The 72,089-nt window shown below is 41.4% G+C and overlaps 2 protein-coding genes across 2 annotated transcripts; both read right to left on the reverse strand.

Annotated features, from left to right (window-relative positions):
* On the reverse strand, positions 14,220-15,326 carry LOC109224540 (auxin-responsive protein SAUR36-like). The gene has a single exon (XM_019389106.1). It carries the CDS (start codon positions 14,903-14,905, stop codon positions 14,393-14,395), a length of 513 nt encoding a protein of 170 aa, XP_019244651.1. The 5' UTR covers positions 14,906-15,326; the 3' UTR covers positions 14,220-14,392.
* LOC109223390 (vesicle-associated protein 1-2-like) lies at positions 31,117-54,600 on the reverse strand. Its single transcript, XM_019387683.1, has 8 exons — positions 54,289-54,600; positions 54,082-54,152; positions 53,721-53,802; positions 52,743-52,858; positions 52,486-52,650; positions 52,338-52,379; positions 32,549-32,626; positions 31,117-31,746 (listed from the first exon to the last, which is right to left on the reverse strand). The coding sequence occupies exons 1-8, from the start codon at positions 54,344-54,346 to the stop codon at positions 31,636-31,638; spliced, it is 723 nt and encodes a 240-aa protein (XP_019243228.1). The 5' UTR covers positions 54,347-54,600; the 3' UTR covers positions 31,117-31,635.

Below are 72,089 nucleotides of genomic sequence, written 5' to 3' on the forward strand. Positions count from 1 at the left end.
CAAGTCTCCACAAAGCATCCAAAGACATAGCCGCTCCATCGCCGGCCTGGACTGCAATACCTGGCTGGGCTGTCACAGCTGGCTGAACCACTGGGACATGAGCCTAGGGAGCTACCAGCTCCGGAGTACGTGTAGCAGGAGTCTGAACTCCTCCTCCCGCCTGAGAAGTGGCTGGTACTACTGGAAGCAAACCCGCTCTAGTGACGCTCTCCATAAAGCCTGCCAATCTGACTAAAGCGTCCTGAAGATCTGGGGTGACCATGACCCCTCCTGGGACCTGAGCTGGGCCCACCGGAGCTGCTGGGGCTGGAACCTCCTCATCATAGTCAATATGAGGCTCCACCTCTGGGACTGCTGCCCGGGGCTGAGCTCTACCCCTACCTCGGCCTCCGGCACGGCCTCGGCCTCTGCCCCTCGCAGGAGCTCCTGCTGGGGGCTTGGGCTGCTGCGCGGTAGAAGAGGAAGCACGTGTTCTCGCCATCTCAAAAGAACAGAGTAGAAAGACAATCAGTATTTGAGAAACAGAATCGCACGACAAGAAAGAACAAAAGTGAAGTTTTATCCTAACTCCGTAGCCTCTGGGGGATAAATACAAACGTCTCCGTACCGATCCCTCAGACTCTACCAAGTTTGTCCGTGAGTAGCGAGACCTATGTAACGTAGAGCTCTGATACCAACTTGTCACGACCCGAATTTTCCACCATCGGGGGTCGTGATGGCGCCTACTATCGGAGCTAGGCAAGCCAAGTATTTAAACATTTTCTGATAACATCCCAACAAGAACAATATAAATATAACGAGTCATTTAAATTAAAGCGGAAGTCCTTAAAACACAGATAACTGAAAAACCCAAAATGCGAAAGTTTAACATTTCTCTAACCAAGACCGGCGTCGCTATCTCACGAACTACTAAAGAGTGCTAAAAACAAGTCTGAATAGAAATACATCAATGTTTGTCTCGGTACAAGGAAAACAAACTATAACAAAGAAGGGACTCCGGCCTGCGAACGTCAGCTAGGATACCATAAAAGTCCCTGGACTGAAGTCAGCTTCCGATCAATATCCTACTGCTGTGGTCCAAAAGCTGCTCCGGTACCGTGACTGTGCAAAAGAGCACAGAAGTGTAGCATCAGCACAACCAACCCCATGTGCTGGTAAGTGCCTGGCCTAACCCCGGCGAAGTAGTGACGAGGCTAGACAGGCAGGACTACCAAACCAACCTGTGCAGTTCAATATAGTATATGGCGGAAAAGTAAACAGGCAATAAGCAGTAAAAGGGAGGGGGTACATGCTTCGGGGGAACAATTTAACTTAACAAAAACCAAGTAAATAAGAAGGAACTGTATTGTATCCAAACCACGTAAAATTACTACTGTTGCGGCGCGGAACCCGATCCATGTTCATATTTCAATTGTTGCGGCGTGCAACCCGATCCAATATAACACATGTTGCGGCGCGCAACCCGACCCGATACAATATCCATTGCGGCGTACAACCCGATCCAATATAATATCTATTGCGGCGTGCAACCCGTTCCAAAAGTACATCTTACAGTGATCACAACAACAATCCCGGCAAGGGACTAACCATAAATTACACTATCCCGGCAAGGGAACCAAACGGCACAAGTAAAAACGTCCCGGCAAGGGAGAATCAGCTATAACCAATCTCATTTCAACTTATAATTATCACTACTATCATTATTATCATCCCTCGAGCAGTTCCACGAAAATAACTAAGCCTTTGCTCAATACCACGGATTTTCTCACTATTTCAATCATAACATTGTTCAAGAACACACAATTATCAAATTAAGACTCACGGTCATGCTCGACACCAACGTATAGATACTCGTCACCATGCCTATACGTCGTACCCAACAAGAAACACATAGCAAATATGACTCGACTCCTAATCCCTCAAGCTAAGGTTAGACCGAACACTTACCTCAACTTCCACAGCTAAATCAATCCACAACGACCGCCTTCCCTCTCGAATTCGGCTCCAACTCAATTAAATCTATGAAATAACGACTTTACAACATTAATATAAGCTAAACAAATCAAACCCAATGCCTAAATATAGTTTTCAAGCTTTCTTCCCAAAATTCCTAAAAATCGACCCCGGCCCGCTTGGTCAAAACACGAGGTTCGGACCAAATTCATATCACCCATTCCCCCACGAGCCCGGATATATAATTTGTTTTCAAATTCGACCCCAAAACGAGGTCTAAATCAAAGAAAATTGAAAAGCCCTAACTCTACCCATTTTCCCCAATTTCAACCCTAGATTACATGATTTGAGCTTACGAATTTGATAAATGATGATGGAAAATGAAGGAGACAAGTTAAACAATACTTACCCAAGAAGCTTTGATGAAGAAATGCCCTAACAATCGCCTAGAAGCTTTGGAGAAGAAAGGGTTCGTGTATTTTTCGAATAAAACCCGACACTATTCTGTTTTTATGACTTAAAAATCGCTGGGTGAAATTACCCTACGCGTTCGCGAAAGTAGGTTCGCGTTCGTGATGGGTATAAATTGACAACCATCGCGTCCGCGAGTGAAGAAGTGCGAACGCGAAGAGGAAAAATTCTGGGGTCCAAAGTTTGGCCTACGCGAATGCGTGAGGCCTTACGCGAACGCGCTGAAGGGGGACCGTAGACTTACGCGAACGCGAGTACAGTTACGCGAACGCGAAGGAGGAGAATCAAAGGCATTGCGAACGCGGGAGAGAGGGCGCGAACGCGAAGAAGGAAATGCATGGGCACCTATTGCAGAATTTCTGCAACTTTTTCTAAGTTCTAAAACTTCCCGGAATACCTCCTAAATACTCCCGAGCCCTCGGGTCTCCTAACCAAACACATGCACTAACTCGACAACATCCTACGAACTTCACCGTGCGATCAAATCGCCAAAATAGCATCAAAATCAATGAATCAAACCTCAAAATCACTAGTTTTTCTTCAAACTTCATAAACTTTCAAATTTATGGTTTTAAGTCCGAAACACGTCAAACGACGTCCGTTTTCAACCAAACTTTACAGAAAGCGCTTAAACCATATATACGACTTGTACCGGGCGTCGGAACCAAAATACGAGCTTGATACCACAGTCTTTTAATCAAATTTCATTTTCAATTTCCTTAATAATTTCAGAAAAACAATTTCACAGAAAAATTCATTACTCGGGCTCTAGACCTCGGAATTCGACTCCGGGCATATGCCCAAGTCCCATATTTTTCTACGGACCCTCCGGGAAGTCAACTTTAATCATATTAATACCAAAATTCATTATTTTTCACATAGAATTCATATTTAAGCTTTCAGGCTACGCGCCCGGACTGCGCATGCAAATCGAGGCAACTAAAATGAGGTTTTCGAGGCCTCGGAAGCACAGTATGAATGAGAAAATAGGTGATGACCCTTTGGGTCGTCACATTCCTGGCCCGGTTTAACAGGGTGAGAATGAGCTTGTTGAATGGGTCGAGAGCAACCAGAAAGTTATTAAGCAGGCTCATGAAATATCCTCCCACCACTTGGGAAGAAATCCACAGCACCTATTACGCCAAGGTAAGGGCCGACGAGGACGACCTCAATGGCCCAATCCAACGGCTGACGTCAGTTCAAGCTGAAGCAAGGAAAGATCGTCGCAATGACGGTCGAAGAGATCAGTTGGGACCCCGCCTCGACCGAGAGACATCAACCCTACATGAGGACGTCCATTCCACCTCCTCCGCGGCATACAGATGCCTCCCCCCTCGACATACAGCGCCACACCGAAATGAAAGAGGTATGCCTCCACTCTTATCTGCTCACAATTTTTGTGTTTCTCCTTCAGAAATAGTGTACGCACTAGAGAAGCTCGGCCCAAAGGTACAATGGCCACAAAAGATGAAGTCCGACCCGAGCACCTGGAAGTCGAACGTTCTTTGCGAATTCCACCGGGAAAGGGGTCATAAAACCGAGGATTGCATAGGTCTGTGGCAGGAAGTAGTGAGAATGCTGAATCAGGGACACCTGAAAGAACTGCTGAGCGATCGAGGACGAGCTAACTTTGCCCGCGGGCGCGAACAACCCCAGGGACCTCCAAAACCGCCCTCTCCCACTCGCACCATACAGATGATCATCGGCGCAGGCGACGACACAGCAGTCAACTATGTAAAGTTCACCACTACACACAAACTCAAACGGTCGATCACTCATGAACGGTATGATGACCTCAAAGGTAGTATCATCTTCGATAAGTCAGATACCGACAGTTTGTCTTTCCCTCACTGCGATGCTCTTGTTATCACCTTACGTATTACAGATACTGATGTAATAAGAATAATGGTGGATGACGGAAGTGGCGCGTGTATTATGCATCCTCGAGTCATCGTGCAGATAAGACTCGAAAATAAGATAATACCGCGTTGCATAACACTAACGGGTTTTAACAATGCAGTCGAGCGAACAACTAGAGAGATAGTGCTACCTATTCTAGCCGGAGGAGTCACCCTGGAAACAACATTCCATGTCATGGACCAAGATACAGCCTACAACGCTATCATAGGGCGCTCATAGATACACGCCATACGAGCAGTCCCATCAAGTCTCTATCAAGTAATCAAGTTTCCTACTCCATGGGGGGTATTCAGCATTCGGGGCGAACAACGCACCGCACAAGAATGCTATCGCATCGCCTAGGATTGCGCACACACCCAACAACTAAAAGGAGCGAGCGCGGAAGCATAGCAATCAGCGATGTCGGGAACCAAACTCGACGTACGGACAGACGTAATCAAGGATCCCGGCATCATGGAAGCCTCTGAGTCAACCATAGAAGATCTTGATCCCGTCCAGCTAGACGACAAGGACAACACAAAAAAGGCTTACATAGGGCACAATCTCTCAGAACCAGGTAAGTTCCATAAATTCTTAACTGACAGTGCCGATTTGTTTGCCTTCTCCCATTCAGATATGCCAGGCATCCCGAAAGACATCGCCACACACAAACTGAATGTTGACCCCCTCTATCCACCTGTGCGGCAAATAAGGAGGAAGTTCAATGTCGCAATCAACGAGGCCGTCAATGAAGAAGTTGATAAGCTGCTCGCGAATGGTTCCGTCCGGGAGTCAAAATATCCCCAGTGGGTCGCCAATGTGGTCATGGTGAAAAAGAAAAACGGGAAGTGGCGGATGTGTGTTGATTTCACGGACCTAAACAAGGCGTGCCCAAAAGACTCATTCCCATTGCCACACATCGACCAACTCGTCGACGCAACAGCAGGACACGAGTTGCTAAGCTTCTTGGATGCCTACTCGGGTTACAACCAAATCCTCATGGAGGAAGAGGACCAAGAGAAAACTACTTTCATCACTCACCAAGGAACGTACTGTTACAGAGTTATGCCGTTCGGACTGAAAAATGCGGGGGCAACATACCAAAGGTTAGTCACCAAGATGTTCAAAGATCAACTTGGTAAAACAATGGAAGTCTACATCGATGGCATGCTGGTTAAATCGAAAAGGAAAGAGGACCACATCGATCACTTGAAAGAAGCCTTCGACATTTTGAGGCGGTACGGCATGAAATTAAGCCCCCAAAAATGGGCCTTCGGCGTAACCTCGGGAAAATTTCTCGGTTTCCTGGTATCACAAAAAGTCATCAAGGTCAATCCAGACCAGATCAAGGCCATCGAAGGAATACCCGAAATGTTAACCAGCAAAAAGCAGGTACAAAAATTGAGTGGTCGGATATCTGCCCTTTCATGGTTCATCTCACGGTCATCGGATAGATGCCATAAATTTTTTAATGTGCTAAAGAAAGACAACGGGCTCCAGTGGAATTCAGAATGTGTCGACGCCCTAAGAAAACTGAAAACATACTTGTCCTCGCCGCCATTACTCGCCAAGGTAGATCCAGGCGAATGCCTCCTTGTCTACCTAGCCGTCTCCGAAGTCGCGGTAAGCGCAGTTTTGGTCCGCGAAAACAAAGGTACGCAATCTTCGATTTACTATGTCAGCAAAACCCTAATTGATGCCGAAACGAGGTACCCCCACCTCGAAAAATTGGCTCTAGCGTTGGTCATAGCTTCACGGAAGCTTAGACCATATTCCAATGTCACCCCATAAAGGTGGTAACGACTTTTCCCCTCAGGAGAATCCTGCACAAACCCGAATTTTCGGGTAGATTGGCCAAATAGGCCATAGAATTGAGCGAGCATGATATAACATATGAACCGAGAACTGCGATAAAGTCGCAAGTACTCGCCGATTTCGTCGCCGACTTCACCGCAGAAACACTGCCCGAGATCGAGCAAGAAGCGCTTCGCACCTCCCCTGGGCAACCCGACCTCTAGGTCCTCTACACCGACGGCGCATCTAATACGTCAGGATCTGGATTGGGACTAGTACTAAAAGTCCCAACAGGCGAAGTAATTTGCCAATCCATACAGTGTCCTGAAATGACAAACAATGAGGCCGAGTATGAGGCCGTAATTGCAGGACTGAAATTAGCCCTCAAATATGGTGCACGAGGGGTCATCCTCCACTGCGACTCTCAACTCGTTCTAAACCAAGTTACTGGGACTTTTCAAATAAAGGAGCAGACTCTACAAAAAATACCAGATGGAAATCCATAAGCTACTACCAGAATTCGATGAATGCCGACTCGACCAGATACCCCGGGCGCAAAACATCGAAGCAGACGGTCTCGCCAAACTAGTGGCAGCAACCAAAAGTATCACCAAGGAAAACGTGGTCACCCTCCTCCACTTATCAATAGACCAAGTCGAGGTACATTCTATTAATTTAACTTAGGACTAGCACAACCGCATCATAACATATTTGCAGGAGGGAACACTTTCGCAAGACAAAAAAGAAGCCAAAAAGGTTCGAATACAGGCGGCCAAGTACAACCTCTTAAATCACTACCTTTACAAAAGGACGTTCGGCTACCCTTTGGCCAAATGCCTTGGACCAAATCAAACAAGGCGAGTGCTCGAAGAAGTACACGAGGGCCACTGCGGTGCCCATACAGGCAACCAAGCCCTCGTCAGATGCCTCATTCGGGCAGGATACTACTAGCCCACTATGAAAAAGAAGTAGCAAATTACGTCAAGAAATGTGAGCAATGCCAAAAGTACGCACCAATGATACACCAAGCGGGCGAACTCCTGCACTCCGTCACTTCACCATGGCCGTTCATCAAATGGGGAATGGACATCATCGGACCCGTACCAACAGGTCGAGGTAAGACACGCTACCTTTTAGTTTTAAATGACTACTTTTCCAAATGGGTAGAAGCAGGTGCATTCGCCCAAATACGCGAACAAGAAGTCATCACATTCATATGGAAAAACATCATATGCCGCTTCGGCATCCCCAAGAAATCAGTTGCGACAATGGGCCTCAGTTCATCGGAAAAAAGATGACCGAGTTCTTTGAAAAATGGCGCATCAAGCGGATACTCTCCACGCCATACCATCCTGCTAGCAACGGTTAGGCAGAATCCTCCAACAAAACAATATTAAATATACTAAAGAAAAAACTTGAAGACGCCAAAGGGCTATGGCCGGAGATGCTACCAGAAGTATTATGGGCCTACTGCACCATGCCAAAAACAAGCACAGGAGAAACGCCATATTCGTTAGTCTACGGAACTGACGCCGTCATACCTGTTGAGGTAGGAGAACCCAGCCTGAGATACTCTAATGATAGTGGACCAAAAAATGACGAAAACGGAATACAAGACCTAGACGAAGTGGAAGAACGGAGAGATATGGATCATGTAAGAATGGTAGCCCAAAGTACTACAACAAAAAGGCCAATGTAAGACCACTCAAAGTCGGGGACTACGTCCTCAAGGCCAAAACACAAGCATCCAAAGATCCAAAAGAAGGAAAACTGGGAACCAACTAGGACGGACCATATAAAATCACAGCGGCAGCAAGCAAAGGGGCATTCTAACTAGAAACAATGGAGGGAAAACTACTACAAAACAACTGGAATGTCGCTCATCTCAAATACTTTCACTTCTGAAAAACGAACGACGCCACCCAAGTCGTACTCTTTTTCCCTCACCCGGCTTTTGTCCCAATTGGGTTTTCTCGGGGAGGCTTTTAATGAGGCGACGAGGGGGACATCTCGAAGTTCGAAGTATGATTCATCGCCCCGCCTTCCAATGATATCTCCAGGCCGAGCGACGAAGGGACTAGATATAAGGAAACTTCTCCAATATGTATGAAATCGACATGTACAACACTTCAATAAATGAAATAAAGCAACATTTTCTACTCAACATTTCTCTCCATCGATCTCCGCTCGCAAGAAAGAGTTCGACATCACTCGAACTACAACGGGTTAACATTTCGATAAGCTCGAAATAATACCCCTACGGCTAAGGCCGTCGCCAAAGGAAAAAGTTTGACATCACTCGAACTACGACGGGTTAACATTTTGATAAGCTCGAAATAATACCCCTACGGTGAAGGCCGTCGCCAAAGGAAAAAGTTCGACATCGCTCGAACCACAAGGGGTTAACATCTTGATAAGCTCGAAATAATACCCCTACGGCTAAGGCTGTCGCCAAAGGAAAAAGTTTGACATCGCTCGAACCACGACGGGTTAACATTTCGATAAGCTCAAAATAATACCCCTACGGATAAGGCCGTCGCCAAAGGAAAAAGATCGACATCGCTCGAACCACGACGGGTTAACATTTCGATAAGCTCGAAATAATACCCCTACGGCTAAAGCCATCGCCAAAGGAAAAAGTTTGACATCGCTCGAACAACGACGGGTTAAGGGAAAAGTTCGACATCACTCGAACTACAACGGGTTAACATTTTGATAAGCTCGAAATAATACCCCTACGGCTAAGGCCATCGCCAAAGGAAAAAGTTCGACATCGCTTGAACCATGACAGGTTAACATTTTGATAAGCTCGAAATAATACCCCTACGGCTAAGGCCGTCAACAAAGGAAAAAGATCGATATCGATCGAACCACTACGGGTTAACATTTCGATAAGCTCAAAATAATACCCCTACGGCTAAAGCCGTCGCCAAAGAAAAATGTTCGGTATCGCTCGAACCACGACGGGTTAACATTTCGATAAGCTCAAAATAATACCCCTACGGTAAAGCCGTCTCCAAAGGAAAAAGTTTGACATCGCTCGAACCACGATGGGTTAACATTTCGATAAACTCGAAATAATACCCTTACGGTTAGGGCCGTCGCCAAAGAAGAGAGTTCGACATCGCTCGAACTACGATGGGGTAGCATTTCGGCAAACTCGAAATAACACCCCTACGGCCAAAGGCCATCGCCTAAAAAAGAAGAGTTTGACCTTGTTCGAAACACGATGGGTTAACATTTCGACATTAACTCGAAACAAACACCCTTACGGCAAAGGCCATCGCCAAATAAACAACAACAAAAAAAATAGCTCAGAGGTACACAGCAAAAAATAACTGTTCCATTACAGCTGATATATTACAAGTTTTTTTTACAAAGGGCTCAAGGAAGCCCTCACAAAAATAGCAAAGAAAAAAATAAATACAACCAAAACCTACGCCACATCATCCCCAATGGCATACACCTCATTGTACCAAGAATCGGAGGCGAGCTTGTCCGCATCGTCGGAATCAACATCATCTCCACCAGGCGTGCCGGGGTCATAACCGCATGCCTCACGAGCCGCACGTGCTATGACATGCACATCTCGAAGTTTTGCCTCAAACATCCTCCCCTAGGCATGAAGAGACTTATACACGTCAAGCTGAGCTTCGGCATGAACCCACATCTCATACAAATCTCGTGGCACGACAGGGTCGGCCGAAGCATGAGATGTAGAGGGTTGCGACTGCCATCGCCCATCATCCGCCTTCAAAGCTCTAACTTGTTCATTTAACACGGACAACTCCGCCTCCAAATCATGGATACGTCCCTCAAATCTCGCTACCTTAAGCGCTGACGCCTCCACCTCCTTATCCCGTTCTGATCTACAAATACAAAGGGCATCTTCCAAAGCCACTACCTCACAGAAGGCAATCGCCCTATCCCTCTCAGCACGAGCCAATCCAACAGCCTTAGAGCTCAGCTCGCCCCTAAGATTGACAGCTTCCCGCCCTGTCAAGCTCGGCAGTTAAGTTGGCCACCTGCACTTGAAGGTCGGCGTTTTCAGCCATCACCCCCTTACTCATCTCGAATTCATCTTCCTTGGCCTTAAGAGCCGCCTCAAGTTCGCAGCATCGGGCAATGGCCTTCATCAGGTCTTCATCCCGCTCTTTTAGCTCCTCGACCCTCTGCACCAACTGTTTCTCCTTCTGCTTGAGCCCGTCACGGAACAGCTGAAAATCACTGTCCTGGGTAAAAAGATCGGCCAATGCGCGATGTTTGGTACGGTACTCCTTATATTTGTTGGCCATTTTCCCAAAAACAGTCGTTCTCCGCCTATCCCTCCGATCGCGCTCAACCTCCATGATGAGGATCTAATATGCAAAGCAAATCCAAAACAAGGAATAGGTTAAGTACACAAAACGAATCTAAAAACAAAAAGGAAAAAAGAGAAAAGCACTTACCCGCAGAGCCATACCGAAAATACTCCGCGAAAGCTCTACATCGCTCATCGACTTAAGCACCGCGCTCTCGGAAGCTGCACATAAAGGGGCGAATACCGACGCCGCCTGCTCAAAGTTCGACAGCAAGTCGTAATCCATAGGAACGACTATGTGTCGGTTAGGAACTTCTGTCCTCACTTCTACACGAGTATGACGTGCCAAGTAAGCTCGGACATCGTATGGATCGACATCCGAACCTGAACCGTCATTCTCAGCATGCTCAACTCCACCTCCTCCGACGGCGGATGATGCACCACCCTCTGCGGATCGTGCAGATCCCCCGTCTTGATGTATCCCTTCAGCCCTGGGGGACCTCCCCGCCAAAATGGCGTCTGCCATAAAAACGGCACATGTGCCCGACTTAGGCAAAGATGTCGCCTCCGACGCACCGGCTCTGCTCTTTCCAGTATCAGTGGAAACGGCCTTCCCAAGATCTGCCCTCCTCCTTTTCCTCGATGGAGATTCATCCCCATCGGAAGGCTCGTCCATGAGGTGATAAATGGGTCGAGAGGAGATCTCATCCCATACAATAATGTCACGAAGAGAGTCTCTAGCTGGTACAGACTGAGCACGGCATCCTCGAACGGACTCAGCCAAGGCAAATTGCATCCCTGCTGATGCGACGGCCTGGCAAAATGCCGAGATTGGGGCCTTCTTCCTGGAAGCCTTATGACCTATCATCACAAAGATGACGTATCAATAAGACGGCAAACATCCAAAGGTCAAAACAAAGGGAACACTTACCGGACAAAATTCTCGGCCCGAAATGTTTGAGAAAGGCGGGCCAGTCTCGAGTCCCCGCCGCATAAGGCAGTACGCGAGCTACCCAGTTCTCTATATCGACGATAGGAAGAGGGGTACGTCTCGCAGCTATACAGAAAAGTCAAAAATAAGTACAAATTAGAGGGAACGAAAATAAACAAACGATTACCAACACCTACGGTTGTGATTCCACTGCTCTGGAAATCCAATAGGGTCCGACACCAAGTGCTCGGTTCTAATGTAGAAGTACTTGTGCCAGAATTTGCGGTTTGCCCGGTCGTCCGTTCCGACCATCAACCCCCTGGTTCCACGATGTCGCAGGTGTACCATGGTGCCACTGTGGAAACTCGGGGAAAATAAATGTAAAAGATGATGAAGGCTAACTTCACACCCCGCCATCTCCGCATACTTTGTCAGTACTAGAAAATTTTTATACGTGTATGGAGATAGCTGCGCCGGGCAAACTTCGTAGAACCAACAGAATTCCTCCGCTAACGGAAGAAGAGGGAGGGTGTGACAGATCACAAAGGGATATTCGTAGAAAGCACAATATCCCGGTCTATGGACCTCCACAAGATCCCTCCCTGCCGGAACCATCTCAACATGGGAAGAAATATTTTACTTAGACCGGAGGTCATTTATATAAGCCTGCTCGATTTCAGAAACCACCGGAACAGGGGAGGAGGCAGGTTCTTTATGAAAGTTATTCCAGGACAAAATGTCCCGTGGGAGTATCTCCTCTACGATGGGAAAGTTGTCCCCTTCCTCAACCGCCGCATCCTCGCCACCGGAAGGAGGTGCTATGGATAACGGGGCGGCATTAGAAATTTCCTCGTGGGTCCGATGTGTTCTGGGCATCTTGATGATGAAGGGTATGCAGGTTAAACGTAAAACGAAGAATGGTGATTGAACAGAAAAGATGAGAAGAAAAATCACGAAAACAGAGCTGCAAACCCAACGAGAGATGATCAAAGAGGACAATGCATACACAAGAAAGGAAATGGCTAAAAGTCCTTGAAAAAACAAAACCTTCACCTATTTATAGGGTTGGGTGGCGCTAGAATCAAAGCGGGAGGCTGCCAATGGCACCAAAACCAAAGCGACAAGCAATCAGTCTCTGTCTCGGGAAGACGCGTAAAGATGACGCACGTGGGAGTGACGTCATTTCCCGATAAAGCTACACCAACCAGGATACCGTGAAACACACCACTCTTCCTTTCCTCATCAAACCGGCGTAATTCAACAGCCAAATTTCTCCACGGGTATAGGCAATGTCCGCTTATCAAGGACGTACAGGGCCACGACCTCAACAAGCGGAGGGACTAACTGTATGGGCCCAAATTTGGCAACCACGACAGTTACCGAGTGGGATGGGGAACGAGGTTATCATGACGCAACATCTGATGGTCGTAGAAATGAAGGACGATGACCAAGCGCGGTCAGCTGAGACGAGATGTCAACAGTAGTTTAAACTTAATAGGAGACAGTAAGAATATGCTTTTCGAATATTCTTTATGTTGTACTTTTTAGGATTTCTTGGGAGATTGACCCTTATAAATAGGAAGGGTTAGTGAAGAAGAAGGGGATCCGGACAAAAAAGACAAAAGCACACTTTATAATAAGATTCATCTAAGAGTTAATACAAAAGTTGCCTTGTTCATTGATTGCACAAAAAGAGATATACATCATTATACGATATCTGGAAGATCCAAAGATTCATCAATCATCTCATACTGATTTTTCTACGCCGATCGTATTTACTAAGATTGATTGTGCATTTAAGTTGTCGCATTTATGAGCATTTACTTGATTCCTACGTATTAGATAGCATTATTCATCTTGCTTACTTCTTCCATCACTTGATCTAGATTTGGTTATGCTTGACTAAGATTTACCCCATCATTATCATTAATTGATTTAATCAAAAAGGTTTTAATATCTTTTGGTCAAACAAGGACACGATACATTGAACACATAGGGAGCATTTTCTTCGACTATGGGGAGACTATAGGTAGCAATACCTAGCTTTCTTAGTATGCACAGGCTTACATTGTATATCTCATACAGTTGTTGTTGGGATGATTAATAATATATTTTTCTGTCACCCAAAATAAAAACATTGAATCATGCTTCGGAATGCATTTAGGGGTCGTTTGGTTGCCGGTTAGAGTTATGCAGGTATTAGTTATACATGTATTAGTTATGCAGGGATTAGTTATGCAGGGATAAGTAATGCGGGGATTAGTTATGCAGGTATTAGTTATGCAGGGATTATTTTTTTGAATGTTTGGTTTGTTGATTAGAAATTGATATACATTATATAAATTTTAAAGTAAAATGCTTGTTTACAACTATACCCCTGGCCTTCTTTTGCATTGTTTTTTCTCTCTTTCCATTTATGTAGGAAACAATTTAGTTAGGAACTTTGGGTGTTACTTTCACTTCTTCGTCATACTACTGAACTATGTGAAGTTTAGACATATTTGATTTTCACTTCTTAGTTTTGGTATTTCCATTTTCTAGTGGCTTCTCCAGTTTGCTTTTGCTAGTTTGTTCTTTAAAAATGAGAGAAGACAAGGTATATAGTTGGCAAGTGAAAGCAAGTGAAACCTGTTGACGGGTTGGCAGAGAAATAAGGAAGCCTTATGTGTAAAGTGATAGGGGTAAATTTGTCATTTCAGTATTTTATCCATGTATTACTAATACATGTATTAGTTATTCCATCTTCTACCCTGCATAAAATAATACACAGATTGACTCATAACTTATACATGTATTATTTATGCATAATTGAAAAATGTCAACCAAACATGGTATTAGTTATACAGAATTTTATACAAAATAACGATTGCCTACCAAACATGGTATAAGTTATGTTACCCTTTATACATGAATAACCTTTCTTCTAACCAGCTATCAAACGACCTCTTAGTATTTAACTCAAAACATGATTACTTTTACATTACCAAAGCTTATACATAGTCAAGTGGTGATAATCTTTTACAAAACAAGTGTGAGTTCAATTTTCATGTCAACACTTTGGGGGCAACCCGACCCTGCTTGATCCGGGTCTGGACACGCTCAAACTCCGAGATCCGACAAGGAATAGTAATCCCACCCGGGTGATTAAACCCATACTCATCTTCAACCTCCCTCAACAGCCCACTAAACAAAGGATGATTAAAATATATTACAGGAACCAAAACTCTTCTAAAATCTCCATCTTTTTGTCCCACATAAACTGCCATTTGACCTTTTGGCACAGCCATAGATTTCTCTCCAACTGGTTCTTGCCCGATTTGTATGTAACCTCGACTCGAACCCGACCCGGACCCGGAGCAGTGAATTTTTGAGCAAATAACCTTGGCTTTGATCTTGAGACTTTTTGTCCAGTTTAAGAATTTTGAAAGGGGTTTTGCACTAGGACTCGGAAGTGGGTTATCTTGTTGGTACTTCGCCGGCGATTTCCTTCGCCGGAATGAACACCGGAGAAGTGCGGTGACCCGATGTTTGAGAACAAAACCTTGGATCTTGCCCATGTGTTAAGTTATATATCACTACAAGAAAAATAGCTTCTAGGGACGGAACAAAAAAGTAGTTCTGGTCCCTAAACGTTTACTAGCAAAATCCAACAGTCACATGTCGTTACTACAATTTTTGCTATTTTAGGTACCATAAACTATACTAGGAAACAAGGGAAGAGCTCAAAAAGCAAGAAAATATACAAATGAAATAATGTGTTATTGTGTGTTCAAGATAAAGGATATGGACGCAAGTAGCAGGAAAATGGTAATGCAATATTCAGAGAGAAATGCGGTTGCTATTAGAAGATGCTTGTTTCATTCAAAAGCATACAATGGAAATTATTTTAAAAAGGAGGATAAAGTAGGAGCTTGCTTAAAAGAGTCAAATGAGAGAAAAACGTGGGAGTGGACTAATAGTAAAAGAGAAATAAACAAGTATAGGATATAAATCAAAGAAGGAGAAAACAAAGAAAACAGTATATATTCCTTGAGAAGTAGGAGTACTTATTTGACTATATCTACGAATTTAGAGATCCAAAATTTTGGAGAACTTCCTGATATCTTTTTTTAGTCATTGTGGGGGTGTTTAATATAACGGAAAAGGGCCTAGAATGTCCCTCTACTATATGAAATAGGACATTAAAACCCTCCGTTAAAAGTTGGGGTAGAGAAGGGCATTTTTGAGCCCATTTTTAGACGGCAAGGGCAGATAAGGGGCCAACTTTTAATGGAGGACTTTGATGTCCTATATCATATAGTACAGGGACATTTTAGGCCCTTTTCCGTTAATATAATTCAAAAGTCGAGTATTTTTTTTTTCCGCAAGAAAAAAGATATACTAAGATTTTTTCTCCTTTATGTGGTTTGATACTAGTCAAAGATTGAGGGCTAATTAATAAACATATCAGAAAAATACATGTGAATGAATAAATAAATTGCACATAACAGAAAGAGAACAATTGTTTAATGGAAAAAACAAGGAGAGGGTACATATTGTAATTTGGTAGGTGTGGGATTGAGACGGCTTTGGCAATTGGAAGTTTCAACTTTCCTCTTACATGAGCCAAACATGCTGTATACGGCCAAAATCGGGGAGTTCGATTTTGAGGCTACTGTGGCACTTCACGTCCGACCTCGAGAAGCTCGAAGTAGAATTTGAAGTGTGACAAATCGATGATCGTTATGGAAAGGCGGGAAAGCTCCCAAGGATACGTGGTTAGAGCTAACCAAGTCTGCAAGAATAATACAAATCCATTCTGAGTCATTATACAGCTGTACCAATAGCATTTCCTCGTCATTATTAGACATGTACTATGTTGAGATCTCCCCCCCCCCCCCCTCCCCCCTCCTATATAAAGGGACCCTTGTCATTTGTAACACACATGAATATTCAATACAATAGAACATTCTTTGCTTTTCTTGCCTAAACGTGTTCAACAATTACTCTACAGATTTATTGCCTGTTCATTTATTGTTCTTCATTTATTGCTCATTACTTCGAGGCCTTCGATATCATTGTTTCTTCATCAATTTTCATTGCTAACTGTCCTAACTGGACCTCGAAGCCCCCTGTTCCAGCCAGCTCAAGGCCCAGTCTTGCGACAGCATTGGTTTGCATATCTTATTATCTTTACTTACACTTAGCATCTATTGCCTAACAACTAGTATTGAAATAAATCACATATTTTTAGAACCATAAAATCAAATATAATTGTTAATATCATTTTCAAGGTAAACAATGCTAAAGGCAAAAAGCCGCATCCATAAGAAAAATAAAGGTACAGTTTTTATCTTTTTATTTCATACTTTTGCTTTCCCCCTACAATCTATTATTTACTTTTTTTGTTATATTTTATGTGCCACTCTCTTTTGTTGTTCATTTTTTAAAAATTACACATTCAAATATTTAGAAACGATTTCACTTTAAATTTTTATATTAACTTTATGTTATAATTCTATAACCACGAAAATGACATCAATTATTTAAAACCAAAAATTTTAAAGTATTTCGTTTTTTCTCTAACTTTATGCTCAATCAATAAATTTGAATAAAATAAAATAGAGAAATTACTTATTTTCATAGTATCATTATGAATCCCAGAATTGCTTAAATTAAGATTTTTTGTGATATTGAATGACACTGTCATGCTCAGTATAATATGATTAATGCAGCAGGTCGTACAATAAAAGAATCACGTTTTATTTGCTGATCATGCATCCAAAATTTAATTTACTCGGTCGAGAGGGGTTGCTCAGATGGTCAACAACCCCACCTATAACTTTAGGATTGTGGATTCGAGTCACCAAAGAAGTATAGCTCCAACAAAGGGATCAAAAAAAAAAAGAAAAAACTCCTAGTGGTTTATTTACTGGTGCTGTCGCAAATTTGTCAATATTCGAAAGATAATTACTATGCCTAATAAGTAACATCGTATAAATATTATTTACGTTATTGTGTGAGCTCGATAAATTTGAGCTAAATCTACAACTCTATCAAAGACTACTCGAATGAGGCGTCGCCATGGCTGTGAGCGAAATGAGGAAGAAAACAGTTATAGAGGAAGGAAAATGAGAAAATGATTTTCTGTGTATTGAACGAAGTGAGATTACAAAATATATATGTGTCTAACTTGTCTAACTTAACTATAGTTACAACAACTAACTATAGTTCTACCAACCTAACTAGGGTCAGCTGGGACCCATACTAACTACCTAACAGTATTAAAACTAACTACTCTCACACTTCCCCTCAAGCTGGAGGGTGTAAGATATTGAGCACTCCAAGCTTGCCTAAAAGGAAGCTATGCTGAGAGTGACCAAGCCCTTTGGTCAGCAAATCAGCCTGTTGATCCTTAGTTCCGACATAAAGAGGCACAAGCAGTCCTTGTTTGATTCTTTCGCGTACAAAATGGCAGTCAATCTCTATATGCTTGGTACGTTCGTGAAAGATATGATTAGCGGCTATTTGCAAAGCAGATTTACTATCACAATATACATTGACAGGCTGCTTAGTAGGCACACCTAGCTCACCAAACAGTCCCAACAACCATACAACCTCTGCTGTTACTGTTGCTAGACTTCTATACTCTGCCTCTGCAGAGCTTCTTGAAACTGTGTGTTGTTTCTTAGACTTCCAAGAGATGAGTGAATCTCTAAATTTGATCAAATAACCTGTAACAGACCTGCGCGTGTTTGGGCAACTAGCCCAATCAGCATCACAGAAGCAGGTCAGGCTATCTTCATTCGAGCTCCCCAAGAAGATCCCCATCCCTGTTTCATGTTTGAGATACCTCACCACTCTCATGGCTGCATCCCAATGAGACCTTTTTGGCTCTTGCATGAATTGGCTAAGAGTTTGTACTGCAAACACAATGTCTGGCCTAGTGATGGTTAGGTAAATCAGTCTACCAACCAATCTTTGATATTCACTAGCATCAGATAACACCTCATCATTGCTAACACCAGTATGTCTATCAAATTCTGCAGAAGTAAACTTTTGATTAAGGTCAATTGGAGTGAGGGCAGGCTTAGCACCTCCTAAGCCTAAGTCAGAGATCAACTGGAGACAATATTTTCTTTGATTCAAATGAATTCCACTCTTGTACCTCAATCCCTAGGAAATATTTCAAGTCTCCCAGGTCCTTGACCTTGAATTGCTGATGAAGCACCTCTTTGGTCTCATTGATGAATTGTGGACTGTTTCCAGTTATCAATAGATCATCTATATAAATCAGTACTGCCACAAAGTCTTCACCTCTCTTCTTGGTGAATAATGAGTAATCATGAAGGCTTTGAATGTATCATGCAGCTATGAGAGCTTCATTGAGCTTGATATTCCATTGCCTTGAGGCCTGCTTTAACCCATATAGTGATTTCAGCAATTTGCAGACTTTTGTCTCCCCCTGCCTTCTGAAACCTTGAGGGAGCTCCATGTAGACTTCCTCATATAAATCACCCTGTAGAAAGGCATTATAGACATCCATTTGTGAGATGTTCCAACCCCTGGAAGCAGCAAGTGCAATGACAGACCTCACAGTTACCATTTTTGTAACTGGTGAGAAGGTCTCATTATAATTTAAACCTTCTCTCTGACTATACCCCTTGGCAACCAATCTGGCCTTAAATCTCTCCACTTCTCCATTGGCTTTGTACTTGATTTTGTATACCCATTTTGATCCAATTGCCTTTTTTACTTCTGGCAAATCAGTAATATCCCAGGTCTTGTTGTCTTCTAGTGCCTTGATCTCCATTTCCATTGCTTCAATCCACCTTCTATCCTTTGAAGCTTCAGCAAAATTCTTTGGTTCAGTCAATATGGAGATGTTGGCTAGAAACTTCTTGCACTTGTCCTTCAGTTTGTCATAAGATAAGTAGTTGGTTAAAGGATATGAAGACCCCTGGTTCCCTTTTGTGGTTACATAATCTTGCAACCACAAGGGCTCCTTTGCTGTCCTTTTTGATCTCCTCAGCTCATTGTTGCCCATTTCTATCCCTGATGAAACAGTGTGATTATCTTGTAGTGTTGGTTGTTGTTGTTCTGATGCCAACATTCTCACATCATCTGAACTAGATGTGGTTGCTTCTGCTTCAGGCATGTCTGTGCTGGTGCCTCCTGCAACTGCTGTAGAGTGCTGCTCATTCTCATATCTTCAGGCATCGGTTGTTGTGAGATCATCATGATATCCTAGCTGAACTGCCTCTTCTCCTGAATCATTAATGTCAGTTCTCTCAGGTTGCAAGTTTGTACCACTGAGGGGTTCAGTTGCAGACATATATGGTATTGTGTTGTCTCCTGCAATTAGGGCTTGAGAGAATGATTTTGCAAAAGGAAATATATGTTCCTTGAACACTACATCTCTGCAAACAAAGAAACAGTTAGTGGATAAATCTATCAGTTTGTATCCCTTCTGTGTTTCTGCATACCCCAGAAATACTGCTGCCCTTGCTCTAGGTGAGAACTTGTCCTCTTTGATCATTGTAGTAGCATAACACGGGCATCCAAACACCCTCAAGTGACTCAGACTTGGTGTTCTGTTATGTAGAGCTTCATATGGAGATTTTCCCTTCAATAATGCAGTAGGCAGTCTATTTATCACATAGACTGCTGTATTAACACACTCACCCCAGTATTTTGTTGGAACACTGCTTGAAACTTCATTGCCCTTGCTATATCTAAAATATGTCTATGTTTTCTCTCCACCACTCCATTTTGTTGTGGAGTATATACACAACTGCTCTGATGTATTATTCCATAAGAGCTAATCAATTCTGACATGTGTTTATTGAAGAATTCTGTTCCATTGTCTGTCCTAATCATTTTCACTTTGGACTGAAACTGTGTTTGCAACATAGATAGAAACCTTTTAAGTACCACAACAACATCACTCTTCAATTGAAGCAAGTGTATCCAAGTATATCTTGTATTATCATCAACAATAGTCAGAAAAAAGTGTTTCCTATCATGAGTTGGGTATTTATATGGTCCCCAAACATCCAAATGCAATAGAGAAAGAGGCTCCTCACTTGTACTTAAACTCCTAGAAAACACTAATCTACTTTGTTTAGCAAGAGGGCATACAGGACAATCATTGTTTATTGCTAAATCTACTACCTTATTGTGAAAGAAATTTATATTCTTCATAGTACTGATTGAAGCATGGCCTAATCTTCTGTGCCAAAGTGCTCCATCTTCCTCATTCCTTTTTGTGCTTGTGGATGCAAACTGCTTTATTCCCTTGATAAATTTGTCCAAATCTCCCTTGAAGCCTTTCTTCAATATGTACAAACCACCTTTTTCTCTATCAATCCCCCTCACCCTGCCAGTGTAAAGGTCCTGGAACAGGCAGAAGTCAGGGAAAAAATTCATTGAGCATAATAGCTGTCTAGTTAGCTTAGAAACTGATAAAAGGTTGAATTTGAACTCAGGAACAAACAATACATCATCCAATTCCTCTTTATCAAGAATGATTGCTTTACCAATGTGTGAAACATTGGATTTTCCTCCTGTAGGTAGATGAATCTGCTCATTTTTAAGTGGTTTTACTGTGTCATTTTCTACTAAGGCCTCTAATTCACCAACAATGTGATGTGTAACTCCAGAGTCGATTATCCATTCAGTGCAAGGCAATTTTGACACTAGGGATGTAGCCATACCTGCCATGTTAACTTGACTTTCAGAAGTCTCTTTATTCAGCATGCTTAGGATTTGCCTGTATTGTTCTTCAGTAAAGTATGGCCCTGCTTTCAGTGCATCATCTCTGCCTTTTCCTTCATAATCCTGTGTTGGTTTGTCATTTCCAAGAGCTACAGTTGTCAAGTTTGCTGCATATGTTTTTCTATTTTTGAAGTCATCTGGATATCCAACAAGTTTATAGCAGTTTTCCTTTGAGTGCCCTGGCTTGTTGCAGTAGTCACATTTTATAAATGGTTTCTTCCCTTTGTATTTGTTGGTTTGAATTGTTGGTTGTCCCCTGCCTGCCTGCATAGCAATGGGATCTCCTTTATATCCTACAGTTGAGTTAGAGTTTTAACTCTCATCTTCAATTATCAAGGCATAGGCTTGATTTAAGGTTGGCTCTACAGTTTTCATTAAGATCTGTCTTCTTGCTTGATCATAGGTCTCATTGAGTCCACTCAGAAATTGCATTAACCTTTGCTGCTGGAGTTGTTCAACATATTCCTTTGAATTAGGAATAGGTACCATTGCATCATATTCATCCCATAGCTCTTTGAGCTTTGTGAAATATGCAGATACAGTATCTGTCCCTTGCGAGATGGTAGCTATCTCCCTGTGTAACTGAAAAATCCTCACACGATTTACTTTGTCAAACCTTTCTCTCAAATCTTCCCAAACCAGATGTGCATCAGATGCGTACACAATTCCGCTAAGCAATTCTGGAGACACAATGTTCATGATCCAGGACAACACAATTGCATTGCATGTCTCCCAATCTTCATGTAATGCGGTCTCAAACGAGCTCTTTTTGCATGTCCCTAGCACAAACCCTAGCTTCCTCTTAGCTTGCAGTGCAATTCGCATAGATCGACGCCATAATCCATAATTTTCTGATCCTGTGAGCTTTACAGGAATCAAAATCGAACTAGGAGTATCTGAAGGATGGACAAATAGAGGATGTGTGTGATCGATCTTTTCACCCGCCATTAACGACTGTTGGTCGAGCTTTGTGTGAAGAAGAACATCGTAGATCTAATATTAATTGCGGAAATCTAGATCTTACGCTGCTCTGATACCATGCGAGCTCGATAAATTTGAGCTAAATCTACAACTCTATCAAAGACTACTCGAATGAGGCATCGCCATGGCTGTGAGCGAAATGAGGAAGAAGACAGTTATAGAGGAAGGAAAATGAGAAAATGATTTTTTGTGTATTGAACGAAGTGAGATTACAAAATATATATGTGTCTAACTTGTCTAACTTAACTATAGTTACAACAACTAACTATAATTCTACCAACCTAACTAGGGTCAGCTGGGACCCATACTAACTACTTAACCGTATTAAAACTAACTACTCTTCACATATTGCATAAAACTTAAACACATATAATTCAAGATATAAGAGCATTATAATTTCACGGCTCGGAGTTTTTCCTATAATGCTCCTTTTTTTTATTCAGATAAACTTAATGCATGCTAAAGTCATAAATTCTCCTTCCTCTAGAAGCAAAAAAAAAATAAAAAAGAAGTAAAATGCAGCAAAATAAGTTATAACAGTTACGCTCATTTGTGAGGAGGCTTTGTTTTTGGTGGTAAGTAATCCAAATGGAACTCGTTCAGTTGATCCTCCATATTCTGATCATGAATTTTGCAAGATACACAAACATGAACAAAATCATTATTGTCATTCAGTTGATGATCTTTCTCTTGTTGTTTTATACTATTTCTTTTGTCAAGAGCACTGTCAGCTTCATCTTTCTGATTCCCCTTAAGCTTATTTGGCTCTGACGAAGATTTTACATCCGATGGAATGGAAACCCTCATGACAACACCCGTGTTCTCCTCATTCTGCAATAAAACAATTGTCAAGTATGCATGATTGCATGCCAATCTAGAACAGGTTCGGCGAGTTCAACTAAATATACCACTTAGTGTTAGGAAAATTGTTTATCCTAAAAATTGGATAACAATTAAACTACTTATAATGTGGTTTTAAGGATATGTGATTTCGCCTAATATCAATTGATAAATGTAAAGATTAGTGATGGAAGTCGATAATAAAATAAAGCAAACCAGTCTTGGAACGTGATTCGTCCCTCGAACTTAGTATCCTCAAAGTGATCAGTGTCCAAAATAGCTAAGAAACAAAATAACTGATGAACAAAAGTAAGTAATTTAAGGAGTAACTGTAGACAGTATTGTATTGCTCTAATTTGCGTTAATATAAGGTGATTACAAAGTGACCAGAATCCTCTTTATATAGTAGAGAAATCCTATCTGTGGTACAATTCTAAGTATGGAAGTAAATCCCACGATTGGCCTAAATAACCGCCCTTGATTTGATATGTTCCGGGATTTCCGCCCTGATCTTCGACCGGTTAAGGATATCTCGCATTTCCGTATTGCGCTTCGTTCGAAGTCTGTCATATTTGATCTCGATCGCTGTTGGCCTAAATATCGGCGAGCACCTCGATTTTCGAGCTTGAGACCTTATCTTCGTGCCCTGGCCTGATCCATTACAAGACTGACCCTCGACGTGATTCTCTGGTCTCGATTAAATAGCAAAATCGGGCGAGCCCTATTTTAACCGTACACAAAAATATTAGAGGTGGAAATACTAATTAGAAGAACTCTTGATAAATAAGATGCAACAATTGACCTGCAACAAAGTAGGAATAAGCATGCATACTCACTATCTTCCCCATACTTCACTTGTGAAATTATATTGGGTCAGTTGTTATATGCAATAATAGGGGTGGCAAAATGGCTCAAAGGAAACAGTTAATCACCCATATTATCCACTAAAAAATGGGTTGGATAATAAACTTTTTAAAAACGGGTCAAATATGGATAAGAACCATATTATCCATTTAGAAAATGGATAACCAATGAGTAACCAATGGGTCTAACTTTTACATTTGTAAAGCCTCAAATTGGGGGTTTCTCAAGTTAGGGAGACTAAAAATTCTCCCAAAAGTGATCATATACAAGAAGTCATGGATAATATGGGTAACCCATATTATCCGTCGGTTAACCCGTTTTTTATCCGTATTAAATATGGATTGGGTCGGATAATTAATCCGTTTTTTCATTACCCGTTTTCGACCCGAACCATATCCGACCCGACCCGTCCGTTTGCCACTCCTATGCAATAATTAATATATTAAAAGATAAGATAGTTTTGGATGTGAAATTGCGGTTCGAGGCGCGCTACGGAAGGCATTATTTTTAGAGTAAATTTTTATTGCTACTTAGGTGCAAATAGCAAAATCTCGTCTTACTCTCAATAAGATAAAATGATCATGCACTTTTTAAAAAGTGCACTCAATAGAGATTCTGAAGAACTGTTAAATCTGTTAACTGCTTTTATAAAAAGGTAGAAAATAGACTTTGGAGGAAATTAAGCAAAATGATAAAGACTCAAAGGATAAAGTCTTGGAAACTCAGTCATATGAAAATTCAATTTATTATTTCTTCGCCTGGTGCATAGGTATTTATAGAGAGTGAATTATAACTATGTATTTTTCATGAATATAGATGTATCCTACAAAAATAAGATACATTTCTTCAATTAATGAATACATGTTTTGACAAAGATTGGACACATCTTTTCAGAAAAATAATAATGTGTTCTTTTTAACAGTAAGCATATTTAATTTTGAGTCACTCAAAATAAAACCCAACACTTTCAACTCTTACTTATACGTATGCAAAAGAATGGTAAAATGTAAATCTATTATGAACCCGTTAACTCTAAATTATGAATACCGCTGCTATATTACATTTTTATTCACAAAGAAATTATAGTAACTTAGAGTAAATAAAGAATCAGATTACGAGAAATCGAAACAAACCTTGTTGAGAACACCGAATGACCGAGCATTGCATGCATGCAACAAAAGGAAAATCATAAAAAGAGAGGATATGGTGATTGGCATTTCAAAGAAACTTGATAATGGCATTGGACTATATAAGCACTTGATAAAGATCACTCTTGTACCTTAAGATTTTGACTTTCACTGTTACACTATTTTTGATTGGTACCAACTATTACACTATTAATTTATTCAAATGACCTGATAATAGGAAAATTAAACTCAAAATAGGAACTCAAAATCGGTAAAGCACTCGTTACCCACATCCCACGTAACACCATCTTTTTTACTGGACTTGCCATAAGAAAATTATGTTAACATTCTAATTTAACATGTTGCATTGACTGTCTTATTTCCTAAGTTATTGACTCTATCTTTTATAGTCTGTTACTTGTATATATATCTTTTAATTGGTCTGATAGTATAATTTTCTTTGTATACTTTTAACATATATGTAAGACTAAACCGAGGGGAGAGAACAACGAATTGTGTACCTTATTGATGCAGCAGAAACCGTTGAACTTACCACCAAAAGAATTGCCCCAAATCGTATTCTGAATCTCCAGGAAACAGAGTTTTTGTTCACAAACTAAATGCCTAAAGTGCACTGTGTTCTTCCTTTTTAATTTTTTGCACCTCAAGAATCTCTGTACTGAAGAGAAATATATAGAGAAAAGGAGATGGGGAGAACTACCGATGAAAACCACCACTCCACGTTCTCACGTCTCTCAAAAGAAAGCGTGCGGTAGTTTTCTAGGAGTAATAAAACCTACGTGTAACCTCCTTAGGTTTTATCTCTTTTAAAACGGATCGGGTCAGTCCACATGGGCGACCCACGACCCAAACCTTATATCCAACATCTCCCACTTCGCACAGGTGGACTAGATCCAAACTAGTAACTACCGTGAAAGCAACACACATAATTCATACCGGCAAATAGTTCGTGCGACCTGCGAGCATTAAGAGCCATAATATTCTTAATCCCTTTAAGGTTGTTTAATAGCTCTATGTAGAAATCCGATCACATGCAGAAGGGATTTACTACTAACATGAGGATCTTGTTACTCGTAATACCCCAGACATCACCTGCTACTCCAGTAGCTAGTTATTTAATCCCTCATCCTCGAAAGAGGTGAACTCGAGTTCATGTTTAACTTTATATTCATAATTACATTTGATACCTCATGGTAAGTGTAATGGTCGACCTATGAATACAAGTTAAATTAAAAAAAATTATTTATTTGTCTTCCCTTTCTACTCGAATCTTTCCATTCCAAATCAACTGCTTCCTAGACATGCACTGCATTGCCGAATCACTCATGGCTATTAGTAACATGCTGAAGTAGCAACATTGATTGGCGCTTCAAGAAACAGTAAAAGGTCAAAGGGTATTCCAATAAAAGTTAATGTAACTTCTTTGGGATCTCACACAATGAAGAAGCAGGGATTCATTCTTCCATTATCCCATTGGTCGATAGCACACGTGGTATGATACACATATTACGGTGTTCTCACCTTATATTGGCGCGTGTGTCTTATTCTTTTAATCATTCAACACCGTACAGATCTTGGTCTAGACACCTCCAAATGTCTAACTCGAGTTTCTCACTTCAATAATCCTCAAACCATCTTCTTAGAGAAACTTGCATCTGGCTTACTAAACAAGTTATAATCGAATATTGAAATTCATAAGTCTGATTAGTTATCAAGATCGAACTTTACAAGTAAATATAACCTTGCATTATCCAAGGTTCTATAAGGTCTCATCTCTTCACGATTCTTAACGTAAGAGACGATTGCTCGTGTGAGAGAGCCAATCTCGCAACTTGTTCGACACACTTTATCAACAACATATTAATCACATGCATATGAGATATAAGCACAAATTCAAGAGTTAAATATTGATGAGCATATTATAATACTAAAGTCATTTTATAATACACAAATATGTTCATGTCCTTTGCAAACCTAGAGCCATAACATGTTTCTCAAACAGGTCTCTAGATATCGCCTTTGTAAAAGGATCAGCTATCATGCTTCGCGTAGGAATGTACTGTAAATTTATCTCTCCACTTGCTACCATGTCTCTTACAAAGTTATACTTGATGTCAATGTGTTTGGTCTTGGCGTGATACTTTGGATCTTTTGTATATTCAATAGCCGCTTGACTATCACAATATAGAGTCATGGCACCCTGAGAGTTCTTTGCAATATCCAAATGCTCAAAGAACCTCTTCAACCAAATAGCTTCTTGTACTGCAGACGCACAAGCTACGAACTTAGCTTCCATTGTTGAAAGGGTTGTATAGGTTTGTTTCTTACTTTTCCATGATATAGCACCATCATTAAGTAAGAAGGCATAACTGGATGTTGATTTTCTATCATTCCGATCACCAGCCCAATCAGCATCTGTATATCCTCTCAAGTATAAATCATTTCCACTATAACATAGTGAATAATCTGCAGTTCCCTTCAGGTATCTTAAAATTCTCTTTACAGCTTTCCGATGATCTCTTCCAGGATTGGATTGATACCTGCTAACCAGACCTACGGCATAACAAATGTCTAGGCGAGTACACATCATAGCGTACATCAAGCTCCCGACAGCACTTGAATATGGAACTCGAGACATGTCTTCCTTTTCATTTTCAGTCCTGGGACACATTTCAAGGCTTAAAGTTTCACCTCTCGCTATAGGAGTATCCATGGATTTGCAACCATTCATGCGAAAATGCTCCAAAATTTTCTTTATATAAGTTTCTTGAGATAGACTCAATAACTTTTAGGGACGGTCTCTTTGGATCTTAACTCCAAGGATATAGTCTGCCTTGCCTATATCTTTCATGTCAAATGACTTTGAAAGCCATAACTTGATAGTTTTCACATACTCGAAATTGTTTTCGGCTAATAAAATATCGTCCACATAAAGAGAAAGAATTACAAACATTCCGTTGGACTTCTTCACATAAATGCAATGGTCTTCATTGATCATGGTGAAATCATATGAGATCACCTCCTTGTGAAATCTCAAATACCATTGCCTTGAAGATTTCTTCAGGCCATAAATAGATTTTTTCAATTTACAGACCTTCTTTTCTTCGCCTTTAACGATGAAGCCTACAGGCTGTTCCATGTAGATTTCTTCGTTCAGTTCTCCATTGAGAAAAGCTGTCTTCACGTCCATTTGATGTAATTCCAAATCCAAACGTGCAACAATAGCCAAAAGTAAGCGAATTGAGGTAAACTTCACAACTGGTGAAAATGTTTCCTCACAATCTATTCCAACTTCTTGAGTAAAGCCTTTTGCCACCAATCGTGCCTTGTATCTTTCTATTGACCCATCCGCTTTGCGTTTAACTTTGAGAACCCATTTGTTCCCAATGGCTCTACGCCCAGGCGGAAGGTCAACTAGATCCCAGACTTGTTGGTTTTCATGGACTCTAATTCTTCTTTCATTGCTTTCATCCACTCATCTTTTCCAAGGCTAGATAAGGCCTCAGTCACAGACTTTGGCTCATCCATTTCTGTGGGAGATACCAAAAAAATATAATCTTCAATTTCATAAGTACGTTTGGGTATATTTTTCCTGTCACTCTTTCGTAGTTGAAATTCAGGTTCGTCAGAAGGATTTTGGGATTGAGAGTTCCCACTCCCACTCCTACTCGGATTAAGAATAAGATCTTGATCAATTTGACTATCAACTATGTCAGAAGACACTTGCTGACTATCTGAGTTCAACATTTCATAAAGAGGCTCTCCATTCTTTACCTAGACCTTCTTTGGAAAATCATTTTCCAAAAATATGACATCTCGCGATTCAATCTCAATAACACTTCCATCCTCTAATTCACCAATGAACACATACCCTTTGGAGTGTTCTGAGGGGAGAGAACAACGAATTGTGTACCTTATTGATGCAGCGAAAACCGTTGAACTCACCACCAAAAGAATTGCCACAAATCGTATTCTGAATCTCCGGGAAACAGAGTTTTTGTTCACAAACTAAATGCCTAAAGTTCACTGTGTTCTTCCTTTTTAATTTTTTGCACCTCAAGAATCTCTGTACTGAAGAGAAATATATAGAGAAAACGAGATGGGGAGAACTACCGATGAAAACCACCACTCCACGTTCTCACGTCTCTCAAAAGAAAACGTGCGGTAGTTTTTTAGGAGTAATAAAACCTACGTGTAACCTCCTTAGGTTTTATCTCTTTTAAAACGGGTCGGGTCCGTCCACATGGGCGACCCACGACCCAAACCTTATATCCAACAATATAGAAGTTAAACTCTATGAAATTATCGTAAAATGAGATTGAAGATAATGCCGTTGACAAGCAAAAGCTTATACAGTTCGTAGTTTAATGTCTAGCAGAAGCTTGTACAGTTCGTGCTACTTGTTCTATCTTTACTTTACAAAGCTCTTCTTCTAAAAGTATTTTGAAAAGGCCAAAAGATAAAATTGGAAATTAAAATTTTCCAAATTTATGTAATGTAAACAACACACATGTTTTACCCCCCGTACTATAATCTCGTCTTAAATCCAATAAATCAAACATCTAAAAAAGTATATCCACTAAATAATCATGTCATTATTTAATCCCCATATTATATTTCATACATTATATTCCTAATATAACTCGTCCCCAAAGTAAACAACCCCTTAACTTATTTACATCACTTTATCCAACTCAACATTTCGTTTATTACCACGTTGTGAATAAAATAATTAACATAATCTAATTAAGAAAAAAAATTAAATTGTCAAATTTTATTGCCTCAAATAAAGAAAAGAACATTGCAATGGCCACTGAGATATACTTGCATATGACAAAGGAATTAATAAACTTTATTTTGAACAGTTTCTAACGTTAAAATCAGTAGTGCAGAACTTACTAATAACAACGACGTGCCTATATTCTCATTTGCAACTATTATACAGCAGTTATGAATTGTGTAGATTTGGAAACCAAATGGTTTCCAGGTGCTGATGTTGCTCTATTCCTCAATGGGAGACAATGCAAACATGTCTTCTTTGAGGGAGAGGTAGCCCAACAGTTATGGATCTTCTTTATTGGTGGAGCATGGACACCAGAAACAAGGCAGATAGTTGGCTACTACAGGTCATGCCAATATATGCTAGGAAATTTGGAAGGGGTCATGTGCCTATAAATATGGTGAGCAACAAAAACTCAGTTCAAAAGATGAAGCACCAGATTTTTTGAATATGAAGGCTGTTATAGCCTTCCCCTCATATAAAGGGCAGCCCGGTGCACTAAGCTCCCGCTATGCGAGCGGTCCAGGGAAAGGACCGCACCACAATGGTCTATTGTACGCAGCCTAAGCTCCCTCATGTGAAGTTCATAATTCATGGCCTGGATAGTGTGTTTTAGTATAAAGTCGTTAAGCCTGTTGCTAGGTGGAAACTTGTCTACTGGAATAAACCACCTCATGGCCTTGGCAAATAGCAGAAGCAGAGGAATTGGGAGCATAATCAGCGATGAGAGGGGAGACCTGATCATGGCTGTTTCAGCACCTACTGTTTGCAGTAGCAATAAAAGAAGCGTAAGCTCTTTCTGCAACATTTAGAGTTGAATGGTGTGCACAACAAGGCATTTCAAATGTCTTGTCGGTGTTAGATTCTCTCATCATCAATAATATGTTCACTAGGGAGAACTTCGAACTGAAGCATATGATAGATGACATTAATCAGCTTTTGATTCAGATTAATGGTCAGACAATGCATTGCTATAGAGAAGCTAACCAAGTGGCTGCTGCCTTGGCTGAACAGGCTTCAACAAACAATGGGTCCACACTCCTATTTCAACATCAACATCTACCTAGAATGGCAAAGGGACCTTACCATCTAGATAGCTCCCAGCTCCCTAGCATTAGACTAAGATATGACAATGCTAACTTTTTTGTAAGTTAATTGTATAGAGGAAGCTTTAGATGTGGGATCTCATACAAATGTGCAATCTTAAAGCTGTTTTGTAGCCTTTTTGAGGATCCAATTGTATCGAAGGAGGTCAGGCCAAGCCCCCATCCATTGTATGATCCTTTTCCTTAATATATCCTTACCCAAGGCACTTATGGGTGTTGATTAAGAAAAATATACTAATACAGCATTAACGATACACACTGCACTTCCGTATTAAATTCGACAGATATGAAAATTACGGCACAGCTAACACTGGTATTATTAATACAAAAACCAAATTTTCAGCCAAACGTCAAACTAGTAGCACGAACTTTAGTACTCAGATTATATGTAATATGGTCAATCAAACAACCCCAAAAAATACAGAAAAAGGCGCAAACAAGATAAAATCTAAAAACGAAAATAAGGTCTCCAAGGGCAGCCAAGGAAAACAGTTGAAGTACTCCCAGTAAATCCCCCATGCCATTAGGATCACTCAACTACAATCACTTATCAGTATTTCCAACACTTGTTGCAGTCATAACTTAGGAAGTACACTTTGATCAATAAACTAATGTTGTCTTCTCGAATTGCCAAAAGGAGGATGTTGATATAGTAGGCCAGATGATGATAGCTCTTGAAGCTCTAAGCCATTACAAAGCCAATGAAAGTTACTTGTACAAAAGTCAAGTCGACCAGACAACTAATTGACTTTAGATTCTGAAGTTTTTCAAACAGTTGGAGCATTGAGAATATATCAAGGTTGTGCAAATGATTATGTCTTTTTTAGAAGATAGCCCAGAATGATGCCCAGTAATCCAATAATGAGAACATATATAGTTGGGATCCCACCACGACTACTGTTACGTTCACGTCTCAAGAGCGCCTGCATATGAAAAATTTCATGAAGTTCAAAAATAAAATTCAGAAAACCGGATTTTAGCTTCTTGCCGTGCCAGAGTAGGCAAAGTCCCCTCTTTTGTGTCATTAATTTCAACACAAATGGAGACTTTTTGCATGCATCCACTGGATGCATTTAATAAATTCCCCTTCATCAAAAAATGCAAATTGAATCTTTAACTCGAAACTAGAAAACCAAACCAGCCTGACCCTTCTTTTTGAAATACTAAAGATAATAAGTAGCTAATTGAGCATTCATGAAAAGTAAGCAAGTGTTGATTAACCAATTCATCAGAAAACTAATATAAATAGGTTAGGCTTGTCGGGCTGATGAGTTCATTTTACTCATGCAAACAGCAATGCAGTACATTACTAATTATCTTTTTTTTCATGCTACCAAAGCATATCAGGCTAACCAAAGCAAGAAGGATGTGGTTTTCGTACTTAATATTTTGAGAAGATGTGTGTCTCATACTTACCAATCTCTCCTGCGAACCAACCAGAAGAAATCTCGATAGAAAATATTTTGATTGGAAACTTATCCATTTTTCTCTTAGACGTAGTTTATGTCCTTTTCTTTTTTATCATATTATGTATATTGAGTTTTAACACTTTTCTCCAATACAATCCAAGTCTCTAGCTTCAGAAAGTATTAAAAGATCATGTGAAATTGTCAATGGTAAGCAGTAGTGAGAAGTACACAATTTTCGAAGAAAGGGAGAGCAAGTCGTAAAATATATTTATACATTTCCATCTAAAGAACAATATTTGTACATTAGAGCCCTTACCAATTCTTGCTGAAGCTTATTATTTTGCTGTATAACAGAATTTTTCTCTTCTGTCAGCTTTGAAATCAGTGCCTTTGTCTGCAAACAAGATAAAGAACCCTCAACCTCCATTCTTAATAACTAACCCACATAAATGGAAGAATGGAGAATTAACCCTATCATAGGTTTGGCTAAATTGGTAAACTATAGACACTGAGACCAGCTTTATTACGAAGCAAGTATTCAATAAGATAAGCAGCGTGGAAATACTGAAGAAGAAAATACTAGTACATCCTGAAGGGACAAATGATCATCAGTTGATGAAGAAAAGAAACTAACTATAGGTATACCATCAAAGGTTCAATGAAGTCAACCAAATCAAGTTCAGAGCAGAACAATCACCAAAATATACTTGTACAAGCCTAAACGGTGACTAGATTCCGAAAAGAAAAAAATTAACAAATAGTTTAAGATAAACACAAGTACAGTTTATTATACGAAAAGCAGCACAGGACGATTCCACTCAAGAACTTCTAACACTCGAATATTGACAGCTTCTCCAAGTAATATCTCATGCTTTAAGCATCCAAACTCATTGATTGCGGTCTAAGTTAAAAACAAACCACATAGGATACAGAGCACCGGGACCTATATCCTAAAGGATGAGAGAATAGTAAATATCCAACTGCATCAGAAAGTAAGGCATGTCTCCCATTGTATTGATCATGAGAATAAATGGCAAAAAATGGAAAAGTCACCCGAAAACAAAAGGTAATAGAGAGCGGGAAATACATTTGAAATGGAATCAAAAATTATCTACAACCTGGTGAAAAAATTTGTTACTCTCAACCGAGATACACTTCTGCTGGACTTTGTACAAAAATGAAAAATGGAGACAATATGCTATGTCGATTTGAATCACATAGGTGACAGAAGCAAATAAACAATGCCACATTAATATACTACTCTAAGCACAGGAATTGTTCAATGCAACATGAATGAGAATATCATGTCCTAATTCTTCCGCAAAGAAAGGATCCAACGGCATTCTTTTAATAAGAACGATTAAATACGGATTGTAGTATAACTATTGCATAACATGCCATCTTACAAAAGTTTGAAATACAAGGGCTTCATAAAATTTTCAACATAAAAGGCTCCATTTCGCAATTGTCTTGGTAGATTTGTTGGAAGAATGAGTTAATTAGGGAGACATGTTCCCTGCTATCTGTTTTATGAGCAGTAGATAGAGCAACCTCACATCCAGCATCGTCAAAATATAAAGAGATGGGAGGAATAGTTTCCTGCCAGCTTTCCTCGTCCATATACATTTCTTTGAACATCTCTCTCTCCTCTTTTTTTCTTTTTGATACATCAACAACTATGTCTCAATCCCAAACTAGTTGGCTTCAGCTATATGAATTCTCTACATCATTCAGCTCCATTTTAGCACCTTTCAAAGTAGTTTATTTAAAAAGAAAAAATGAACTACATAGTTAGTACCCATACTGTCCCACTTTAAGTGTCCTCTTTTGTCCGGAAACATTATTAAGACAAAAGGATGAAGAATAAATGGACCAGTACTGTAACAGGAAAAAGTCATGGGAAAGATCGAAGCTGGGTATTATATCACAAGGAACTATGCACAAGATTACTAACAATATCGAAACATCTAAGATCAACAAGCTTCACCAGGAAACTTTTTCACTGACTTGGTAGAATGAACCAAGGCGGAATAAAGAATAGTACGAAGAAGCTATGAGCCTACAATAATTCCACCAAGGACAATCTTCATTAATAGAAGGTTCATTAATCAACTACTCCTATTAGAAGACTGTCTATATGAGAATCAAAAAAGGTACTGTTATTGACTCTTTTTTTAAAAAGAGATTATAACAGCTAATCCTCTCCAAATGGTTTAGCATCCTTCCGCCAACTACAGTACTTTCATGGTTCTACCTCATTGTAGTGTCACTACAATATGCGAGATTTCAACTAACCATATTAACCATAACCGAACAGGATTTAAGTAAATGACTAAATGTCACTTTATATTCCAGATTTGGAGTGAACATATTAAACATTTCACTGTTCTAGGAAGGTTAAATGACGATTAAATGGCTCTAATTGTGAATTTTATGTTTTGCGGGAGTAAGTCGTGCTTATGAGGACTTAGGACAGTGTTTGGAGCTAAATTAAAGCAAGGAAAGCCCCTCGGAGTTGAGTACGTGTGAAAGAAGTAAGAAAAGAAGAGATAAATAGCTGATCCACTCTAGCGTGGGCCAAGCGCGGCCACGCTAGAGCAGAAGAAACAGGGCAGTGTTGAAGTCGATATGCGCGGCCCAAGCGCGGCCGCGCTAGTCACTCTGAAACGCGAAAATTTTAGGGGTAAACTTGGAAGTTTGGGGGCAATTCCACTTAACCTATAAGAGGTCCAGCTTGCCCAAAAAGAGGATATCAAGGTTTTTATAGTTTTGTTCAAGGCAAGAAGAGGCAAGAGGCAAGGAGGATAATTCTGCATCGAGCTCTACCTTTCTTCCTTTTGTTTTTATCATTCATGACGAATTTTGTTGTTGTTATTATGAACACAATTATGAGTAGCTAATTATTTAGTCTAAGGTTTTGATGGAACATGAACTTCCTGTTGTGTTAATATAGTTTGCCCAGCTTAATCTCTATTTGCTCAACTACGTTCTTGTTGTAGTTAATTGATAGGATCCTCAATTAGCTGTGCCTATTTAATATGTATTACTCGGGAGAGATTGCATATTTAGGTAGTTGTTGAACACCACTACTCCCAAAGTATATGAGGAATCAATAACCGAGGGTTTAAAGGTGGGATTAGGGATAACGAAATCTTGGGTGCGATCTAAGTGAGCTGTAGTAAAAGTCAGCTAGTGTAACTCGGGAGAGTGCGTCTAGTAAATTCTGGTAATTACTCGGGAGAGATTTACGGTAGTAAGAGTGCTCATGATCGATAGAGATGATTAGGCAAATCTATACGAAACATAACAGGAAGGGTTTCCATCAACAGGGGAAATCACAACCTTAGATCATTCTCTTATTTGTTTACAACCCAGTCATAGTTAGCTTTTAGTTTACTTAATTTTATTCAGTTATAGTTAGTAGAAATATCACCAAGTGTTATTCAAAATATCTGGGAAGTTGATTACGGAGAATTCAGTGAGTCTGACAAAAGTAATTGGTAGGTTAATTCCCTGTGGGATTCGACTCTGGGCTAAATACCCGGATTATATTTGCAACAACCGCTTTGTCCTTCTTGTAAGGCATAGTTGGGCGTGATCAAATTTTGGCTCCGTTGCCGGAGAATTAACGGTGTTATCAATTACAATTGAAAGAAATACAAAAATTCTTAGTGTAGTCAGTTTTCTTCATTTTCAATCCATACATTGAAATTTTAACGTTTGCTAACTTGGTTGTACAGGTGCATGCCTAGAAACTCATCGAGAACTGGTGAAGTGTTTGAAGCATTATCAGATCCTGAGAAAGTTTTCAAGGCCTTGAATCGGGCCAACCGGAAAAACAAACAACAACAATCAACTCAACAACATGAACCAGACGTGGCAGAGCTGGTAAACAACAGAAACAACAACGGGGATAACGTGGTAGACCCAGGTGCGCAGGTAGTGGCACCTCTTGTGCCAGATGCTCCTCTATATGACTGGGCGCAACCCACAATAGAGAATTTGGCCACAGCGATAGTAGTCCCGCAGATTCAGGCTGACTCTTTTCAAATAACAAACAACATGCTGCACTTGTTGCAAAACAAGGGATTATTTTCGGGGTCATACATTGAATCTCCTGTCAATCTGCAAAACTCAAAGGCAGCCCAACGTAACTCAGAAAGCAATAAAGTTGCTGTTGTCCAACGTAACTCAGAAAGCAATAAAGTTGCTGTTGTTTCCATTCTCAGTGACAGGAGCTGCCCAGAATTGGCTAAATTCACTCCCTATTAATTCCATCACGACTCTGCCCAGACTTGGCTAAATTCACTCCCTATTAATTCCATCACGACTTAGGAAGAGTTAGTCAAGCAATTTGTGAATAAGTTTCATCCACTCAACAAGACTGCTCAGCAAATTGATGAAATTTTGAGCTTCAGACAGAAACCAACGGAAACATTACAAGAAACATGGAAACGATTCAAAGGGATGTTGGTTATATGTCCGCACCACGGTATTCCAGAGCAGATGTTGGGGCAGCGGTTTTACATGGGTCTAACAGATGGCGTGAAGGCTAATGTTGATGCTTCAGCTGGTGGAGCATTCTTGAGCAAATCATGGAGAAAAAGCCAGATCCTGCTTGACAAGATGACACAGAATTCGGGGTGGACAACCAGGAATGCACCTCACTCTAGTAGTTCGCTCAGTGGCCTTAGATCCAGCCAACACTCTTGTTGAGAATATGGCCACTTTAATGACACAAATGAGCATACTCACCAAAAAGGTGGAAGAGTAAGGGCAGAAGCAGCAGGTGCACACTGTAGATACAACCAATAAGAGCTTATGCACATCTTGCATTAGTCAGCCAATTGGTAGCCAGTGGAATGCGGAAAGTGATCATCATCACTACCCTGAGAGCATGAATTATGTGTCTAATTATGGGGGCCAGAGACAGGGTGGTCAGAATTGGGGCCAACGAAATCAGCCATACAGGCCAGTCCAGCCGCAACACAACAATGGAAATATGGGAGCCATGCGACCTCACGATAATGTGGCGCCCTACCAAAGGCCACAGGGGTACAACAACCAAAATCAGCAGCAGGGTTATCATCCTCCTCAACAGCAACATGGTGGGAGACAGGAAGATGGGTTTGCTAGACTCGAGGCAATGATGCAGCAGGTTATTGGGTCAAATGCGAAAATGAGTGAAAGAGTAGATGCACATGAGTCAGCCATAAAGAATATTGAAGTGCAAATGGCTCAGATTTCGATGTCTTTGAATAATAGTCCTCATGGGACATTGCCTGCAGACACAGGTAAATCCAAAGGATCAAGGCCCAAAGCAGCTGACGACCGTAATGGCAAAGACCTAGACTTGGAGCAAGAGAGGGCTCGAGAAAGCAGACAGGCTGAGACACTTGTACCAGTGCCCATTGAGCTAGATGATACAGCAAAACTGACAGAGGTGACGGTACAACCTGCCCAGGAAGAAACCAACACACAGATTGAGGCTGAGAAAGAAGCTGAGACAGCCCATGAACCGGTAGTTGAGGTGGTGTCTGACAAAGAGAAAACCCAAATCACTGGGAAGAAGAGACCTCCAGCACCATTCCCACAGAGGCTGGCCAAATACCAAAAAGATGAACAATACAAGAAATTCTTGGAGATGTTGAAACAAATTCAGGTATATATTCCATTGATTGATGATTTGAAGGAGATGCCTGGTTATGCAAAAATTATGAAGGATTTGATGTCCCGAAAATTCGACTTCCAAGACTTGGCCACAGTGACTCTAACTCAGACCTGCAGTGCTGTGGTGACTAGACCAGTTGCTGAAAAGTTGTCTAATCCAGGGAGTTTCACAATTTCCTTCACAATTTCCTGCACTATTGGTAACTTTGCCTTTACCAAGGCACTCTGTGATTTGGGGGCTAGCATAAATCTTATGCCCCTGGCGATCTATAAGAGGTTGGGGATTAGAAGAGCTAGACACACGTCTATGTTGTTGCAGCTGGCTGACAGAACTGTGAAAAGACCCTCAGGTATTTTGAATGACGTGTTGATACAGGTAGGGAAATTTGTGTTCCCTGCAGATTTTGTGATTCTGGATTGTAGAGTGGTTGAAGAAATTCCCATAATTTTGGGAAGGCCGTTCTTGGCCATGAGGCGAGCCCTCACTGATTGTGAAACTGGGGAGCTCAAGATGAGGTTGAAAGATGAGGAGATAACATTCAACGTGCAGAAATCTATGAGGCGACCAAGTGAATTCGCCAATTGTTCTCTTATTGATGCCGTGGATGTAATCGTGGAAAAAGATGATGAGACATTGACTATTGAGGATCCTCTTGATGCATGTCTTATGAATTTAGATGAGGTGAATGGGGAAGAAAATGCAGAATGGGTGCTGGCTCTTGAGGGCAAAGGCTTTTGGGAGAGATCACTTGAATTTGAGCCCCTGCATTTAGAAAAAAAAGAAAATCCTCCAGCCAAGCCATCCATAGAAGAACCACCAAAGCTGGAGTTGAAGCCACTGCCCGCCGATCTCAGGTATGCGTTCCTAGGACCTAACTCCACATTACCTGTTATTATCTCATCTAGTTTGTTAGATGTGCAGGCACAACAGCTTTTGCAGGTACTCACGAAGTACAAGACTGCCATTGGGTGGACCATGGCAGACATTAAGGGGATCAGCCCGGCATATTGTATGCATAAAATTCTGCTAGAAGAGGGGCACAAACCTTCCAGGGAGCACCAAAGAAGGCTGAACCCCAACATGAAGGAAGTGGTGAAGAAGTGGTTAGATGTGGGAATCATTTTCCCCATCTCTAACAGCAACTGGGTTAGCCCGGTACAATGTGTTCCTAAGAAGGGTGGTATGATGGTGGTAAAAAATGATAACAATGAGTTGATCTCTACAAGAACCGTCACAAGAACCGTCACAGGTTGGAGAATTTGTATGGACTATAGGAAATTGAATCTGGCCACACGGAAAGACCACTTCCCACTTCCCTTCATTGATCAGATGCTTGACAGACTAGTAGGGAGGTCCCACTTCTGTTTTCTGGATGGGTACTCAGGGTATAACCAAATCTCCATTGCACTAGAGGACAGAGAGAGAAGACCTCGTTCACATGTCCATATGGGATTTATGCCTTCCGGAGGATGCCTTTTGGCCTATGCAATGGACCCGCCACATTCCAAAGGTGCATTATGGCCATATTCACCGACATGGTTGAAGACATAATGGAGGTGTTCATGGATGATTTCTCAGTGGTAGGAAACTCATTCGATGAGTGCCTTACAAACCTGACCCGAGTGTTGAAAAGGTGTATCGAGACTAACCTTGTACTTATTTGGGAAAAGTGTCATTTCATGGTACAAGAGGGTATAGTGTCCCATGCTAAAGTTGATGTGATAGCAAAGCCGCCACCCCCACATCAGTCAAGGCAATCAGGAGCTTCCTCGGGCATGCCGGTTTCTACCGGAGATTCATCAAAGACTTGTCAAAAATTGCCAACCCTCTGTGTAAGTTGTTAGAAAAAGATCACCCTTTCGTGTTTTTTGATGATTGCGGGGTAGCATTCGAGGAGTTGAAAAAGAGGTTAGTCACAGCACCCATCATTGTTGCCCCAACTGAGAGCAACCATTCGAACTCATGTGTGACGCAAGTGACTATGCAGTAGGGGCAGTACTAGGACAGCGGAAAGACAAGATAATGCACCCAATTTACTACGTCAGTAGAACGTTGAGTGGAGCCCAGATGAACTACACTGTGACCGAAAAAGAGATGCTGGCTGTGGTGTTCGCATTCGACAAGTTCAGATCATACCTGATTGGCTCTAAGGTAATTGTATATACTGATCATGCTGCTCTCAGGTACTTGATTGAAAAGAAGGAGTCCAAACCGCGCCCTGATTCGTTAGGTGCTGCTACTGCAAGAGTTCGACCTGGAGATTCGTGACCGTAAGGGCACGGAAAACCAGGTCGCTGATCATCAATCGCGACTTGAAGGAGCTGAAAACTCAGTTAAGGCAGAGGATATTCTGGAAACTTTTCCAGACGAGCAGCTACTCGCCACAAGCCTTGAGGAAGTGCCATGATATGCAGACATTGCAAATTACCTGGCAAGCGGTATAGTTCCCTATGACCTTTCCTCTGTGCAAAAGAAAAAGTTTTACCGTGACTGTCGCATCTATTACTGGGATGAACCTTATCTGTTTAGAATTTGTGTTGACAATATGATCCGGAGGTGTGTCCCCGAGATAGAACAATCTTCTGTTATGCAGGCATGTCACGCATCGGCATATGGCGGACATTTTGGAGGAGTCAGGACGGCAGCAAAAGTTCTAAAAGCCAGGTTCTACTAGCCAACCGTGTTTAAGAATGCACATCAATGGGTGAAGGGTTGTGATAAATGTCAGCGAACCGGGAACATCTCCCGTCGCCATGAGATGCCCATGAACCCAATTCAAGAGGTTGAAGTGTTCCTGGGCCCCTTCGTCAGCTCATTTGGCAATAAGTACATACTTGTTGTTGTAGAGTACGTGTCCAAATGGGTGGAAGCTGCAGCACTCCCCACTAATGATGCAAGGGTGGTGATGGGGTTTTTGAAGAAGAATATATATTAACCCGTTTCGGGATGCCAAGAGCTATTATCAGTGACGGAGGCACTCACTTCTGCAATCGAGCCTTCGAGAAATTGCTAGAAAAGTACGATGTGCGCCACAAGGTGGCAACCCCATATCATCCTCAGACCAGTGGACAGGTCGAAGTGTCGAATAGAGAAATAAAGAGTGTGCTGACCAAGACTGTGAACGCCACAAGAACTGATTGGGCGAAAAAGCTAGATGATGCACTCTGGGCCTACAGAACCGCTTTCAAAACACCAATTGGTATGTCACCATACAAGTTGGTGTCCGGGAAGGCCTGTCACTTGCCAGTGGAACTAGAACATAGAGCTTGGTGGGCATTGAAACAGCTAAATCTGGACATTGAGGCTGCGGGAACAAATAGAGTCACAGAATTGCATAAGCTAGACGAGTTCCGATTTCTTGCTTTCGAGAGCACGAGGTTATACAAGGAGAGAATGAAGAGGTTGCACGACAAGAACATTGTTGAGCGAAATTCAATCCCGGAGATATGGTGTTGCTGTATAACTCAAGATTAAGGCTATTTCCGGGTAAACTCAGGTCACGATGGTATGGACTATTTCAGGTGGTCGAAGTGCTCCCTTCAGGTGCTATAGAGATTGCCTCAGAGAAAGATTCCCACACATTTAGAGTCAATGGGCAAAGATTGAAACCATATGTGGGCATGGATGAAACCAAGGAAGTGTCAGTGATCCATCTGACTGAACCTCAAAGGTCGAGCGAGCCTTAAATGCGCTCATCTGCGTCGTGTCGCGACGTTAAATCAGGCGCTGCATGGGAGGCAACCCATTGACTTGTTGTAACTGTCGTGCCACGACATTAACTAAGGCGCTGGTTGGGAGGCAACCTGATGCGTTGTGACTTTAGAGTAGTTAGAATTTGTTATTTTTGATTTTAGTAAGTACTAACCAGTGCTGGTGAGCTTGGGCGGGTGATAAGTCCATCAGTCGCGGAAGGAAGAGGTAAAAAATTTGAAAAATCTCAAGGCCCAGGGTGAAGGTACTATGGCACCTTCCAGGAAACGCCGAACAACAGGTGCTTCATCCAGCGGCCAAGCTGGATCCTCCAGGGCGCGCGCTTCAGCTCCTGCTCGTCCTTATGATATTAACCGGTTCGTCTCCCCCGCGGCTCAAGACCGTTTTGCTGAAAAGGCTCCTAAGAAACCAATACCGGAGAGGGGCATGGATCTAGGGTCGCTCCACCATGGGTGTCCCAACTTGTACAATGCGCCGGTCAGGCGTGGGCTACAAATTTTCTTTGAAGAACCAGATGATGGGAATTTGATGGTTGTGCGCGAGTTTTATGCTAACGTTAAAGAACATGTGGATGGTGTAGTAACAGTGCGCAAGAAGGCTGTGGATGCCTCTGTTGAGGCTATTCGGAGAATATACCGGTTGCCCACACCTGTGGCGGAAATGGAGGATTTTTATGAAGCCTATGGCAGAAAATACACTCAGTGAGAGCTATTCTTTGAAACATTTGTGTGCCAGGCAAGGAGATTGTGTGGATGAAATATGGGCGTAACTTCCATTCAGTGGCACTCACTTTTGAAAGGAAGTGTTGGTTGTATGTCATCAACAACCGCCTGCTCCTGTCCTCCACCACCACGGAAGTGAATGCCCCTCGAGCTGCATTAATTTGGTGCTTTATAAATGGTCATAACTTTGACGTAGCCAAGCTTATTCACGAGGAGATGTTTACACGTTGTCCGATGAAGAGATATGGTTTCTTCTTCCTTTCCTTAGTCACTAGGCTTTGCCGGGCAGCCCGGGTGCCGGAAAATTTGAGGGTGGATGGAATAGTGCCGAAAGAGGTACAGTTTCGCGCTTATAAGGTGACTACCGGGAAGGAGCCTGTGGCACCTGGTGGTGATGATAGTGATGACTCTGATGCATCTGGGGAGGGAGAGGATGAGCAGGAGGAAGTAAGAGCCGAGTCGCCCGCCCATGAGCAGGTTGCAGAAGCTGCAGGACCATCTGGGGTTGGTCGGGTTACCCGGTTAGCAGCCTTAGAGCAGGAGATGGCAGGGATGCGTACCACTGTCGCAGACTTGGGAACGCGAGTTGATGCTTTGGCCACCCAGAATGCTAAATCTGAGAAGAAAATAATGGGCTGGCTGCGAGCTCTGGTTTGTGCATGTCATCCCGACCCGGGGACGGTCTCCGATCAAGATTGATCCATCGGGGAAGTTCCCTTACCTCACATTTCTTTATTTTGTATGCCATGAGGACATGTCTTCTTTTTTAGTGTGGGGTGGGGATACTTCGGTGTATGTATATGTAAGAACATGATTGTTTTATGTTTTCTTTTGTTTTGTGGCTTTGAGTAGCAGTCGAATTAGGTGAGTCGACTTGTCCCGACAACGGATCTCATTCGGCGGGGTTCTTGAGGGTCTAAGTCGACGTTTAAAAAAAACCAGAAATATGTTGGACTTTTCCTGATGACGGATCTTCTAGACAGTTTTCTTGAGGGAAGTAAGTCTAAAGAAAATACAAAAAAGATTTCCTGTTTTAGGTAGTGTAGTAACTCCCCCTTGGTTTTTCTTTGGGCCGCGGTTCTTTTCCAAGGGTTTTGCTTGAACCGGATGTAGTTAGTTTTTGTTTATTTTGTTTCTAGTTTTTCTTTGGTACTTATGGGCTATGAGCTGAGATAGGAAGAGAATCCCTTAGTGTTGTTACACCTGAACACAATAGACACTAGAGTGTGACGCTTAGTCTCAGTTGTTGATTCTTGTTAGAGTGCCTTAAATTGTATGTTTGTAACTAACTTGAGTACTCAAACGAGAGTGTTTTGATAAGTCAATCTGGAGTGAGTCATGTGCCATGTGTGTGAGAGTTGTATTGTATTCTATGCTCTGCATTTGATGCCTAGAACTTGCCCTGTGTGTTTGCAAAGCGAAATGGTAGCTTTATTCATTCTTAGAAGTGATATAGGCATTTCTTTGTTAAGCCAGATATATAAAGTAGACCCACCTAAATGCGATACATCGTAGTTAACCCCGTTGAGCCTATAAGCCTGTTTCTTTGGCAACCACATTACAAACCTTACCCAATTGTTTGAACGGCCCATCTGTTTGAACCCCTTTACCTCCCATGAGCACTTGAATGGTTATGAAATATGCAAAAGTTAAAGTGTGGGGTGGTGGTTTGGTTTTTGAGTGGAACTAATGAAATAGAGAAAAAAAGGTGCAGTGTTTTAAAAAATGAAAGAATAAGCGCCACTTAAGAGAAAAGAAAATACGTAAATGTAGTCCTTGATAAGTGGTGACTTGATACAATTGCACCTAAAGGAGTTTGGGGTATTATAAATAGAACTGTGGTGGAATGACTTGATTCCCTTGCTTGATACCAGGTGTCCCAAGACTATACCCTCTTGTACCACGAAATGGCACTTTTCCCAATTAAGTACAAGGTTAGTCTCGATACACCTTTTTAACACTCGAGTCAGATTTGTAAGGCACTCATTGAATGAGTTTCCTACCACTGAGAAATATGTTGGACTTTTCCTAATGACGGATCTTCTCGACAGTTTTCTTGAGGGAAGTAAGTCTAAAGAAAATACCAAAAAGATTTCCTGTTTTAGGTAGTATAGTAACTCCCCCTTGGTTTTTCTTTGGGCCGCGGTTCTTTTCCAAGGGTTTTGCTTGAACCGGGTGTAGTTAGTTTTTGTTTATTTTGTTTCTAGTTTTTCTTTGGTACTTATGGGCTATGAGCTGAGATAGGAAGAGAATCCCTTAGCGTTGTTACACCTGAACACAATAGACACTGGAGTGTGACGCTTAGTCTCAGTTGTTGATTTTTGTTAGAGTGCCTTAAATTGTATGTTTGTAACTAACTTCAGTACTCAAACGAGAGTGTTTTGATAAGTCAATCTGGAGTGAGTCATGTGCCATGTGTGTGTGAGTTGTATTGTATTCTATGCTCTGCATTTGATGCCTAGAACTTGCCCTGTGTGTTTGCAAAGCGAAATGGTAGCTTTATTCAGTCTTAGAAGTGATATAGGCATTTCTTTGTTAAGCCAGATATATAAAGTAGACCCACCTAAATGCGATACATCGTAGTTAACCCCGTTGAGCCTATAAGCATGTTTCTTTGGCAACCACATTACAAACCTTACCCAATTGTTTGAACGGCCCATCTGTTTGAACCCCTTTACCTCCCATGAGCACTTGAATGGTTATGAAATATGCAAAAGTTAAAGTGTGGGGTGGTGGTTTGGTTTTTGAGTGGAACCAATGAAATAGAGAAAAAAAGGTGCAGTATTTTAAAAAATGAAAGAATAAGCGCCACTTAAGAGAAAAGAAAATACGTAAATGTAGTCCTTGATAAGTGGTGACTTGATACAATTGCACCTAAAGGAGTTTGGGGTATTATAAATAGAAGTGTGGCGGAATGACTTGATTCCCTTGCTTGATACCAGGTGTCCCAAGACTATACCCTCTTGTACCACGAAATGGCACTTTTCCCAATTAAGTACAAGGTTAGTCTCGATACACCTTTTCAACACTCGAGTCAGGTTTGTAAGGCACTCATTGAATGAGTTTCCTACCACTGAGAAATGATCCATGAACACCTCCATTACGTCTTCAACCATGTCGGTGAATATGGCCATCATGCACCTTTGGAATGTGGCGGGTGCATTGCATAGGCCAAAAGGCATCCTCCGGAAGGCATAAATCCAATATAGACATGTGAACGAGGTATTCTCTCTGTCCTCTAGTGCAATGGAGATTTGGTTATACCCTGAGTACCCATCCAGAAAACAGAAGTGGGACCTCCCTACTAGTCTGTCAAGCATCTGATCAATGAAGGGAAGTGGGAAGTGGTCTTTCCGGGTGGCCAGATTCAATTTCCTATAGTCCATACAAATTCTCCAACCTGTGACGGTTCTTGTAGAGATCAGCTCATTGTTATCATTTTTTACCACTGTCATACCACCCTTCTTAGGAACACATTGCACCGGGCTAACCCAGTTGCTGTTAGAGATGGGGAAAATGATTCCCGCATCTAACCACTTAATGATCTCCTTCTTCACCACTTCCTTCATGTTGGGGTTCAGCCTTCTTTGATGCTCCCTGGAAGGTTTGTGCCCCTCTTCCAGCAGAATTTTATGCATACAATATGCCGGGCTGATCCCCTTAATGTCTGCCATGGTCCATCCAATGGCAATCTTGTACTCCGTGAGTACCTGAAAAAGATGTTGTGCCTGCACATCTAACAAACTAAATGAGATAATAACAGGTAATATGGAGTTAGGTCCTAGGAACGCATACCTGAAATAGGCGGGCAGTGGCTTCAACTCCAGCTTTGGTGGTTCTTCTATGTATGGCTTGGCTGGAAGATTTTTTCTTTTTTCTAAGTGCAGGGCTCAAATTCAAGTGATCTCTCCCAAAAGCCTTTGCCCTCAAGAGCCAGCACCCATTCTGTCAATTCTTCCCCATTCACCTCATCTAAATTCATAAGACATGCAGCAAAAGGATCCTCAATAGTCAATGTCTCATCATCCTCTTCCACGATTACATCCACGACATCAATAAGAGAACAATTGGCGAATTCACTTGGTCGCCTCATAGATTTCTGCACGTTGAATGTTATCTCCTCGTCGTTCAACCTCATCTTGAGCTCCCCAGTTTCACAATCAATGAGGGCTCGCCCTGTGGCCAAGAACGGCCTTCCCAAAATTATGGGAATTTCTTCATCCACTCTACAATCCAGAATCACAAAATCTGCAGGGAATACAAATTTCCCTACCTGTATCAACACGTCATCCAAAATACCGGAGGGTCTTTTCACAGTTCTATCAGCCAACTGCAACAACATAGACGTGGGTCTAGCTCTTCTAATCCCAACCTCTTATAGATCGCGAGGGGCATAAGATTTATGCTAGCCCCGAAATCACAGAGTGCCTTGGCAAAGGCAAAGTTACCAATGGTGCAGGAAATTGTGAAACTCCCTGGATCAGACAACTTTTCAGCAACTGGTCTAGTCACCACAGCACTACAGGTGTGAATTAGTCACTGTGGCCAAGTCTTGGAAGTCGAATTTTCGGGACATCAAATCCTTCATAATTTTTGCATAACCAGGCATCTCCTTCAAAGCATCAATCAATGGAATATATACCTGAATTTGTTTCAATATCTCCAAGAATTTCTTGTATTGTTCATCTTTTTGGTATTTGGCCAGCCTCTGTGGCAATGGTGCTGGAGGTCTCTTCTTCCCAGTGATTTGGGTTTTCTCTTTGTTAGACACCACCTCAACTACCGGTTCATGGGCTGTCTCAGCTTCTTTCTCAGCCTCAATCTGTGTGTTGGTTTCTTCCTGGGCAGGCTGTACTGTCACCTCTGTCAGTTTTGCTGAATCATCTAGCTCAATGGGCACTGGTACAAGTGTCTCAGCCTGTCTGCTTTCTCGAGCCCTCTCTTGCTCCAAGTCTAGGTCTCTGCCATTACGTAGACTCACTGCCGTCAGCTGCTTTGGGCCTTGATCTTTTGGATTTACCTGAGTGTCTACAGGCAATCTCCCATGAGGACTATTATTCAAAGACATCGAAATCTGAGCCATTTGCACTTCAATATTCTTTATGGCTGACTCATGTGCATCTACTCTTTCACTCATTTTCGCATTTGACCCAATAACCTGCTGCATCATTGCCTCGAGTCTAGCAAACCCATCTTCCTGTCTCCCACCATGTTGCTGTTGAGGAGGATGATAACCCTGCTGCTGATTTTGGTTGTTGTACCCCTGTGGCCTTTGGTAGGACGCCACATTATCGTGAGGTCGCATGGCTCCCATATTTCCATTGTTGTGTTGCGGCTGAACTGGCCTGTATGGCTGATTTTGTTGGCCATAATTCTGACCACCCTGTCTCTGGCCCCCATAATTAGACACATAATTCATGTTCTCAGGGTAGTGATAATGATCATTTTCCGCATTCCGCTGGCTACCAATTGGCTGACTAATGCAAGATGTGCGTAAGCCCCCATTGGTTGTATCTACAACGTGCACCTGCTACTTTTGCCTCGACTCTTCCACCTTTTTGGTGAGTATGCTCATTTGTGTCATTAAGGTGGCCATATTCTCAGCAAGAGTGTTGGCTGGATCTAAGGCCAGTGAGTAAACTACTGGAGTGATAGGTGCATTCCTGGTTGTCCACCCTGAATTCTGTGCCATCTTGTCAAGCAGGATCTGGCTTTCTCTCCATGATTTGCTCAAGAATGCTCCACCAGTTGAAGCATCAACATTAGCCTTCACGCTATCTGTCAGACCCATGTAAAACCGCTGCCCCAACATCTGCTCTGGAATACCGTGGTGCGGACATATAACCAACATCCTTTTGAATCGTTCCCATGTTTCTTGCAATGTTTCCATTGGTTTCTGTCTGAAGCTCAAAATTTCATCAATTTGCTAAGTAGTCTTGTTGGGTGGATAAAACTTATTCACAAATTGTTTGACTAACTCCTCCCAAGTCGTGATGGAATTAATAGGGAGTGAATTTAGCCAAGTCTGGGCAGCTCCTGTCACTGAGAACGGAAACAACAACAGCTTTATTGCTTCCTGAGTTACGTTGGGCTGCCTTTGAGTTTTGCAGATTGACAGGAAATTCTTCAAGTGCTGTTGAGGAAAAATTTGATAATGAAATAAGGAGAAAGGTGCACTGTTTTGAAAAAATAGAAGCCACTTGAATCGAAATAGAAAGATAAGAAAGAAAAAAATTGTATTGTTGTGGAAAAAAAAATATTCCTTGCTAAGTGGTGACTCTTGATGTAATTGTGCTTAAAGAAATATGGAGTTAATATATATGGAGGTGGAGGTGGAGTTATGGTTTGACATAAGTATGGGCTTGAATGTTAAAGTATATGCATAAAAGTGCTTAGGGAGGTGTAGTCACTCTTATAGCTAAATGTATCCTACCCCTCCCGCAACCTACATTACAACCAAATAAAGTCCTACTTGATCCTAGACTGAATGAGCTCGATTAGTAGAGTAGTACACTATGGGCAAGCCTATGGTGCATCTTTTGCGGCATATGAATGTTATTTATGAGAGTGAGTGAATTCTTTCTATCTTGAGTTCCTAAGTGCTCTTAAATTTTATTGTGTGGAACTACTCTATTTTGTTGTGTGAGGGCACTTGATTCATGAAGGAAAGGTAATGTCAGTGACCATTATGTTAGAGTAAGTGGATGAGTTGTGAATAATGCCCGGTGCTTGTAAGTCAAATCTTGAGGTGAAGATGTTACACTTTTGTGCTTAGTCTATTTTAAGTATTCTTGGTATGATGAGTTAGGAGAATTGTTTAAAAAGGTCGCGTCTATATAAATTGTAGTTTGATTGCTCGAGGACGAGGAATGATTAAAGTGTGAGGTGTTGATGATAGGCTATAATTACGTATTTTAGTCGATTATTATATTCCAATTTACTACACTTTAATTGAGTTTGAGCTTTAATCGCTAGTGTTTTGCACTAATGGTGTGTTTTATGCCTTGTAGGAGTGATTTCGAGCTATGTAGATGTTATGGAATGAATTCAAGTGATTTGGAGCTTTGAAGTCTGAGTAAAAGCTCAAGGAATTAAGTCGGGATCGTGTTCGGGGATCAACGGATGATAGTTAAGAACGAACGACGAATCGAGTAGGCATATTCCACACTATCTAGTAAAATGCACATAACTTTTCGTTCAGAACTCCATTTGGGCTCCATATATGGTTGGAAAGCTAACTCAAAGGGCTACAACTTTCATGTTTTACGTTTTTCTAAATTCCCAACAGAACAGGGTGAAAAGTGTGCGTCAAGTACGCGGCCGCGCTCAGGCCGCGCTCGTCGGGCAGAATCAAAGTGGATATGCGCGGTCCAACCGCGGCCCAACCACGGCTGCGCACGTCCTATCCGGGAGAAGTGTCCTTTTTCGCGTAGGAGAAGGTGTAATTGTTTGGGCCCGACCCTACTTGGTATATATACATGGAAAATGATATTTTGACACACCTTTCACATACTTTTGACATAATTTAGACCTAAGAGGGCTAAGGAGACCGGGGATTCGACCTAAGGAGACAAGAACACACTAGGAGCAAGGCGGAGAATTCTTCTAAGAGTTTTTCACTTCCTTCTTCCTATTTCTATTATTGGTTATGAATTCTAGTATTGTAGTGATGCATATTATTATGAATAGCTAATTTGTTATCTAGGGTTTTGATGGAACCTTTTGTAGGATAAATTCTTGTTATGTTTTTATATAATTGAGCCGTTAGATTTCTCTACTTGTTCAACTACGTTATTATTGTGGTTGGTTGAAGAGCTCTCGATCGACTGTGCCTATTTAGTATGTATTACTCGGGAGAGAGTGCATATTTAAGTAGTTGTTGAACAACATCACTCCTAACGTATATGAGGGATCAATACAAAGGGTTTAAAGGTGGGATTAAGGATAACGAAACCTTGGGTGCGATCCGAGTGAGTTGTACTTAATGCCAGCTAGCGTAATTCGGGAGAATATGTCTAGTAAATTGTGGTAATTACTCGGGAGAGAGTGACGACAGTTAGAGCGCTCATGATCGGTAGAGAATACTTAGGCGAATTTATAGAAAACGTAGCGGGAAGGATTCCGACAATTGGAGAAATCATAACTCTAGACCTCCTTAATCTTGTCTCTAACCCTTAGTATCTTTAGTTGTTAATTTACTATTTTAGTTTGTTAGTTAATTAGTTAAACACAAGAATCTTAATATCTATAAGTTAGGAATTGTTCAACCTTGTCTTCTTGGTGATATTGAATGTAGCTAAGCCTTACTTCTCTGTTAGATTCGACTCCGGACTTGTAAACCGGATTATATTTGCAGCGACCGCTTAGTCCTTTTTATAAGGCATAGTTGGGTGTGATCACAGAGCATATGTGAAGTCAGATTTTCCCATTAGCATTCTAGCTAAACAATCAGAAAACCTGGTGGGGCTAATAGAAACTTGCAACAACAGACAAAACTAATAGCCTCAAATATAAAATAGAATCTGTTCCACAGTAACTAAGGGTGTTCATCTTTCGTTTGGAGTCAATCTTTACCTAAAAGAAAAAATAACTATATTGGTTTCTTGGTTTTCTTTTGTCACGTGAAAGACAAATTCAATGCATTCAATCTATTGGAGTAAAAGATAAAGTTCCAATAAGTCTACACACGTTTAGCAGGAATTGAACAAATGATCTAATGAAACATCCTAAGGAATTTTTTCTATGATAACTAATAATTAATACACTTTCATTGATCGAACAACAACTTGCACTCATATATACAACAACAGCAACCCAGTGTAATCCCCACAAGTGGGGTCTGGGGAGGGTAGGATGTACGCAGCCTTATCCCTATCCGGGACGGGCAGAGAGACTCATATATTCAAAAATTAATACTCCCTCCTTTTCAATTTATGTGAACCTATTTCCTTTTTAGTCAGTTCTAAAAAATAATGAAACCGTTCCTAATAAGGAAAGGCTTTAATTTTAGATCTAATATTACTAATGAGAAGCTTTCTTAACCGCACAAATGATATGGCATGTTTAAGACCACAAGCTTCAAAGTCTTATAGCCACATAAATGTTATGGCATACCTAAGACCACAAATTTCAAAAGTCTACATTTCTTTCTTAAACTTTGTGCCCAGTAGTCAACTAGGTTCAAATTTAGAAGAATAAACATAGGACTCCTACAATATTCAACATAGAATACAGAAGTTAAACTAAAACTTAAACAATGATGTGCTTTGTTTGTTTTACAATTGCCGATAAAACACAATCTCAAAATCGAAAACAAAAAGCCATGGATGCTAGTTATGCCTAAAAAGCATGAGTACTAGAATCATGAACAGTATCTCTTATTCATCAAACTATTTATGCTATTTGAACCTCAATCCCAGAGCAAACCGAATAATGTCGAGTTTTCTCAATCTAATACCATGCAGTACCAAACTAGGAACATACGTATTGGTTTATTAAATCAATTGAGTTGATTCTTCGGGTTTTTCCATCGGACAACTTGTGGTGTTACGCATGCCATGACATTTTTGCGGCTATAAAAGCATATTATTAGGTGTAAAATGAAAAACTTAAAGTTAATTGTTTCCAAATAAAGAAAGATGTCATTCTTTTTGGCGTACTAATAAGGAATAGTACCACATAAAAAGGAACAGAGGTAATAGTCGTTGTCCGAGTGTCAATTTCACAAAAGAAACCCAACAGTTATACTTGGGGTCGGGATATGCCATGTCTATTTTCTAATCATATTGGAGCTTTAACTTTCAATATGTCAGTTTAAATTTTGTCACAGTACTAAACCAACCACACTGTTAAGCACTGCAGGAACAGTAGTAAAAAGGAAAACTTAGACAATCACATGACATTCTGTGGTTTCTGATAGTAGAATGTTGTCGTTCGTATTGAATTATACAGCTAGCACTGATACTAACGCTGGCCAACAAATAATTAAAAGTGAAGATTACCTCCGACGAGCTGTCTTGCTGCTCATTATATGCCCTTGAAATCTGTAGCCAAAGTATCCAGGCATTTTATATTCCAATCAAGTTCTGCTTTCCAAAAGGACACATTTTTATCTTCAATGACATTAAGACACAACATTTAAAAACTTACATTATTAAACTCGGATGTATTTACAGCTCCATTTTCAGACACTGAGGCCCTAGGAGAGGAACCTTCCTCGGAACCCTCCTGCACAGGCGATGGTGGTTGTTGAGGTGGAACGTAAACGACTCTCAACTTACAATCCTCCACATGATTCCCCTCCTCCTTATTGAACTAAAACCAAAAAGTGGATATAAACCATGCTAGTTCTCATGAATATGGCACAAAAGGCCGCAAGTTATTCATAACAACAATTAAAGTGTTACCATCTCAGGTGTAATGTCCTTTGCAGCAGCGCCAGGGCTTGCAACAACACTTTGAAGTAGGAACTTATCCTTGCATTGCATGTCTGCTGGAGCCTCCTTCTGTGCTTGCATTGTAACTGAACCATAAATGGTAAACAAAAGAAAAAAAGAAAAAAAAATTACTCTTTCTATTATTTGACCAGAAGTTTTAATAGTTAAATTCACTTGTATGTTCCTTCTTCCGTTCATGTGACCCTATTTCCTTTTTAGTATGTTAAAAAAGAATGACGCCTTTCTCAATCTGAAAACATTTTAACTTACACTTCCCATTTAATCCTTAATGACAAGATTTTATAGCTACATAAATGTTATAGCAGCATATTTAGACCACAAACTTCAAAAGTCTTATAGCCACACAACTTTTTGACATGTTTAATACTATAAGTCTCAAAAGTCTTCTTTTCTTTCGTAAACTTAGAGCCCGTTTGGACATAAGAAAATTTTCCCTTTTTCCGAAAAATTTTCACTTTTTCCGAAAACAGAATTTGTTTATCAAATTTTCATTTTTCACTTGAACATGCATTTTGGAATTTTTCGAAAATTTGAAAAACTCCAAAAAGTTATTTTTCGAAATTTTCACTCAGATCACTCACAAAACTTCAAAAATACCCCAAAATTATATTCATGTCCAAACACAACTATAATTTTCAAATACCATTTTCACTTGAAAAAATTTTTCACTTTTGGAGAATGTTACAATTCTTATGTCCAAACACCTAGTACCCCGTTAGCTAGGTTCACATAAATAAAACAGAGGAATATATATAAGTAATAGTAGAGGAAAATATTAATATAATTGTTAAAACTTAGTTTGATAGAGAAAACATCCCATCAAATTTAAAAGTTTGAATTGTTTAATGCATTTAAATTCGCTAACTTGTATATAAATGAAATGCTGTCAAACATTTTGAAATGTCCCAAAAAAGCATAGTGAGAGACCTGTGACATCGCTGGCAGAGTGAGGCATGACAACTCCAGTGTTGGGCCTTACACAATATTTCTTTGGATTCGTCGTCTTCACCTAAAAAGGGAAAAATTCCAACCTTCAATAGTTCATTAAGAGTTTAATCTCTGTGTATTGGCGGTGTAAATAATATTTTACACTATCAGGTGACCTAAAAGGAAATTGCAAGTAACTCTATTTGATATAAGCATTGATTGATAATCTAGAATAAATGCTAAGTCACATGCCATAACGGGTTAAGTTACACTACTATTTTACACTTTCAGTCATATAACTTAAATTCTTTCAAAAAAACAACAAAAGTGCTAACTACACTTTCAAAATTAGCAAAGTTACCTTGAAAGCGACATAGTTATCGGACTTGTTTGTCAATTGTATGGAGCATGAGATCTGCTTCTTCAATTCAACTATCGAAAAGAGCACAAAACACACACAAAAAATAAATTAAATTAAAAATAGAGAAAGCGTAACACGGATCTGACAAGTGAAAAAAATGGAAATGTTTCTAGAAGTTTCTAATTTGAACAAAGTGGAGAAGCTTACAGGGAAACTGAAGCTCAAGAGGCTCGATTTGAAGTAGCTCTCCACCGCCGTTACTCATTCCGACGCGATTTGCTAATCGGCCGGAGAAGCGATTTTCCGGTGGCGGAAGTTGAACTTAGAAATGATTTTCACGGCGAGGATCTCGAATATTAAGGGAAATTAGATATTGGGTGGGTGGGGGGTCGAAATTTTGGGAAATTTGAGTTGGACAGAGAGAGAGAGACAGCGAGCGAGAGATGGGTGGAGTGATGGATGCCAATAAGTAAAACGACGGTGAGAGTGTCGTTTGTCCAGGTTTGATGCTAAGGAAACAATTGACGAGAACTACCTGGTGTTTTGGTGACGCACTTCGCTTGTTTATAAATTTGGAAAAAAAAATCTAGTAGTATTTTGATTTTTTAAAATATCTAAAAAAAATTAAGTAGGCGTTTGGACATAAGAATTATAAAATACCAAAAAATGGTGAAAATGGTATTTGATATTTAGAGTTATGTTTGGACATAAAATTCAGTTTGGGTTGTTTTCGAAGTTTTGTGAGTGATTTGAGTGAAATTTTAAAAAAACTGTTTTTTTGAGTTTTTAAAATTTTCGAAAATTTCCAAAATGCATCTTCAAGTGAAAATTGTAAATTTTATTAACAAACGTTGATTTCGAAAAAAAATAAAAAAAAATTTGAAAAAAAAATTTATGTCCAAACGGGCTCTAAGATTGAAAATGTTAAAAATATTATTTATTTATTTTTGGAAATAGATGAAACAATTTTTTCCTCTAAAAACTAGCTAATATTTGTACATTCGGCTTTAAAAAAATTATTAAATAAAGTGTGGAAAAGGTGACATAAGTAATAGATTATAATGTGGCGAATCAAACTCTCACCAACGAGGTAAAAGTTTAAATATACAGCTCAAGTGAGCTATTATGATCCATTATTTGAACTTTATAGGTGAGCTCAAAATTCTACCATCACCCATTTGAGTTTATTAGGTTGAAAATCTATTATTCACACTTATTTAGTGAGTTATTTAATACATATATAAGTTGAGTTAAAGCAAATGAAATCGGATGGGGAACAATGCAGTAAGAAGTTTATGGAAAAAATAAAGACACTTGATACAATATATATATATATATATATATATATATATATATATGTGTGTGTGTGTACGATTAAAACCGGGCATACCCGATTGTGCTATCTGATTGAGACAAGGGAACCGCGTCGGGGGATAGCCTCGTAATGAATCAGACCCGAGCTCGAAGACGAGGCATTGAGTCCAAAGATCGAAGTGTCTGCCAAGATCGAGGCCAACAGCAACTGGAGCCATGTATGGCAGACTTCGAAGGAAGCACAATAACGTGAAATCGAGATATCTGTAACCGGTCGAAGATCACGGTGGAAATCTCGGAACTGATCAAATCAAGGGCGGTTATTTGTGCCAATCATGGGATTTACTTCCGTAATTAGAATAGTACCATATTTAGAATTCCTCTACTATATAAAGGGGAGTCCCCATCATTTGTAGACACCTTACATTAACGAATATCAAAGCAATATAATACTTCTCAGCATATTTTCTTGTTCATGAGCTTATTGTGCCTTTAACTAATCTTGCATAACTAGCTCGAGGGTGTCCGAGCTCGAGGGCCCTGTCCAAACGCTGGTTTGCTTTATATTATTGTTAATTTGCATCACTTATCTTTACATTTACCAATTGATATTAGGTGAAATCACATATCCTTAAAACCACGTTATAAGTTTAATTGTTATCCAATTTTTAGGGTAAACAGTTTGGCGCCCACCGTGGGCTAAGGATAATAGTGATTGTTTAATATTAACCTTCACAACGCACACTGCTTTTACGCTTGTTCTCATAAGTGTTTTTTATTTCAGGAATCAACATGTCGAACTCTCACGCAGCACCCACTCACACAGATCGGCCTTGGTCTTCATGGCGAGAACGAACGAATGGTCGCCCCGGGAAACGGAGTACCTCCAATCAATTTCGATGTACCACAGGCCGTAAATCTAGTCGATGTCAATTCTCGAGTCGCCATTCGTGGAGATTTAGGCACCGACCCTGAAAATAGCATCCGTAGAGACGTCCGGCAGCCGATCAGAACACACATGGTGGTGAAGAAGGCGGGATTAGCCTTCGAATGATATTTAACATGTTACAAACTCAGCAGGCTGCGATAGCGTAACTCCAAAATCAGAATCGAGCACCAAACAGAATCGAACTTGAAACATCACAGGAGGTTGTTCATAGGGTCGAGCCTGTACAGGAGAAATTGAACGATAATGGATCGGGAACTTACCCCGCCATCATGAAGATGCTCGAAGAGCTCACTAAACGGATTGAATCAGGAGAAAAGAAAATCGAGGCTAATGATAAAAAGGTAGAAACGTATAACTCACTGGTTGATCAAATACCGGGGGAACCCTCGATTCTGAATGGTTTGGATTCGAAGAGGTTCGTATAGAAGCCTTTTCCACCAAGTGCGGCTGCGAAGCCTATTCCGAAGAAATTCCGCATGCCAGAAATTTCCAAGTACAATGGAAACACTGATCCTAATGAGCATGTCATTTCTTATACATGCGCAATAAAAGGAAATGACTTAGAAGACGATGAAATTGTATCTGTTCTGTTGAAAAAATTTGGAGAAACTTTATCGAAGGGGGCAAAGATATGGTACCACAATTTGCCATCCAATTCTATCGATTCTTCCGTCATGCTTGCCGACTTGTTTGTAAAGGCACACGCCGGAGCAATAAAGGTCGCAACTAGGAAGTCAGACCTCTTCAAAGTGAGATAAAAGGACAATGAGTTGCTGAGGGAGTTCGTATCTCGATTTCAGATGGACCTACCACCGGTTACGGATGATTAGGCTGTCCAAGCCTTTACTCAGGGTTTGAACGAGCGAAGTTCGGTAACATCACGTCAACTAAAGCAAAATTTGATTGAATATCCAGCGGTGACCTGGGCCGATGTGCATAATCGATACCAGTCAAAGATCAGAGTCGGGGATGATTGATCGGTTCCAAGCCTGTACTACTATTGAGTAGCAAGGATGGTCGATACAGTTTTACCCAATAAAGGTCGGGATCGATTTTCACAGGAAGTTAATTGATTTGGAGTTAGGTATCTAACTAATCTAGATGTGCGTGTTGTTCCAAATTGCACCTCCAAACATGGTTATGATTGATTATACTTCTAATTCTATATTATAATATGCTAGAATAAGCTAAGTACACTATTTTTGGTGGTGTTTTCAAGTGTTAAAAAGGCACTAGGGTAGTGACTTTTGCCTAGATGGATATCTAACGGGTATCGAGAATTCAGGGAAAGCTTGTTATGATTGGGGTCGTGATATAACCATCACACATAAGTGCTCACTCTATACCTCTCGGTAGTTTGAGTGACTTTGCAATTTGGCTTTCTCAAGTCCAAATGGGTGATCATGCATAACAAATGATATTGGCTCACGTCGGGTATTACTATCTCTAGGTTTAACCCTATAATTGGGGCTATCAATCTATTGAATTCACCCCAGTTCCTTGTTAGCCTAATTTTTCTAGACTTAGTCCCTCTTTCTCAAGAAGAGTCTAAGTCATAAATGCACGAATCAGTGTTTGCAACCACCAATTCTACAATTAAAGCATGAATTAGGCTAAATATCACTAACCCATAAATAATTAAGCCCTAAAATTCAAGACCCGTTAAATACCCACACTAGGGTTGGGTCACAACCCTAGCTATGGAGTTTAGCTGCTCATGATAACAATGAAATCAAAGATGAAGATGAAATATAAGCCATAATATTCAAATACAAGATGAAAATCTAAAGATTGAAGATAAATCTACTCTAAAATTACTCAAAATGGTAAAACTAGTTGTATCACGTACTCAGCAAAACATAACATAACCTAAAAATGTGAAAAAAATCTATTTATACTAGGCTGAAATTTTCGGACAAAAATGCCCCTGGGGAGGTTTCGCGGCCGCATATTTCTGACCGCGGCCACACTCTTGCTTTCGCCGCCGGGTAATACTGAGCGCGGTCGGCATTTCTTTCCATCTGAGGCTGGCTGGAACTTGTTTCGCAGACCGCATTTTTCTCATCGCATCCGCGTTGGTGATTTTTGCGGCCGCGTATTCTTACCGCAGACCGCGTTCTTCATTCTTGTACAACTTGCAAGGTCTCTAAATCCTTAGCATACACTATCAGGGGAATTCCAACCGCGGCCGCGCCAGTCATTTAGCGGCCGCATCTTTTTGTCGATGTCCACGTCCCTAAAGGGCTCAAAATACCACGTCTCTGATTCTCCCATTCGCGGTCCGCGAATTCATGACCGCATCCGCGATGACACTTCTGCGGCCGCATATTTCTGTCGCGGTTCGCATTCTACAGTCTTGGCCCAGTCGTGGTCTTTATTCCTGTTTTGACTCCTTTCTGAGTTGATCATGGCCACTTTGGCTCATTGTGAATTCCCTGCAAGCAAGCATATGATGTTACTTTTTTAGAATACCTTTACGCATTTTAAGCCCAAAATGCAAGTGAGAGAGAGCAAATAATAGGTTAAAATCCCCACTTATCAACTCCCCCAAACTTAAACATTTGCTTGTCCTCAAGCAAATAAGGTAATTCCCACCTCCACTAAAACAAAACAGAAGGAAACTTCAGATGCCCTAATGTGAATCAAACATGCATCAATTGGGACTAACAATTACCCTTAACATAAATGAATCGTCAACAACACATAACCTTTTTGTAAAATAGTTTTAATGCAACACTAGAGCATCAAGAGTTGACTGAATTCACCAAGGAAGCTCGCTTGATTACGTAGGTCGTTGTGGAACCCAAAATCTTTCTCCTCTACTCTCCATAAGCAAATCTCACTTAGAATTGAAGCACTCAAAACAAGGATTGTGAAGAAGTACATTCATCTCTCACAAGGGAATGTCACAAGTCCGGCTTTAAGTACCATAAGCTTGCCTCTTATGTGAATCACCACTAATGTAAGCTCACTCAACTCGAAATCCTATAGGGTTTTTGCGGGAATGTAATGAAGGCTTTTGGATCAAGGTGGGATATATCAGTCTATGAAGGTTTCATCTTCCCTTAAGCACTTCATTTTCTCATTTTGGCTCACACTTTCTTGACTCTTTGAGTCATTTTCTTCTTCCTTAGGGGAACTAGAAAGACACATTGTCACTCTTTCTTATTCATGACAATCATTTTTCTCTTTTTCTAATCATTCCAAGCCTTTCATCATTGCTTTCATTGAATCCCTTCATTTTTCTATACTATTTACTTTCTTTTTGACTTTTGGCTTTTCTTTCTTTTCTTTTGCCTTCCCTTTTCTTCATTTTATACCTTTTATCCCTTTCACATTACTCGTCTCTCCCCCTAAACTTATGCTTTTGCTAATTTTGAATGCTAAGGAAAGATCGGGTGCCAAGAGAGGGTCATTATAGAACGGATAAAGGCTCGTATCATGGTTATTGAAAGAATTGGGCTTCGGCTCAACAGGGTTGACTAGGGATATCATATTTGGTGGTCTATGGATGCTTTCAAGTTTCAAGTTAGATCAAGGAGATCCTATAATCATTTCTCAAGTCGAGCTACACTTAGAATTTCGCATAGACAAACGTTCAGGGCAAGTTCTAGACTTATTGGCACGGGACTTGGACTTGCAAATCAATACCTCACCTCACAAGCTGTTGGATTGCTAAAGAGAACAGATTCGAGGGCCCACAACAACCCTAGCTAAGATTGAGCAACACAAATGGCTCCAAGAAGCCACTCGATGATTGTTTAGTCAACACCAGAGTCTAAAGGTCACAACTAGAATTATTCTTTGCCAATCAACTTGTTTCCAATCATAAGGTCAAAGGTAAATGTGTTAGGCCCAAGTGAAGCTTGCCTGAGACTCTTTTATTCATTACTACTATTTACACAAAAACATAAAGAAAACGGACTCAAACCCTTAAGAAGGTTGTCACGCCATCCATCATTGGGAAGAGTCATCCGGTTCACACAATATCCACCTTTGGAAAGAACCGTGGCATTAAGAAAACCAAAGGCTTATTATCCACATAAAAAATGCGAAAAAAAGTTAACATCTTAACAAGAAACTACTAAAGGAAATAAGAAGTTATGAAGTAAAGTTACGAAAGAAGTTATGAAGTAAACTACCAAAATAAAAATGAATATATACAAAATTGAAGTAAAGTGAATATTTACATAAATGAAAATGAATATATACGTCAAATGGTAAAAATATATACATACCAAATATGAAAGTAACGAATATATACATACCAAAAGTAAAATAAAGAGAAGTAAATAAAGAAAAAGAGACATAGTTATTACATACCAAATCAAAATAGACCACCCCACCAAATAAAAGATAGCATTGTCCTCAATGCTAAAAGCAAAATAAGATTAGGGGAAGGGTTAGAGAGTAAAGAAAACTCCCTATGTGGTCTGCATCGGGTACGGCACATGAGAGGTGTCCTCGGACTGCATAGGATCAGCAGATCCCTCCGGGTCCTCTAACTGGATCTCCAAATCTGACTGGGGACCACGGGGTTGCGGAGCATCTGGATCAACTCCGCAGCACTGTGTGTAGCTGTAGCTAGCTCCTCAGACTGGCCAGCTGCTGGTGCATGTGCTGCTGGGACTTGCTCCTCCATGAGCAAATCTAGTGGAATATCACCAGCAGATGTGAACCTCTCTACATCCTTCCTAAGCTGCTCCACTGATTCCTTGAAGCCTGAGTCGTCTTCATCTTCTTGATCTGCTTGCCCAGGTTCTTTATAGCCCTTCCATGGATATCCAAAGTATCCATGATCTTCTTCTGGTTGTTAAGGAGCTTCTTCTGGTTCTCCAGAAGCTCTTTCAATGACTCCTTTTGATGGAGGCACCTGGGGCTGTACCGGGGCTGACTGTGCTTCCACTGCGCTAGATAGGACAGACAGCTTTGATATAGCTACCTGCATCCAGTTGTTGATGCTGTACAAACTCTGAGAGACCCGTAGTGCAATCTGAGGGTATATAGAAGATGATGGCACAGACAACGGCATGGTGATGGATGGCCCGGATGAATGAGGAGGTATGGCAGAAGATCCCCCTGCTGTAGAAGGCTCTGACCCGACAGCTGCTACCCTTGGCTCTTCAGACTGGCCAGAGGAGATAGCAGCTTTACCCTTTGCTTTCGGGTTGTCCGGTCCTTTGGTGCTATACCAGGAGAAGGGCTTCTTTGGCTTTGTCTTAGTCTCATAATTCTTCTTCTCAACCCTTGGTCCTCGAAGTACATGGTGAGGAAGTTGGGATAGAGATAGGACCTTTCTTCCTTTTCGACTGCCTTCGTGATGTGATAGTACATGAGGTTCCCCACATTGATAGAAAACCCCGCCATGATGGAGGCAATCAAGATACACCGGGTGAGGGGGAGGACACTGTCATGCTGACACGGATCCAGCCGGCTGCACACAAAGGTGGACCACCCCTTGGCTTCAAAGCTGAGGGTGTTCCCGGCTATTGGGACTCCAGCTGTGAGCCATGACAGTGTCGTCCCTGGAGCTAATACTTCCGCTAACCATGGACGGGCTGCTTCATCAAGTGCCAGCTTCTCTAAGTACTGTGTTGCTTCCACGTCCTCAAAACCAACATACTCATTCAAAGTGTGCCCATCAAACCGGATCTTCAAGTTTCAGACCTTTTGTCACTGTGGTTCCCTTTGTGATGTGGGAAACGTTGGCATAGAATTCTTTGACAAGGTATTCATTGGCATACGGAACCTTGCTGGTAAACCATTTCCACCCTACTCTCTCCTCGAACTGCCTTTTGACATTTGGATTGTGGGGAAGGAGGTCTCTCTCTCTATGAATTGCCTCTCAAGGGTAAGTGACCTTTGGGGCCACCATTCTCGGAACTTGTGGTAGGCTAACTCAGTCACAAATCTGTGCTGCCACACTTCCGGTTTTCTTGACCTTTCCAAACCCCCCAACAATAGTATCACCCCCTCTCCCGTCATCTGGGACCTCATCATCATCATCCACGGATATAAGAGCTACTGGTGAAGCTGAAGTTATAGCAGGCAAGGAAGATGATGCCGAATCATTACTACCTTCTCCTGAGTCATCAGACGATTCACCAGAGGAGGTGGGTAAATCTACCAATCGGAATTTCTCCGGGAAATCTGACATGAGTGGGCACATAGTCTCCTTCCGAAGCTTCTCGGGAAGGGACATACTCACTCGTATCTGAGTGGTCCGCTACTCTATCTGCAGCTTTTATGGCAGCTCGCATCTTTCCAATTGATTTTGGACTGCTAGTGGTATCTTGGTCTTCCCTTTTCCCCTACCCCGGGAGGGTCCTGCCCTCCCTTTTGAAGTATCGCTTCCACCTCTGGATCGGACCATTGTCTGCAGCAAACATGCAAAGAAAAATAGTCAGAACAAAGCTTCAAGCATGTTAGAATAGTGCAGTTAAAATGCAGAACTGCTTCCCAGAACCAGGCACCGCAAATCGCGGAAAAGTGAACGCGGCCGCGAAATGCCCATGGCGGACCGCGAAAAAGTAACTGCGGCCGCGAAGAGGTTATGATCAGATTACTAACTCTCTGAACTTTGATCACCGTGGACCGCGTAAATGTAGATGCGACTGCGAAATCTGTTATCAGACTTCATTGAAGCTCAAGAACGCGGACAGCAAAAAAGTAACCACGGACTGCGAACTTACACACACACAGTTCCCACAAATTAGGGACCGCGGACTGCAAAATTCAAAAAGCATGGGTACTGAAGAACATTTGTAACCTAGGGTTTTCACTAAGTGCAACAATTTATGCAATTACAAGCATAGTTAATAACCCTATCCCCCATTAAGTATGTAAAAATTACCCACATGAATTTAGGCATCAATGTTTAGATTATGGCAAGTAATCAAACCCTAATTAAAAGGAAAAAGTTAAAACTAAGAGAAGAGAAAAGCAAAATATAAAAATAATGCAATGATTTGAGCAACCAGTTGTGAAATTGAGAGAAAATCGGACTGTTGATTAGTGAAATGAGATTGGGAACTACACAGGTGAAGGTGAACAGTTCTATTGTCCGGTGGGAAATAAGGGTTCGAAAAGGGTAAAAGGTCTAGAGACCTCCTATTTATACTTAACAGTTGTAGATCCCACCGACTTACCTGAATACGGCCGCAAAATTCTATCGCGGTCCGTGTTCTTTTACCTGATGAAGAACAGCCACAAGCAACGGACCGCGACCCGCAAAATTATGAACGCGACCGTGGAATTCACCGCGGACCGCCAAATTGTGAACGCGGACGCGAACTCAACTTTAGAGAGCTGGTATTTTGAGCTCCTCAAGTACGCGTCCGCGAACAAAAAGTGCCCCTACGTACCACTACCGCGGACCGCGAAATTGTGGGCGCGGTCCGCAAAATTTCCCACACTTGGGAAAAATTTTCCAGCCAAAGTCCTGCACTGCACAAACAATTCCTACACAAACTTCACAACCAGTTAGTCCAAAACAAAGCCTAAACTAAGAAGAAAATCAAAAAGAAAGAATAACACATGGGTTGCCTCCCAAGAAGCGCCTGATTTAACATCGCGGCACGACGCATGTTACCATCATTCACTTGAAATGGATCAATGCCACCACGTGGCTATCATCAAACTTGCCAAGATAGTGCTTCACTCGGTGCCCATTAACTCTGAAGACTTCACCATTTTTGTTTTTCAAATCAAGATCACTAAACAGAGTTACATGCACCACTTCAAAAGGGCCACTCTATTTTGACTTGAGCTTTCCCGGAAACAATCGTAACCGAGAGTTGAATAGAAGAACCAAGTCTCCCTCCTTGAATTCCTTGTTCCGGGCATATTTGTCATGTAAGTACTTCATTTTTTCCTTATACAAGGACGATCTGGAATAGGCATGAAACTGAAACTTATCAAGTTCATTAAGTTGCTATACCCGGAGATTTGCAGCTACATCCCGTTCAAGGTTTAACTTCTTCAGCGCCCACATGGCCTTATGCTCTAATTCAACCGGAAGATGGCATGCTTTCCCAAATACCAACTAGTACGGGGACATACCAATTGGAGTCTTGTACGCAGTCCTGTAAGCCCACGAAGCATCATCAAGTTTCCTTGACCAATCAGTCCTGTTTGCATTGACAGTTTTTGATAATATGCTCTTTATCTCCCTGTTGGAGACCTCAACTTGTCCACTAGCCTAGGGATGATAAAGGGTTGACACCTCATGATTGACACCATACTTGGAGAGTAAAGTATCGAAGGCCTTGTTGCAAAAATGAGACCCCCCATCACTGATGATCGCCCTTGGAGTGCCAAACCTTGTGAAGCTATTTTTCTTTAAGAAAACCACCACGCTCCGTGCCTCATTGTTGGGCAAAGCCACAGCTTCAACCCATTTGGACGCATAATCAACAACAACCAGAATGTAAGTGTTACTACATGAATTCACAAATGGTCCCATGAAGTCAATGCCCCAAACATCAAAAATATCAATCTCAAGAATAGTGGTGAGAGGCATTTCATATTTCTTGGAAATTCCACCAGCTCTTTGACACTCATCACATCTCTTAACAAGCTCACTAGCATCTTTATACAGGGTAGGCCAATAAAATCCACAGCTGAGAACCTTTAAAGCAGTTCTCGCCCCACCATGATGACCACCGTAGGGCGAGGAATGGCAAGCATCAAGATACTCATTTGCTCCTCTTTTGGAACACATCTCCGGATCACACCATCATTACAAATCTTACAAAGATAAGGCTCGTCCCAGTATAATCCAAGCTGTCCCGTTTAAGCTTCTTCCTTTGGTTAGAAGAGAGTTTACTCAGGACAATGCCAGTCACAAGAAAGTTAGCCACATCGGCGAACCAAGGCATACTATTCAAAGACACGGAGAGGAGTTGTTCATCCGGAAATGAATCATTAATTTCGAGGCCATCATGGGACCTCCCCTCCTCTTCCAAGCGGGACAAGTGGTCCGCCACTTGATTTTCACACCTTTTTCGATCAATAATTTCAAGGTCAAGCTCTTGAAGTAGTAGAACCCATCTCATAAACCTAGCCTTAGAGTCCTTTTTTGTCATCAAGTAACGGAGTGTTGCGTGATCGGTGTGCACAATCACTTTGGTACCCATGAGATATGGCCTGAACTTTTCCATGGCAAAGACAATGGCTAGTAACTCTTTCTCGGTCACAGTATAATTGACTTGGGCATCATTTATCGTTTTGCTTGCATAATAGACCGGATGAAATATCTTGTTGGTCCTTTGCCCCAAAAGCACTCCTACCGCAACGTCACTAGAATCGCACATGAGCTCAAATGGCAAGCTCCAATTGGGTGCGGTGATGATGGGAGTGGTAGTCAATCTATACTAGAGAAGCTCAAAAGCTTTTATGCAATCATCATTAAACACAAACTTTGCATCCTTTTCCAACAACTTGCACAAGGGATTCACTACTCTTGAGAAGTCCTTGATGAACCTTCGATAGAACCCCGCATGCCCAAGAAAGCTCCTAACTCTCTTGAAGGAAGTAGGAGGAGGGAGTTTTTAAATCACTTCAATCTTCGCTTTGTCCACTTCAATACCGTTCTTTGAGATCTTATGGCCGAGGACAATGCCCTCCTCAACCATAAAGTGGCACTTCTCCCAATTAAGTACTAAGTTGGTCTCTTCACATCGGGCCAACACTTTGTCAAGATTACCCAAGCATTCTTCAAAGGATTCACCCACAACACTAAAATTATCCATGAACACTTCAAGGAAGTCCTCCACCATATTCGTAAATATAGCCATCATACACCGCTGAAAAGTAGCCGGTGCATTACACAAACCAAATAGCATCCGTGAGAATGCAAATGTGCCATACGGACATGTGAAGGTGGTTTTCTCTTGGTCCTCCGGTGTAATAAAAATCTGGTTGTAGCCTGAGTACCCATCCAGAAAGCAATATTAGGCACGCCCGGCAAGTCTATCCAATAATTGGTCAAGAAAAGGCAATGGAAAATGATCTCTGCGGGTCACTTTGTTCAGCTTTCGGTAATCCATGCATACCCTCCATCCGGTGACAGCCCTAGTGGGGATCAATTCATTTTTCTCATTTGTGACCACAGTCATACCCCCTTCTTCGACACACATTGTACCGGCGAAGTCCATGAACTATCCGAAATAGGGTACACAACCCCTGCATCAAGCCACTTGATAATTTCCTTCTTGACAACCTCTTGCATGGCCTCATTCAGCCTCCTTTGATGTTCCACGGAGGGTTTGGCATCATACTCAAGTATAATTTTGTGCATGCAAAAGGCAGGGTTTATCTCTCGAATGTCAGCTAGAGTCCATCCAATTGCCTTCTTCCTTCTTTGGAGCACCGCAAGGGTGGCATCTACCTGCACGTTAGTTAAGCATGAAGAGAGAATAACATGTAAAGTTGAATAAGGGCCCAAGAATTCATACCTGAGGTGTGAAGGCAAAGGCTTCAACTCCAATACGGGAGGCTCCTCGATTGAGGGCTTTGTTGGTGGAGTCTTTCGGTTCTCAAGATCCAAGGACAGTTTTCGGGGCTCATATGTGTATGAACCCATTCCTTGCAAAGAATTGGCATATTCCACCAAGCCTTCATCCTTAGTCACATATGTTCAACAACACAGCTTCTAAAGGGTCTTCCACATTAATCACAACACCGGTGTCTTCTACAATCACCTCAGTCACAAGATCCACAAATGAACATACTTCGTTGCTATTGGGTTGCCTCATTGACTTGCACACACGGAATACAACTTTTTCATCACCCACCCGGAAGGTGAGCTCCCCTGCTTCTATATCAACTAACGCCTTCCCTGTAGCTAGAAAAGGTCTCTGAAATATGATCGGTACCTCATAGTCAACCTTGCAGTCAAGAATCACAAAATTCGCGGGAAGTATAAACTTGTCGACCCGTACTAGCACATCATCAATTATCCCTAATGGCCTCTTTATTGTCCTATCCGCCATCTGCAATGTCATGGATGTGGGCCTTGGTTGCCCAATCCCCAATGTCTTGAACACAGAATATGGCATCAAGTTAATGCTTGTCTCCACGTCGCACAAAGCCTTGGCGAAATCGGCACTACCAATAGTGCACGGGATTGTAAAAGCACCGGGGTCTTCTAGCTTTGGGGCCATGGAGTGTACAATGGCACTCACTTGATGCGTCATCTTGATAGTTTCACAATTCATGGATCTTTTCTTTGTTACCAAGTCTTTTATAAACTCGGCATATCCTAGCATTTCTTCTAGAGCTTCCACCAAAGGCACATTTATCAACAAACTCTTCATCATATCAATAAATTACTTGAACTGGTTCTCATTGTTTTGTTTTGCAAGCCTTTGAGGGTATGGTGGAGGGGGCCTTGGCAAAGGAGCCTTGGCTTTGGGCACTACTGTCTCCGGTATTGTCTATCACATGTTCCCGAGACGGGTTCACATCATTTTGTGTCTCCTCCATATTGTCATCAATGTCAATTCTCACTTCTTCATTCATATTCTCATCACTCACTTGCACATCATGGCTTTGCTCATCATCATCTTGCACCAACACATCATCACTCACAATCTTCCTTTCATTAGAGGTACTATCAACACCACCTCTACCACTCCTTGTAGTCACTGCCATAGCATTGCCCGTATTGTTCCCTCCCTTCGGGTTTACTACCGTGTCACTAGGTAGTGCCCCCCTAGGGCGAGTATTCAAAGCTTGAGAAATTTGGCCAAGTTGGACCTCCAAGTTGCGGATAGAAGTATTGTGGGATGCTAATTGGGCATCGAAGTCAGCATTTTTCTTCATCATTTGCTCAAACATGGATTCAATCCGTCCCATCTCATTGTTAGACGAGCTAGGGCTTTGAGACGGAAATGGAGGAGGGTTGTTTGGTTGTTGATACATCGGAGGCCTTTGAAAGACCGGCCCCCGATTCCCCTGATTATTATTATTCCAACCCCCTTGGTTGTTGTTGCCTCCCCAATTGCTATTGCTATTGCCACCCCAGTTGCCTTGGTTACCTTGGTTGCCCCAAGTTTGATTGTTGTTACCCCAGTTGCTTTGGTTGTTGTTGTTTCCACTGTTCCAATTTCCTTGTTGATTTTGATTTCCCCAATTTCCTTGGGATCTCCACTGTTGTTGTTGATTCGAAGCATTGCCCCGTTGTCCTTGTTAGGTTTTCACATACTGAACCTCTTCACTTTGATCATCGTAGACATCATCTTGGTTGTAACCACTGCCACCTTGCTCAAATTGATCCGGATTTCCTTGACTTTGTTGACCTCTTTGCCACCTCTCGTTGACCATCATATTTACCCCTTCCATGGCATTCACTTGTTTTGGCCCTTGAACTTGCTGCAATTGAGCTTTGGCCAACTGGTTCATGGTTGTAGTTAACTCAGCTATTGCTTGGCCGTGGTCATGGAGCTCTTTGTGTGGGTGAATGATATTGGGATCACCTTGTGGAACATTAGCTCGACTTTTCAATGCCGAGGAAGTATCCGCCATCTTATCAAGTATATCACATGCCTCGGCTTAAGGAGTGTTCATAAAGTTTCCCCCGGCGAGTTGGTTAACTACACACTGGTTGGTAGTGTTGATGCCACGGTAAAATGTTTGCTGGAACATGGATTCAGTCATGTCATTGTTCGGACATTCTTTAACCATCATCGGATACCTTTCCCAAATCTCATGAAGCGGTTCATTTGGCTCTTGTTTGAAGGTAAGGATCTCATCTCTCAGTGTCGCCATATGTCCCGGCGAGAAGAACTTTGCTATGAATTTCTCGGCCAACTCATCCCAAGTGGTGATGGAATGGTTGGGCAACCTCTCAAGCCAATCCAAGCCTTCCCCCTTAGAGAGAATAGGAAAAGCCTTAATCTCAACGCGTCCTCAGAAACATTAGTTTGCTTGCTCCCCAGCATGTATCAACAAAACCCTTGAGATGCTTGTAGGCATTTTGGTGTGGCGCTCCGGTGAAGAAACCCCTCTGTTCCAAGAGTGTAAGCATGACGTTGGTTATGTGGAATTTGCCCGCCCTAATCCGGGGCGGGACTATTGCACTTGCGTGTCCTTCGTTGGGCAACGTCCGGTGTGCTGCCCTTGCTAGAAGTGGGGGAGGGTTTGGAATATTATCATGAGGCGGTCGGCCTCTCCTTTGTGCTTGTGGTTCGGGTTGAATCTCATCCACATTATCATCATCTACCTCTTCCCTCGATGGCAAATTCCCGGGAGCATCATTGTAAGAGTCATTTTGTACCTAAAAGCAATTTCACAAACAAATTAGATAATCAGAAGGAAAGAAAAACACAACACAAAAATAGTTAGATAGATAGTTAAAACTGTCTAACTCCCCGACAACGGCGCCAAAAATTGATCGATTCCAAGCCTGTACTACTATTGAGTAGCAAGGATGGTCGATGCAGTTTTACCCAACAAAGGTCGGGATCGATTTCCACAGGGAGTTAATTGATTTGGAGTTAGGTATCTAACTAATCTAGATGTGCGCGTTGTTCCAAATTGCACCTTCAAACATGGTTATGATTGATTATGCTTCTAATTCTATATAATAATATGCTAGAATAAGCTAAGTACACTATTTTTGGTGGGTGTTTTCAAGTGTTAAAAAGGCACTAGGGTAGTGACTTTTGCCTAGGTGGATATCTAACGGGTATCGAGAATTTAGGGCAAGCTTGTTATGATTGGGGTCGTGATATAACCATCACACATAAGTGCTCACTCTATACCTCTCGGTAGTTTGAGTGACTTTGCCCAATTTGGCTTTCTCAAGTCCAAATGGGTGATCATGCATAACAAATGATATTGGCTCAAGTCGGGTATAACTATCTCTAGGTTTAACCCTTTAATTGGGGCTATCAATCTCTTGAATTCACCCCAATTCCTTGTTAGCCCAATTTTCCTAGACTTAGTCCCTCTTTCTCAAGAAGAGTCTAAGTCATAAAGGCACGAATCAGTGTTTGCAACCACCAATTCTACAATTAAAGCATGAATTAGGCTAAATATCACTAACCCTTAAACAATTAAGCCCTAAAATTGAAGACTCATTGAATACCCACACTAGGGTTGGGTCACAATCCTAGCTATGGGGTTTAACTACTCATTATAACAATAGAAATCAAAGATGAAGATGAAATATAAGCCATAATATTCAAATACAAGATGAAAATCTAAAGATTGAACATAAATCTACTCTAAAATTACTCAAAAACGTAAAACTAGTCGTCTCACGTACTCAGCAAAACATAACATAGCCTAAAAATGTGAAAAAGATCTATTTATACTAGGCTGAAATTTTCGGACAAAAATGCCCGTGGGAAGGTTTCGCGGCCGCATATTTCTAACCGCGGCCACACTCTTGCTTTCGCGGCCGCGTAATACTGAGTGCGGTCCGCATTTCTTTCCATCTGAGGCTGGTTGGAACTTGTTTCGCGGACCGCGTTATTCTCATCGTGTCCGCGTTGGTGATTTTTGCGGCCGTGTATTCTTACCGCGGACCGTGTTCTTCATTCTTGTACAACTTGCAAGGTCTCTGAATCCTTAGCATACGCTGTCAGCGGAATTCCAACCGTGGCCGCGCTAGTCATTTAGTGGCCGCATCTTTTTGTCGCTGTCCGCGCCCCTGAAGGGCTCAAAATACCACCTCTCTGATTCTCCCATTCGAGGTCCGCGAATTCATGACCGCGTCCGTGATGACACTTCCGCGGCCGCATATTTCTGTCGCGGTCCGCGTTCTACAGTCTTGGCCCAGTCTTGGTCTTTATTCCTGTTTTGACTCATTTATGAGTTGATTATGGCCACTTTGGCTCATTGTGAACAATTCCCTGCGAGCAAGCATATTATGTTAGTTTTCGAGAATACCTTTACGCATTTTAAGCCCAAAACGCAAGTGAGAGAGAGCAAATAATAGGTTAAAATCCCCACTTATCAATGATCAGTTGGGAGCCCCGTCCGGTTCTGTTTACCCAAATAGATCTAAAGGCAGGATTCAAAGAGACATCGATAGAGAGCCCCGATCGAACAGAGATCGGTACCAACCATATAGCGCAGATCGTATAAATAACGGACCGGGACGTAATCCCTTTCGAAATGATCGAAGGAATGATCGAGGTCAAAAATCCCGAGGGCTCATGAGTAAGAGTGGTTTTGATAAACATGTCGAGCCTAAGGAAACCCCACGATTATAAGAATACAACTTCAGCGTCGATCTTCAGTTATTGTGTCGGCTATTAGATGAATCAAGGATACTAGGTGGCCCAGACCCCTACAGACCGATCCAGCTCAAAGGAATCCAAATCAAATGTGCAAGTACCACGGAACCTATAGTCACAGAACAGAAGACTACAGATAGTTAAGGGAGGAGGTAGCTCATTTATTCAACGAGGGTCACCTTCGAGAGTTCTTGAGTGACCGAGCCAAAAATCACTTCAAAGACAGGGACGCGAACAGGAAAAACGAACAGGAAGAACCGTAGAACGTGATTCATATGATCGTTGGTGGGGCCGATATTCCTCAAGGCCCGATATTCAAACGCACCAAAGTGACAATCACAAGGGAGAAACGTACTCGGGATTACTTACTAGAGGATACCTTATCTTTCAACGATGAAGATGCAGAAGGAATCGAACAGCCTCACAACGACGCATTGGTAATACCAATCCTTATGAATAAAATTCAAGTTACACGTGTGTTGGTTGATCCAGGTAGC

The sequence above is a fragment of the Nicotiana attenuata genome, chromosome 3 (genome assembly GCF_001879085.1).
Source record: "Nicotiana attenuata strain UT chromosome 3, NIATTr2, whole genome shotgun sequence".
Lineage (NCBI taxonomy): Eukaryota > Viridiplantae > Streptophyta > Magnoliopsida > Solanales > Solanaceae > Nicotiana > Nicotiana attenuata.

What these genes read in the sequence shown, in the direction of transcription:
- LOC109224540 (XM_019389106.1), bottom strand. Translation starts at nt 14,905, where the DNA reads ATGGGCAAGATCCAAGGTTTTGTTCTCAAACATCGGGTCACCGCACTT.
- LOC109223390 (XM_019387683.1), bottom strand. Translation starts at nt 54,346, where the DNA reads ATGAGTAACGGCGGTGGAGAGCTACTTCAAATCGAGCCTCTTGAGCTT. An exon ending in AGGACATTACACCTGAGATG is followed by an intron (nt 52,651 to 52,742) that starts GTAACACTTTAA and finishes TTTTGGTTTTAG; the next exon opens with TTCAATAAGGAGGAGGGGAA. An exon ending in AGCAAGACAGCTCGTCGGAG is followed by an intron (nt 32,627 to 52,337) that starts GTAATCTTCACT and finishes TCTTGTTTGCAG; the next exon opens with ACAAAGGCACTGATTTCAAA.